At 40.1% G+C, this 72,089-nt stretch overlaps 3 protein-coding genes across 6 annotated transcripts in view; 1 reads left to right on the forward strand and 2 right to left on the reverse strand.

Annotated features, from left to right (window-relative positions):
• Positions 1-8,015: 8,015 nt before the first annotated feature.
• LOC119736037 (prostaglandin reductase-3-like) lies at positions 8,016-25,408 on the reverse strand. Its single transcript, XM_038210030.1, has 13 exons — positions 25,180-25,408; positions 23,349-23,498; positions 22,443-22,530; positions 18,819-18,920; positions 17,990-18,088; positions 16,342-16,381; positions 15,664-15,692; positions 14,835-14,909; positions 14,501-14,572; positions 13,428-13,489; positions 12,295-12,394; positions 9,555-9,740; positions 8,016-9,055 (listed from the first exon to the last, which is right to left on the reverse strand). Exons 1-13 carry the CDS (start codon positions 25,209-25,211, stop codon positions 8,981-8,983), a joined length of 1,110 nt encoding a protein of 369 aa, XP_038065958.1. The 5' UTR covers positions 25,212-25,408; the 3' UTR covers positions 8,016-8,980.
• A 1,989-nt stretch (positions 25,409-27,397) lies between these two features.
• LOC119735907 (fibropellin-1-like) lies at positions 27,398-56,651 on the reverse strand. Of its 3 annotated transcripts, XM_038209853.1 has the most exons (34): positions 56,469-56,651; positions 53,822-53,900; positions 51,795-51,932; positions 49,799-49,888; positions 48,669-48,905; positions 48,060-48,170; positions 46,970-47,083; positions 45,893-46,006; positions 45,013-45,126; positions 43,694-43,807; positions 43,064-43,177; positions 42,043-42,156; positions 41,564-41,689; positions 41,048-41,161; positions 40,720-40,830; positions 39,784-39,897; positions 39,521-39,631; positions 39,063-39,176; positions 38,015-38,128; positions 37,707-37,835; positions 36,389-36,499; positions 35,958-36,071; positions 35,021-35,134; positions 34,718-34,846; positions 33,910-34,023; positions 33,356-33,469; positions 32,669-32,782; positions 31,686-31,799; positions 31,134-31,247; positions 30,411-30,524; positions 29,956-30,075; positions 29,080-29,193; positions 28,653-28,688; positions 27,398-28,379 (listed from the first exon to the last, which is right to left on the reverse strand). In XM_038209853.1, the coding sequence occupies exons 1-33, from the start codon at positions 56,595-56,597 to the stop codon at positions 28,660-28,662; spliced, it is 3,816 nt and encodes a 1,271-aa protein (XP_038065781.1). In that variant the 5' UTR covers positions 56,598-56,651; the 3' UTR covers positions 27,398-28,379; positions 28,653-28,659. The 3 variants fall into 3 exon arrangements, with proteins under 3 accessions (XP_038065781.1, XP_038065782.1, XP_038065783.1); XM_038209854.1 differs by lacking the exon at positions 28,653-28,688 and having other exon boundaries at positions 56,469-56,650; XM_038209855.1 differs by lacking the exons at positions 28,653-28,688; positions 29,956-30,075; positions 30,411-30,524; positions 31,134-31,247; positions 31,686-31,799 and having other exon boundaries at positions 56,469-56,650.
• A 1,998-nt stretch (positions 56,652-58,649) lies between these two features.
• The window catches only part of LOC119735993 (activating signal cointegrator 1 complex subunit 2-like), a 19,414-nt gene continuing 5,974 nt past the window's right edge, over positions 58,650-72,089 (forward strand). Inside the window, exons 1-13 of one of the 2 annotated variants that reach the window (XM_038209976.1) lie at positions 58,650-58,689; positions 60,006-60,110; positions 61,383-61,544; positions 61,702-61,760; positions 62,495-62,606; positions 63,735-63,932; positions 65,188-65,261; positions 65,629-65,769; positions 66,477-66,551; positions 68,037-68,144; positions 68,823-68,966; positions 70,173-70,377; positions 71,398-71,505. In XM_038209976.1, coding sequence (XP_038065904.1) covers positions 60,027-60,110; positions 61,383-61,544; positions 61,702-61,760; positions 62,495-62,606; positions 63,735-63,932; positions 65,188-65,261; positions 65,629-65,769; positions 66,477-66,551; positions 68,037-68,144; positions 68,823-68,966; positions 70,173-70,377; positions 71,398-71,505 — 1,470 coding nt within the window. In that variant the 5' untranslated portion in view covers positions 58,650-58,689; positions 60,006-60,026. The remainder of the gene's footprint in view (positions 58,690-60,005; positions 60,111-61,382; positions 61,545-61,701; positions 61,761-62,494; positions 62,607-63,734; positions 63,933-65,187; positions 65,262-65,628; positions 65,770-66,476; positions 66,552-68,036; positions 68,145-68,822; positions 68,967-70,172; positions 70,378-71,397; positions 71,506-72,089) is intronic. The other variant, XM_038209977.1, reaches the window with a different exon arrangement.

Genomic DNA, 72,089 nt, shown 5'->3' on the forward strand with positions numbered 1-72,089 from the left:
ATTTTTAATGCTGGGATTGCTACACTCTAAAAACAACTTAGTCAAAATATGGAAGCGTTTCCCTAGTTATTGAAAATTGACTAGGAAACATGCCAAGTTTCATACTATGACTAGAAAAAGTAGTTGGGTTCGACTCCAATTCACTTATTTGCATAACTATATTTCCAAAGTCAATAATACTGACTGGAAAATCTAGTCAGATTGACTGATAGTTTCAGTTGCACCTACCCAGCTAACACATTCACGTTGTAACAACGTTGCAAAAAGGTCACGTTTTCGTGGCGGCAACGTTCAGAAAATTACGTTGCGGCAACGTAAAAATGTTGACTCGCGTGCACGTTGCCACAACGCTATTACACAACGTTTAAAAGACGTTATAAAAACGTCAATGAAACATTTATTACAACGTTTTCAGTACACGATCCTGCAACCCTCCAGCAACGTGATTGTCACCTTTATACAACGTCTTGGCACGTAAATGCAACATGATTACGACATGATTACCACCATGACGGAACGTTACTGCAACTTAATGGCCACTTTAAATAAACATTTATACAACCTTGTGGGGACATGATTACACCATTGGCACGTTACTGCAACTTTTATTGGGACGTTCCTGCAACCTTATAGGCACGTCACGACAACTCTTTTGCCACGTTAATGCAACTTGTTGGACATAACTACAACCTGATAGGCACGTTTCTGCAACCTTTATGGGGACGTTCCTACAACCTTATGGGCACGTCAGGACAACTTTTTGGCCACGTTAATGCAGCTTGTAGGACACATTATTGCAACTTCATGGCCACGATGTGGGGACGTTTCTACAACCTTAATTGTTAGCACGTCAATGACTCATTACAGACGTTACTGCAACTAAGTCAACACGTTCCGGTAACTTTGTGGGCACCTCACAACTTTTCAAAAACGTTCATGCAACTTATTAGATACATAACTGCAACTTTGTGGGGACCTTGTAGCAACATTGTTCCTGGCACGGTTAATTAACGAAACTAATCGTGCAACGACGATATACCTGTCTGCATACAATAAAAAAAAAACAAATTAACCATCAGACTTACTGTTTCTACATTTATTACAAAGAATGTATCCGGTGAATGCATGGAAGCAAACCTTCGTCAATCATTATTATTACAAAGCTAGTATAAATCTGATATAACAGTACAATGTCGCTTTCAGTTCGCCTATTTAAAAATAACACATTAAAGTCTCTCGATTCAGTTATAAGTAACTTTAACGTAAAATATTATTCTTCAGGCAACGTGGGACTGAGTTTTCTGACAACATATTTTATGTTTTCTATTATTTTTGAGTTTCATCCCGAAAACCCAATTGGTTTTTAAACATTGCTATCTTAGTAATTCAAAAATTACACAATTTGAACGAACTTTGTCAACAAAAATATCAGGACGATTTTACTATTGCCAAGTAAGTTTATATAATTTAACTGTTTGCGTTCTCATTCGAGTCAATTCCATATCCGTTTAGAATCGATTATACAATGAAAAGGGACATCATGAACCAGTCTACTTGCATAGTGGATCTGCGCGGCCTAAAATGATAAAACCTCCTATTTTTCCCCATTATACAATGCTCCCTCCCAAAAAAAAAAAGAACTAATAATACTTTCTTCATTACCATTAATTAGTCATTGGGGCTTCACCTTATATTTCTTTGGTTCTCATTTTTAATCGACCCTATTTTGGGATATGTTTTTCCGCCGACAATTTCCAAAACCCCATTCACAGACGATTTTTTTCCAAATTAAAAAACAAAGAATATTGAATTCAAGCAACTAGCTCTGTGTTATTCTGAAATGTTATTTTAATTGAATATCATATTTTTTTCTCGACTTGAAAATTACGGCTTACGGAAATCAGAGGAAGAAAGACAGATGAGAGAATTTTGCCTCTCATTATAATATTGCTGCCACTACAACTAAATTGTTAATGACATGCTTCGTCCAGACATTACTGTAAGTCGTCTTTAATTGGCCAAAATGTTGGGGTTTTTTTTAAATTGTATTCAGTGACATCAAATCATGATAAACTTATTGCATCATTTAGTTTACCATCTTTACGAGAGCAACTTTAGTTCAGATTGTTATTGCTTTTTGACTGACCGACTAGGCTTCATATAAGGGCAAATAAATATAATTATGAGAACCACGGAGTTAAATAGGGAAGCCCTTATAGGCCTACAAGAAAACAAATTTTGAAGAGCATGAACGATGCACTTATTTTCACGCAAAAGATGCAGTGTCGTTATTCATCATCTGCAGGGTTTGCAGGGTCGACAGGGTCGGCGGGCTGAACAGCGTTGGCAGGGTTGGCAGGATTCTGCACACACACACAAAATAGAAACAAATAAATGTAAAGATTTTTCCAGATGGTGGACAGCCGATGATGACCAACCGACTTATATTTGGATTATCTGTCACTTCTTTTTTGGATCATTATTGTGCATGAGAAGGTAAACAAAATGTACTGACATTTCATTTTTGTGTTCCGCAAGCGTACTGCGATTAATGCTTCAAAGGCAATTCTGGTAAAGAGTACACTATCTGCAAACAACTTCCAGTGTACAAGTTTGTATATCTTGGATAGATATTACACTGCTGTCTTCAGCCATTAGTGTGAAGTCGACATTAAGATAACTTTGCCTTATATAAAAGAGTTGTTTTCTTACTCTGTAGGCCCAGGCCTACTTGTTAATTTTACAGGCAACTTAAATACTGTTCACAGTAATTTGGTGTAATAAATAATTACCCTGAATCTTGTCCCTCCGGGCTTGTTAGTGGGGCAAACTTCCAGAATGAAGCTATGTCCTCCCCTCACCTTGGCCTCTGCTACTCGACGAGTTGTCATGCAGGCCCCTAATAAATGATAGAAACCATGAATTTAATGCTATATCAAAATGTACACGAGAAACTGACATTTTAAAAGGAAACAGCAATTCGTCTATTTCGACCAAGGTGTATTTTCAACACCTTAAAAGTTAATTTCACCACCTTACAGAGATACATGTATAAAAAGGTCATGTATGTTGAATTACTTACAGCAACAACCTTGAACTTGAAGAGATGTATGGGTTGGTCTTCAAAATAATTAGAAACTTCTTCCCTCGAAGACTGCTGAAGTTAAAAGTTAAAACATGCCACATCCAGCAGCCAGTGCACTCACGTACAGCAAACCTGTGTACTGCCTACCTGGAGAAAGTAACGATGTTTGTTAAGGTTGAGTAATATGTAAAACTAATAAAGTTTGAACACAGTATAAATATGATGTCTCCGTGCTCTTCAACCCACATAATGTCTTATTTTTCACACACAAAAACTAGTCTACAAATGACCCTAGTTTTAGAAAAGGCTTTTATAGTTCGCGTACTTTTCATTGATCTTGTAACAGTGCTGACCTGGCCCTGAACCCTACTCCATACACTTTGGTCAAACTCACGCCAAACCCTGGGAGCTATACAGCCCGAAAGCCCGGATTGAAACTGTATACACTTGTTATGTACAAGCCAACGAAAGCCAGATGACCGTTTTTACGTGTACAGTCCTGGTACGTGAACTTTAGGCCTGACCCTTGGGACTGAAATGCTAATGCGCGTTGCTATTAGTATTACAACCGTACACTGTGTCTTTGAGCGGGAATTTTATAACGGACTGTTTATGCTTAAATTTGCGCTAGTTTTAGTTGAGAGAAAATCAAATCAGATCTATAAATTAAGAGATACCCCAGGTAACAATTTCACGGTTGTTGGCTCGGGTATCATGGGTATCTCAATACAATATTGTTACAGTTTGATTAATTCATCAATTTGAAAAAAAATACAAACATAAGCCTATACTATAGTACACAAATCAAAAGTCTTCTCGATATAATGTATACACTTCCAACATTTTGCCATATGCTAAAACAATATCTGTTTTATCTAAAATTATAACTATCGAACAAATAACTTTCCAACCTAAAATGTTGTTAAAAAGGTCTAACATGTCTCACATGAATTCGAGTAAATCTGATCCACATGTATATTATTTCCTTGGAATATTACCAAGATTTTATTATTAAATTTAAAACCAGATGACTTGAACGTTTCTTTCAGTGTATGATCCTCCAAAACTGTTCGCATTGACGAGCCTCCAATCTCAATTGCGGCACATATTTTCACTCTTAATTAATCTACATTTATTCTGATCGAGTCTGAAGAACATTTTCAACATTTATAAAAAAAAAACCAAGATGATAGGCATAGGAAAATCTTCATTTTTTTACAGCGACTTTGTTCGAAAAGTTGTTTTACTTTAATTTGATCCAATTTCTTCAGATTTTTAGACAATGTGTTCGACACAAGAATGAAGCCAAGATACAGAAAATGTCATTCCTACCTTCTAAGAAATGCTGTAGTGAAAATAACTTGCTTGGTGACCATGGCTAATTCACATCAACTGGACGGCGAGTCGGCGACCGTTATAGTGAGCTGCTGCTGCTAGATCGCTGACTCGACTGAGCAGAGCGATTCAAATAAGCTATCACGCGGTCTGGACGTGGAATTTCTGCTGACGCGCATGCGCCATGGTAATGTTTTCTTTGAGAACAGGAATCATATTTCAAGTTACGTTGGTGTGTGCAATAAATATATACATTGAGTATACAACAATGAAAATGAGCGGGAAACAGTCGCGCTTTGACCACGATCTCATCCATCTTAGACCATTAGAAAAATATATGGAAACATTATATTCCTACTACGACAAAACAAACATGATGATGTTCGAAATTTCATGAGTTACATTATTAATGCAAGGCGGCACCCAAATGTAAATTAGTATCAAATAAAACATCATTAATTAAAACATTATGTTCACTTCACATTCAGTAAATCGTAATCACAATGTTTTTGTCAATACCACAACAGCATGGATCATAACCCACAGCATAATTACAACTTAAATTCAGTGTCAAAACACCTTTTTAAAACGTTACAGCAACGTGAGGTTCACAACATAGCAGCAACGCTGTGAAAATACCAAACTGCAATGTCACGACAACATGATATTTACAACTTAACAACGACATTGTGATGAGACTTTTATGCAACGTCATCATAACGTCATGAACACAGCAACGTGGTGTAAATATTTATCTACAACGTCATGACAACGTGAGATTGACAACATACCAACACGTTGTGAAAGTACCCACATACAATGTTACAACAACGTCATGATTATTACATCACAGCAACGTTTTGAAATACCAAACTACAACGTCGTGTCAATGTGATCTTCACAACTGAAAAAAACGTTATAAAATAACGTAGATGGAACGTTAACTCAACGTCATGATTATAACCTCACAGCAACGTTGTAAACATTCTAAATTACAACGTTCTGACAACGTAACATTGACAACTTAAAAACAACGTCATGAAAACACCTACATTCAACGTAACCACAACGTCATATTTATTACTTTATTACAACGATTGTGAAACGACCACCATACAACGTCAATACAATGTCATATGATGACTTTCGTACAACGTTGTACAAATTACCGATATACAATATTTTTACAACCAACAACTATACAGTCAAACGTTGTGTCAACGTTGCTTGAATGTCATTGTGACACGTTACCAAATGACAACATTTTCACAACTTTGCACAACGTTGTGGCAACGTGATGTGTTAGCTGGGCCTAGCTGACCCTGAATGGCTAGTCAAACTGACTAATGTTTGACTAAAATCTGACTAATTTGTTTTTTTAGAGTGTACTTGGGCATGGCACAGTTTGAGCTATGTACAGTTTATCGTAGCACATTGCAATAATATCCTGAATAGAATTCATCTTTCAACAACCCACACTTGGAAATCGCGGCCCTGACGTTTGCGGAGTATAGGATACCTTAATTATTACTAGAAAGCAACTCCTTTGAAGATCGGATGAGTTTGTTCCAATTTTCAAGTATACAGCTACATGTACACGGAGGAAGAATTCTGACTACAATGATGGTTACTGTACTTGCCGGAGATGTTGCCATAAATCTTGGCCCTTTCAAGCCAAAAATAATCCGCGCATCATGTGTAACAAGGCGGCAATAATACGTAACAAAATAACAAGCAGCAAATGTGAAGGCAAGTTGTGGCGCCTACGCCGAAGGCCTGGGGCCGGAGGGGGGGGGGGACATAATGATTAAAGTAATGCGCGAGCGCCTAGTGAGTAGCACTAACGGTGTGGGGTCCTGGGCGCGATCTCCCCCTTCAAAAAAAAACCCGTTAAACACATGGGGTGTACGCTATGAGGTTTTGGACTTCACTTCCCTAAAAACATGAGGGAAAAAATATATATATATAAAAAAAAAAATGAGTTCGAACATAATGAAATTCAGACTTCAAAAATAAAATCTTCCAAAGCCGCAAATTAGGGGGGGGGGGGGGGGGGGGAGGGGGGGATGGAAAAATGTGGTTTCGAACTCGCACCCGCCGATCTGAAGACCATGGCATTATCCAGCTGAGCCATCGGACACGTTATTCATGCCAATGCACTTGTGCACCACTTATTTTTTTCCCGTGACCAAAAGATTCTAAAATCGTAAAGATGGTGGTGTACGTAGTGGCTGCCTTTTTTCCGACGTCGACGTTGGGGGGGGGGGGGGGGGTGCGCCGTAGACTTAAAGGCAAGGGCAACCAGTCCTTGGGTGTTGCCCGCCGTCAACGCCACGTTCCAGGGTTGCAATGATGCCGAAAACCGGATCTGGCACCATTCATTGTGTTTTTACTGGGATCATCAGAGAATGGACAAATCAAGAAAGAAACTCGTGCAGCAGAATCCGGGTCCAAATAATTTATTGATAAAATTAAACTCACATTTTGAATAATTTAATACAAAGATGACTAAGTAACAGGATGGGCGCCGTCGACGGTTCCCCCAGACCAACTGCACCGAGGGGGTCTACCCGATGTTCCCCAGTACCTATGTTCCCCGAAATCCTTAGGATTAGGGTTAGGGTTGGGTTAGGGCTAGGGTTTGGGTTAGGGTTAGGGTTAGGGTTAGGGTTAGGGTTAGGGTAAGGATTTCGGGGAACATCGCTATTGGGGAACATCGGTATTGGGGAACATAGGTATTGGGGAACATAGGTATGAATCCGCACCGGGCATGGCAACGTGGCCCGTATAATAAAGACAATAATAGAGGTTAATCCACAACAACTATCAGATAGGCTCATGGATGGGCTATAAGTTGGATTCACGAAATTGCAGAAATGCTTCACAACAGTATGGTTTAATTTTACTCGAAAATAGCAAGAAAACTACATTTTCACTCCTTTTAATTTAAATTTGTATATGTTTTGTGTTGACTGTAGCAGAAACATAAATGTTCTTCATACAAAAATTATAATCGATTATAATGTGGCACCTTTCGCCTTTCGTGGACGGTCTGAATCATGCCAGCAACTCCAACAGAAACGTGATTAAAGGGAAAATACAACATTTGCAAATATCAAAAAATAAAACTACCAAATCATTTTGAAATACCTTGCTGGACTGAGTGAATGACAGTGTAAAGCATCCTGTAAAATCATGGCACCTGGTATACTGTCATTTTCAATTGGTATTTTTGTATCAATTTCCAACGCTGGTCGGCTGACCAGCGTTGGAAAAAACTGACTTTTTTCAAATACTGGCCCCAATTGACCATCGCACTTGTTTCTAATCGATTACACACCTATGAACGGGTACAAGCCAGCTAGACTGGTTCCCTGACCTTACAATTCCCCAATGTATGTAAACTGTTCTGTTTCTTCTTATATGGAGTCAGGGAACCAGACTACAGGAAAACGATTGTTTTTCTTGGTTTTCATAGCATTTTTGAACCCAAAACCTCAAAAAAGTCAGTGTAACTATATTTGCTATATATTTTCAACCCCCCAATTCCATCCATTTCTGAAAATTACAGCAAAAGCGAATGATGTATATTCCCTTTAACAGAAAAGTGTTGCTGTTAAGTCAGCTGGAACTAGCTTCTGGCCATAGCTGAGAGATATTGGGTAGAAATAGAAAAAAACTCGAAAGAGCGGGAAACTGAAAAAGATTGTTGACGTTTGGGATGTTGAATCGCTTTTCGATTTTCTTTCGACCAATCATTGGAGTTTTCCTAGTTATGAATAATGTGAATAAATTTAGAAATTTATTCACATTATTACAAATGAATTTACAATTTGGCACACCTTAAAGTTGGTGCATACGTGCTTTTAGATTGTGGCACCTATGATTTTCAAATGGAATGGATAATTTTCGACAAGCATTACATTGGTTATGAGCTTTCAAATGAGACATCGCACGGAATAATCGGCCCACGACAAGTAATCAATTAATTAATTTCAACTATTGAATTAAGAGCGGGACGCTCCTAATTCGTTCTGAATATAGTGTGCGCAACTGGAGCGCGCCATTTAATTAAAAGCCACTTTTTAAAACTGCAAAGGCCTGCAAAAACAAACAAGCACATTTATTTGTTACAGGACATAATATTCCTTTAAATTTCGTTGGAAAACAAAATCGAAATTTTGAAGACAAAAAAGCACGTATTAACAACGACTTGAACTTGATTTAGAAAGTGGGGGCCCAATAAGTGAAATCTTTACACCGTGGCTAGATTCGAGTTAACTAAAAAACTAAAGAAGAGTAACTAAAACTGCTAAAATTACGTAACGTCCTTAGTTTTTTTCTAAACTGAATTGTCATGGAGTGAAACTTTGCTAAATTAACTTTTTTATTATAGCTTAAAAGTACCTTGTTTCTACTCTGCATATATACCACTACCTATCGTATGAATATTCTCAATGTTTTCAAGCCAATTAACTATATCTATTGGCTGACCAATCATTTTCATATGATGTTTTGAGACTGACCAATCACAGCTCTTTAATCTCGATGTGTGGCCAATCACAGTCCTGGAGACGGAAGGGGCCCATTCACCTCCACCACAAGTTTTCCCTGACTTTTGCCACTATACATATACTGTCAGAAACACAAGGATACAAAATAATGCATTAAGACTCGTCACAGAATTCCCGCTGGAAAGTATGAAACAAAGTGACATTTAAAACTATATACAAGGATGTTGCAACTGATAATGTAGTAACCAACGGATAATGTATCACCAACCGATAATGTCAAACAAATTGACCGATACTGTATCACTAACCGATAATGTAACAGAAATTGACTGATAGTGTAGTAAATGTTACTACACTATCGGTCAATATTTGATACATTATCGGTTAAGACCGATAATGTAACAACAATCGACTGATAGTGTAGTACATTTTTTACTACACTATCGGTCAATTTGTGTGACATTATCGGTTAGTGATACAGTATCAGTCAATTTGTGTGACATTATCAGTTGGTGATACATTATCCGTTGGTTACTACATTATCAGTTGTAACAAAGGATAAATGACTTCCCCAAAATGTCCCAGCCGTGGTCACGTAATTCCGACACAGCCATACTTACATCAATTGCATCCACAATGCTCTCCACTCCTTTGAATGCTCCTCTCTCACTATTCTGCCCACGATCAACGCCCACTTTGATTGCTCCCTTGGCAAAGAGAGCAGCTTGTCTGGCACACGACTCCTGCCACTGATCAGCGAAGGTAAAGAGCAAGAAAGCAGTCACGCTGGCAGACTTACCAAGCAACTGCAAGACAAAACCGACGACTTTTTTTAATATATAAACACTTTTACTCTGGATTTTGCAGATTCGCTGATTAATTATGCAAGACAACCGCATCTTGACCTCTAGAATTGGCCCAATTAGCGGGCGCTTTCTATATCGAGTTTTCGGTCATTCACCCGTTGCGCGTCAAAGACATGGATACAAAAAACCTGTGACACGCGCTCTGTATCATGTTACTCGATATGCGCCCGGTTGTTGTTGTATTACAAAACACTGCATTCGAATTGACCAATCAAACTATTAGTCCTGACTTGGGAATGAAATGACGTCACAATTAAAGTAAAATCGACTCCGATTGGCTGGCTTGCGGCTTGCATATTATCTGCATGCTTAGACATATTAGACGTTATTCAGGAGACTTGGCTCAGTGGATAACGGGTGACACTCAGACTAGGATTTTGCCGGAGCCCGACCAGAGGTCTACTGATTTCTGAATGAGTTTCTCTGGCAGGTTGCCTGACTGACTGTCTAACTGATTGAATAACTGATGAGTACGAATATATGGTGGCCCTGAAGGGACATCGCATATCGCAAACGTGTGCGCATACGTATGCGATGTCGCGAAATTTATCGCAAATGTGTGCGCACACGTATGCGATGTCGCAAAATTTATCGCGAATATGTGCGCACACGTATGCGATGTCGCGAAATTTATCGCGAATATATGCGCACACGTATGCGATGTCGTGAAATTAATCGCGAAAATTAATCGCACAAGTTTGAAACTTGCGCGCGCAAATTTCAAAGTTGCGCAAGTAGCAAGTTTGCGCTCGACAGTACTAGTAGTAACGATTGCACGAGGAACAGCGTGCGCGCGAAGGTTTATTAGTCAGACCCTATTTATATCTAACAGTACGTCTAGATTCCAGACTAGCTGCTACAACTCCCCAGTTCATTAGGAATTTTACTGAAAGGTATGCGACAAGGTATGCAATAAAATTCACGACATTGCAAACAAATTCGCATACGTGTGCGCACATATTCGCGAATTGTTTCACGACATCGCATACGTGTGCGCACATATTCGCGATTAATTTCACGACATCGCATACGTGTGCGCATATATTTGCGATAAATTTCGCGACATCGCATACGTGTGCGCACATATTCGCGATAAATTTTGCGACATCGCATACGTGTGCGCACATATTCGCGATTAATTTCACGACATCGCATACGTGTGCGCATATATTTGCGATAAATTTTGCGACATCGCATACGTGTGCGCACACATTCGCGATAAATTTCGCGACATCGCATACGTATGCGCACACGTTTGCGATATGCGATGTCCCTTCAGGGCCACCATACGAATATCATCTGAAACGGAGACGTAGAAAATTCGGAAACTCAGGGGACACTAAAACCCTGGCTGTGATGATGACGTAAATGACACTGAATGGCTACTCACAGCGTACTGCGCGCGCGTTTCGAAGATTGCACGCCGGGCGCCCCCATAATGCGCTCGCGTGCTTTGCACGTAACGTCAAGTACGAGAAAAAAAATATGATTCAAAAGTCGCGATGCCTGTATGATATGGATTATGTCAGCCGCGTTTTTCGCAAAAAAAACCCCCATGTATCTGTGGTTGTAAAGGCACGAAAGGGGTACGTACATTTAATACAAATCTTTGCTAATTAACACAAGGTCCAAACGTTGTGTTTGAAAGGATTGATTCTTCAAAATCACAACTTTTAACATTTTAAGATGGCGTCGGCACGTAAAACGGATAAACTGCAACCCTAATTATAATGTACCGTATTTTGGCACATTTAAATTACACAATTCCAGGGGTTACGATCGCGCAAGGCATGATGGGAAACAACATGGCGCTGCAAGATCGTACCCACGGGGCACGAGGTTGAGTAAGCTCCGCCCAGTGCGCACATGGGCAAATTAACACGTGCTCTTCTCCAATGCCACGCTGCATTTTCCTTCTGCGCGCATCATACGCGCGTGCACGCATGTCGGATTTTTGTGCATGCACGTCGGACATAAATCACGGCTGTGATTGGTCAGAACACCATGGGGCGGTGCTTACTGGATCGGTCCATTACGCAACTAGACTGCGTCTTGACCTCTAGATTCTGACCATTCAGCGGGCGCTTTCTATATCCAGTCTTCGGTAACTCGTTGTCATGCACATATATATATACACCTAGACACGACGTATGTTAAAACTTTGAAGTTATGAATTGTGTTCGCAAAATAGACTGCAGGATGCGGCCTGTAACGATATTTTAATGTTACGCGATGAGCGAACGTCCTGTGGCTTCGTATGATCATCACATCATAAGTATCGCGTGTAATTGACCAATCAACAACTAAGTCCTCTTTTCGGCATGAATTGACGTCACGTCGACTCCGATTAGCTGGCGCATGGGGTCGCATGAAATGCTTAGATATATCACACGTTTGACCGGAGACAGAGAGAAGGGGGCTCCGTTGGACCACGGGTGATGTTCAGACTACCCCAAAACATATACATAACACTCTGATTAACGCTATTCCTTACCCGAAACGTTTCCTCGGGTTGTATCGTCGGTGCTACAATCTGTGATGCCTTGTATCCAGAGATGAAGCCAATGACGATAAGGCGCCCTTTGGCGGCCAGGCTGTACACAAATTCAGCAACAAGTTATAATGACTAAATACCTGTAGTTGTTAACTTTTCCTACTAAATTATATTGCTGACTTCTGAAGCCCCAACAAATAAATACAATACACATGACTTCCTCTAATCAATACTTCTTGTATGTTGATGTAGATTTTGAGACATCCCTGAATATATTAATAAGGGAATTAATATGTGCCTGGCAAGTTTTAAACAAATACATTTAAAACCGGCTAATGGCCTGCATGGACGCCGATAGTGGCCCGAGCCAAAGATGAGGGTTCTTATCGGTGACCAGTCGGTTTTAATATCGCCCACGCACATGGATTATTTTCCCAAGTCAAAAATACCTTTCGGGCAACAACTCAAAACGAGTCATAAATTCAGAAGAAAAAAAAATCCTACGTTTTTGCTCAACAAAGTACTTGTTTTGTGAAACACCCCTCTGGCCATGTCTGTGGTATGTGCCTCGTGCGAGTAGTGCCAAAAAATCTCCTTATATGGAAATTGGCGCGCGCGGCGCGTATTGCGTGATGTGGCGCAGAACACAGGAATTGTATTGAAAACCAGCCGGTGTTCCATCAGCGGTTTACAACCACATGACGGGCTCTTGACCAATAGGAATAGGTAAACTGTCTCAGGTATTTATGAATAGACATTTAATTGGGGTCTGCCCTTCATCGACACCGAGTATTATCAATAAGCATTATAAGCTCATTATCTGACCGAGAGCTTGCCAGAAAAAAAATTCACAAGCTTACTCGAGTGGGACTCGAACGCACGACTTGCTGCTTTCTAGTGCAGACGTCTTAACCCTCGACCACCGAGCTTGCGGAATCGGTTATAGTGGATAAGCTGTGAAACTCCTTACAAGTATCATTCCAGTCCCAGTTGATTTAATTTTCAAAAATATCTAACAATACTTCATATGGTTCGTTTTTTAAACTATAACCAAAATCACATGACTTTATGATCCACAAAATTGATTTCATCTGAACGTATTTGAATTCCACAACTAGCCACAGAATGCTTACTTATGAAGACAGGTGTGAAACATTTCTCCACCAACACACTCAAACACCACATCCACTCCGGCCTGAAATCAAAGAAGGTTTTAGACATGAAAGTCATTAATAAGGGAATAAATATATATATTATGCGCTTGGCTGGTTTAAAGCAAGTCCGTTTTTAAGACTGACGGAGGGAATGGACGCTGATATATAATAGCCCGGCCGGTCTTAAACGGACTTGTACTGTTTAATACCGGCCAAGCACATATTTATTCCCATTCATACCTCCTCGTTTAAAAAGTAAAAACAAGCGAATACCTATACATTTCCAACGATTTATAGTTTAACAGGTTTACTTCGTGTTTTTTGAGCAACCCTTTGGCTATTTTATGGTATGCGCCTCGCGCGAGTAGTCGTAAACAACTCGTTATATGGAGATTGGCGTGTGCGTGGCGCGAACTGTTCTTTGTGACGCAAAACGCAGCGGTGCTGATGTAAAGTGTAAGTTTAATACTGACTTACTCGTAACATTTGCGCAAACTGAAGTGTTTATGAACGTTCAACATTATAAAAGGGTATAAAAGGGACCAGATTTCATAGGAATCCAAAAATCATGTGACACTGGAAAAGTGTTTAAGTCCAGCCAGCTGGTGTTTTATCAACCGTGTAAGACCATACCACGTGACGGGTTCTCACCAATAGAAATTGGTAAACTGTCTTAGGTATTTACCAATATCAGAATATAAACCTGGAGATTCGCCAACTAGCCAATGTAAGACACTTATTTACTGTAAGAAATAATGAATGAAATAATCTAACAACAGATTCATCAGATGAACATAATGAACGACCGAGAGAACTTTAATAATTAACCCATCAACTAGTCCAATCAAAAACGCACCTGATTGACTGAAAGAATTTATGAATAAATTAACTCATCGACTAGCCAATCAGATTAATCATCCGATTGACTCAATGAATTTATGAATTAATTAACCCATCGACTAGCCAATCAGATTAACACCTGACTGCCTACAGAACGTATGAATCGCCAATCCAAAGAAAGGGACTCAAGAAAACGATTGTCTTCAACTTACAGGGTATTCCTTCGTCAGCACTTGGCCTAAGTCTTCCGTCTTGTAATTAATGGGCCTATCACAGCCAAGACCCTTGAAGAAAGCAATAGAAAGATGTATTTAATGCCAAGAACACAACACCATACACAAACAAACTATTTGGGTTGTAGTCTTAAAAACTCATTATCTCCAAGATATTTAGTGGACTTTACTTTTCAGTTCAACGACGACGGAAAGATATGAGAAATTATATTTTCATCCTCATAACATTCCTTCAACTCGTACCAAGGCTGTAAATAAACAAAAAAGCAAAAAACAAATGAACAAACAAACAACTACAAAGCTTGTTTAATACCTTAAGGAATTCCACTTTGGAATCTGAAGAGCAGGTTCCTATAACATGACATCCTGCCAGTTTAGCATACTGGACCTGGATTTTAAAAACGAGAATATTAATCTAGCATCTAAAGTTTTTTTAGGTCAAATTGTTTTCAAAAAGCACAAGCAAAAGTGAGAATATTAATCTCGCACCTAAATATGTTACGGTTAAATGTTTTTTTATAAGCAGAAGCAGCACTGCGCGTGCATGGCGTGCCACACCAAAACAGCATCACTTCGCATGTGAAGTGGGTGTGTATTTAGTGGTGCTAATTTAAATAATTAAAACGCACCTAATAACAACATGATGCAGTTGTGGTGTTTAAGGATTTAGTACTGATGAATTTTTGCCTGTACACCAAATTTACATCATTGTGTGGACACCAAAACAGCACGCACACTCAGGTGTGGTGCGCTTTTTCGGTGCTAATTTAAATAAACTGAACGCAACAAACCCCACGCACAGTTTTCAGGTTTAATACCGTACTAGACCTGAGACCATATGACGTAATGGATTTGTTTGCATATGCGCTTTACTATGGGAGCGCAGTCGGGACGCCAGACGAAGTAGAGACAGTCTACTACATAGGAAAGCGCACATGTAAACAAAGTCTCAGGCCTATTGTTTGCAGGGTGCCCAAAATAACCACAATTCACACAAATGGTGTCAATTTGGTGTACACCAGCTTTTGAGAAACCATCCATACCAAAACTGCACGTGCACATTATGATGACAAGGAGCAAAATAAAAAAAAGGGGGGGGGGGAATTGTTGGGCCACAAACCAAAGTTTTGGTTGATACTCACCGCAAATTGTCCTGTCCCTCCGGCAGCAGCTGAGACAAAGCAAATTTAAAAAGTCTGGTGAGTAAAATATACCTACTGCTCACACTGCGGGGTGAGTAAAAAAAAGAAAAAAAAAACCAAAAACAGAAGGAAACCAAAATGGCGCCCTCTATATTTAAGGAAGTTTTGCATGCGGCACTTCCCTGATCTAGGATGTGAAAGCCCCAATGAATAAGCTTTTTGTGGTAAAAGAATTACATGTATTCATATCGCTCATTTACGTGTCCAGTTTGAAAACTGTGTTTGTTTGGAAATGTACATGAGTGATTTGAATGATTCTTTTACTAAACGAAAGCTAATCATTTGGGCTATAGGGTGATATATGCAGAGCTTCTTTCCCCCAAAATAGGGGGGCGCCATTTGGCTTTCCTTTTTTATTACTCACCCTGTATGCATCCAAGAAAAATGCTTGTTTATGATCACTATTGGTAACCATTTCATCATAAATCAACAGGTCCAATGAATATATTCTAAAGTTTTTTTTTTGTTTTTTTTTGCTTTCAAACAAAATACGAATACAATTTCCCTGTTTTCCCGGGAAACATTTTTTTTTGGGGGGGGGGCAGGAAACAGACAAACAAGGGAATGTACAAACAAAACAAAATAATCCTAAATTGAGGTGAATTTGAATAAACCAACCTGTCACCAGAACAGTTTCTCCTTCTTTAATCCTTCCAGACTGAAACCAAACAAAAAAGAAAAGAAATCATAATCTGTTTTATATAACATGTACATTACTTGGTGAATTTTTAATGTTACTCTGTATAAATGTCACTACTGAAAACATGTATATAAGATGATGTTTGGGGGTGCGCAACGGAACCAGTACCCGAGTACCCGACCGCTGATGTCAGGAACCGGTTCCAGATTATGGGATTGAGTACCTATAACCAACTTTACAAATCACTTAGCAACTGCTCAGACAGTGAAACAGAAAAAGAAAGGATTCGAATGTCATTTGTGGGAGAATGGAAAACCAAAACAGCATTCACGTTTTAACACGCAACAGATGACGCTCGTGTACAGTAAACCTGTAAATCCCCTTCAGACAACTTCAAATATTTGGATTGGTTTCTTTTTATGCGGGTACCCGTGTTTGTTAGCCAGTTTGGTATTACCTCTGCGCATGTGTACATCAAGATTTGACGATTTCTCTTTCGGGATTAACATTTCATCATATGCGTGCTAAAGCATAGCGGGGTACCAGCAAAATTGAAGAGATCGTCGTGTTCGGAAGTAACATTTTGCAAAAAAACGTTTGGACAGCGAGGTATTTTTAGGTGTCTTGTGTGTCCAAACTTTCGGGCGAACGAAAGTATCCATCTATTTTCGATTGCACGGAAAATTACATAGAATGCAGATTCGGTTACCACGTCCCCCATAGGCTTGTGTGCATTTCTCTGCCTCGTTTATCCCGAAAAAAAAAATTAGTCGAATCTTGTTGTGCACCAGACTATTTTGGAACACCGAACTGGCTTAAAGGGTTGCAGACCAGTAAATAAACTGCCATAGACCCTAATGATAAATGCCCCCACTTCAGAAATTCGGGGAAAATACCCACAACTCTCCAAAGGTGTTCGAGACACACATCAAATTAAAGTATATTACATCATGTTCATTTTCTTCTAAATTTTTTGGGGTTATTCTGATAACTTTTAGGAGAAATTTCCATCCGAAGATGATCAGCCCTCCAAGTAGTCCTGAAGCCCATCGCCATTTTGAAAAACGGTGCTTACACTCCATTGGAAAATAGAGCGCTATTAGGGCCCCAATTTCATCCAAATGTCACTGAAACACAAGCTCACAGTCCTGTGCACGGCTTCCACCCATATTTTGTACAAACCCTCAAGTTCATGGCCCACAAGATGCTCAAATATTGAAGAATTTGAGGGCATGCAAATCGTGATTTGGCCGGCCAAGCCAATTTCGGACCGATTTACTGGCCTGCAACCATGGCACACGGCTCCCGTACTATATACCATAATAAGCCTTTTCGGAGTTCCAACTGCGCACATTCGTAACCTGTGACAACGCACATTATTTGTCTCAAATGCCCTTTGACAGTACCCACAATGCACAACCTGTGCGCGATAACCACTTAAGAGGTGTTTGCACAGTAACAACCAGAACCAGAACCAGAACAAACAGCCTTTTTGTAAAGTCAGTGGCGCGATGTTGTCAAAGGCCATTTGAGACAAATAATGCGCGTTGTCACAGGTTACGAATGCGCAGTTGGAACTCCGAAAAGGCTTATATGCACACCACTTAACATGACCTTTGAACTTACCTCTCTTAGGCTTAAATCAGCCGTCATTCCGCTTAGTAACAGACCAAGATGTTCAGGCTTCACCGACGGGACTGGGATGGCCAACTTAGCTGGAATTACCTGCACAAACATCATAATTTCAAACTTTCCGTTTAAGTCTCATTGTTCCATTGGTTTCTTGCACTTTTTTGCCATGGATTAACCTGACGGGAAGGAATGTTGCATGCAAACACGCCTAGGAAGTGTATAAAGTGTATAAAAATAAAGTGTATGCTCCAACCGAACTGTGGTTGCGTTAACAGTTTAATTCATGAGTACTGATTAAATAAACCAGAACCCATACCACTGATAAATTGACCAATACAAACTACAACATGGTGCTTGTGCTCTTGAGCAAGGCACTTTACCATTATTGCTTTGTCCTTCGGATGGGACGTAAAGCCGTATGTCCCATGTGTTGTATAAAGCACGTTAGAGAACCCAGTTACAACTATCGCTAAGAGAAGGGGTTTGCTCCGGTTTTTCCGGCAGTGGCTGCAATATGCGCCGCAGCACCTTGTTAACCCTTATAAAGCTGCTACATAATGGGTCTCACATTTCTCACAAAACTTCATTTACCTGTCTTTAAAAACAAAACTTAATTACCAGCGCCTTGAGTACAATTGTTGGTAGATACGTTATGTAAGACTCCGCTATTAGTATTATTTAATAAATATTGTATAATACTGCCTCTGTTTTTTTGCCCATTCATCAGGTTTTCTGATTGTTTTATGACATCTTAAGTTATTATTTATTGACACTGTTGTGCTGGTCAAATAAGGGACGTGTATACAGGACTAATCAAACTGACCTGATATTCCGAAAATGCCCCCATTTCCAAGTAGCAGCACACGCCTTGTCCAATCTTGACATTTTTGACTTCGCTACCGACGCCAACAACCTCACCCACAGCCTAAAAAAATGGGTTATGAAAACGTTGTTCACAACATCATTATACACACAGAAAATTTGTTAAGAAATTGATAATATAATCACCACACGTAATGCCGTTATGAGTGTGATTGTGAAAATTAGGGCTGTACCGCATATACCGAGTAGTCGAATATTCGATCGTCATTCGAATTTTCGAATAGCTTTTTGCCGATTTGAATATTCAAAGAAAAAAAACACACACATACATAAACACGAATGTGATGTTATGTTACCGTAAACTTGCAGCGCTTTATTGTCAGGTATCACTTGTTTGTTGACTGCAACCTTTTCTTGCCGACGGGGGTTCAGTGTTCACATCTTTTAACAGGTTAAAACACTTTACACTTATAACATACTTTACTTACGACAAAACACTCCAGCGCACCATATCGAGCACCGCACGTAAATTTTAACCGGCGCAGCATGCATATGGCAGTATACAAATAACGAATGTTTGTGAGTGCGATGGTAAGAATAATTTCATGAGGTGACAGATTAAATGTTCTATTCCACGAGGCGAAGCCGAGTGGAATAGAACATTCAATCTGTCACCGAATGAAATTATTCTTTCCATCGCACGAACGTAAAACATTCGTTATTTGTTTTATACAACACCTGAATAAATTCTCGTCATTTGATTGGTAAATTATAAACTACAATTTATTTTAATTTTAAAGATGTTGAACTACCCCTTCACGAAAATGTTTGAACCCAACGCTGTAGCGCTGGCTCTTTGGAACAATACGCGCTACGCTGAACGCGCACACCAGCATGCATTTTGCACGCAAATACCGCGTCATGGAACAAGCGCAAAGTGAAACGGTATAACGCATGGGTATAACGCATGGTCGCACCGTGCATTATACCGAATAATAATATGTCACGTGATCTACAATTCACCAATCAGATGACGGGGATTTATTCACAGGTGTTGTATAATTTCGAATATCCGAATATTCGGTGCAACGCAGTTCCAAGTATAGTAATTGAAGACTAAATTATTCGAAAATGGACAGCCCTAGTGAAAACTGAAAAGTAAATTACGAACAAAGACAAGTTAGCAAAAACTCGAGTGTCCGGTGAAAAAAATGTGTTGACATTTCAGCACGGATATTAACCCCCCCTCCCAAAAAAAAGCTGGATACGCTGATGCACTGACGGAAGATGCCTTTTACTGAGAAAGTGCCCCTTTTTGTAGATGCCCCCCAGTTTGAAAACCGTTCCGCCTCCGCTGGATAGCAAGATGAGCTATGGGTACAAAGATCCCTGGTTCGAATCCACGTCGTCGCTGCTCATTTTCATCGACCATTTTTTCTTCTCTGAATTTATCGTTGAGATAAATTTTATTTTAATGGCAAAAAAAAAAACGAGAACCTAATTATGTGTCTTGCAACGATTCATAGGAAAACTGAATTATGCATGACATTTGAGCAACCCACCTACGGAAAAAAATCGCGTGCATGAGTGGCGAAGCCTAGTCTATGTAATAGACCATGGTTAAAGCCACGACGGCCTTGGCGAAAGGCTAATCATCAGGTAAAATTGAAACCCAAATCAAATACAATGGCCTAGGCAAAAACTGATTGTTGCGCGACAAATTGCATCATGGTAAAGTGATGGTAGCTGTATTAGTCAGACAGATACAGGAAGAGACATAATATTCATACATCTATAGCGCCACTTTTATGATGAAGGTGTTTTTAGTAATTACAACACAGATAGGATCTTTGGGAGACACTTTAGAGTCATAATACCTTTGGGGGACATATGGAAGTAGGAAGACATTTCAATGTCTCCCTAATACCTCAGCTCATATTTAGAGGCAAAATTGTAACGTCGCAAATAGGCTAGATTGATTGCTCGTAGTCCGAAATAGTAAAACCACCAAAACTCGTGGGGCTATGATATGGTAAAATTTGAATTCGGGGTCATTAAAGTTGGAAACAAAATTGTGCACAAGTCTTCGGGAGTATCTCCCTACTATACAGGGTGTTTCAATAAAAACAAACCCAATTTTGAAGAACCGGTATGGACAGACTGAATGTTTACTGGCTATAAAACTGGTATCATCTGAAATCGCAATCTCTATGCTTTTCAATGATACCTTTTTTACATTTCCAGGGTCATCACTGAGCGCCACTGTCATGAGATTTTGATGCAAAATTGCAGTTGGTTCACTTTCATGTCAAACACAATAGGCATGGTGTGCATGAGAATAAGTATTCAAGAAGAAGACACGAGTGCATAAAAAGAAAAAAAACAAAAAACAAGTCAGGTTTGTTTCAAAACTGGATTTTATTGTTCGTCATGAATTTCTCGTTTTGACCCAAGCCACGTTCAAAAAAATGTGCCATTTTCCCAAGGATTAACATCCAAGTTATTTCACAGACATTTCCGTAACAATAGGCACACCGTGCTTAGTGGTGTTTTTTTTTTTTTTTTTTTTTTTTTTTAAGAAAGTGAACCAACTACATTTTTGCATCCAGTTTTCAAGACAATGATGATCACTGATGCATGACTCAGAAAACCTAAACATGGTATCATTGAAAAGCATAGAGATGACGCTTTCAGATGATACCAGTTTTATAGCCATTAAACATATCGTCTGTCCATACTCATTCTTTAAAGTTGGGTTTCCTTCTGTTTTTTGAAACACCCTGTAGTGGGCCCCAAAACAACATTTGTAAAAGACAGATATCAATACAAACCATAAGAAATAAAACTAGCACATAATATTAGATAAAACCGTGTGACTACATGGGCAAGGGACCAGCAAAAACAAACACAAAGCACGCTAACCTGCAAACAAAAATAGGAAAAGTATACAAATACATAAAACACATACTTAAATTTTACGAAGCGTTATTGAACAACCACAGAGCAGTGTACAGAATTTAGATGGCTATTTCCGTTTAACTTTGATCTGCATGCTGGTATACCATTAAAAAGTGTGCAATGGGGAAGTAATGGACTTTTTGCTTGGAACATTCTAAAGTGTAGTTCACTGTCAGTAAGCGTACTGTGTTCTTATGGGTGCATACCTATGATCCCCAATACCGATGTTTCCCGAAATCCTTACCCTATAACCCTAACCCTAACCCCAAGGGCGGATCCGGGGGGGGGCCAAAGGGGGCCATGCCCCCCCCCCCAAAAAAAACCGAAACCAATTGTGTTTTTTTTTTATGTGACGTCGCAATAAAGGCAGGCAATGAGTACACCACCATCTTTTCCTCAAAAAACATTGGCTAAAGTGGTCAGAAATTGCCTCAGATCGCACCACGGAGCATCGAGAATCCAAAAAAATGCCGTAATTTTTTTACCCACTTTTTGGGAGACACAATTTTTTTTGGGCCCCCCCCCCAGAAATCTAGAAAAAAAATCCATTCTGTCAAATTTTCTGTCAAACTCGTTTCTTTGACAAAAATTTTGTCAAAGTTAGCCGAAAATCGGCTAAAACGGTCAGCCAGATAAATTTATGGGGGGGAGGGCTGTTGTCACCCACCTCAGATCCGATGTTAAAAGGAGGTTTATCGGCCCGGTTATATCGGCCGGCAGTCTTGTTGACATCGCCTGCGTTTATCCCGGCGAATCTGTTTTAATGGAAATAAGCCAAGGAAATTGTGCTTGAAACTCCATTTACAAGTGTTATAATATATAATTAAATCAGATTCCTAGGGAGTAAGGTGGTATTCCAACTCATGACGTCTGACTTTGTAGCTCAAAGACCTTTAAAGGGTACATACAATATTTGTTTCCATGGAACATATCTTGTGCAACTTTTTACTCCTCTTAATTATATGGAAACTTTACTGATTTTTCCTTTTTGCTTAATTGTATTGAAAAGTGCAATTCTTTAAACATTTAACATTTTCTATGTTTTTCCTGTCACCCAAGGGCGCTGTTGCTGTGATGTCACACTGTTCAATTTAGGAGTGTTCTGTTTAACGAGTGGACCAAAACAATCTCCTGTTAAACACATTAATCGCAAGAAAAGTGTGTTCATTACCTAACGATACTAGCTGCCGTGTAATAAGCTGGCACAACAAGGAATCACACAGCAAAATATCCACAATTCTGGCAACTTTTGGTACTGAAATAGCTGTAACATTGAGGTTCTGCCTAAAATGACATCACTCTTTTGCTCATGAATATGGAAATTCGAATTGCATAAAAGCAAAAAAAGGCACCAAAATACGGTACAAAATGGCAAAAAAAATTCGAAAATTGGGTTGAATGGGACACAATTTAATTCAAGTTGCTAGACATTAATTCAACATTCTTCCTCATATACAAAATTAATGTCATAATTACATGTGATTATTGGAAATAAATTAAAGTCAAACCAACATTTATCATAAATCACAAAATCGTGATTTTTTTTAACAGCCCTGGTTCAGGGGACACGTACCTGTTACGAACGAGTATTTCTTGTGGTCCCGGTTTTAGCATAGGAACGGTTTCGATTGACACTGCATCTCTAAAGTGTGGAGTCAACTTGGTGCAGACCAGCTTCCTAAATGTGGCAGGCAGTGCCACATCACCACTTGCGGTCCTCTCACTGCAATGCGGATCAAACAGTTCAAATATTATTAGGAATAGATCATTTGCATTTACCCCCAAAGTAATTACCTACAGACTTGGAATCAAGATCGCACTGGTACTAAACACCTCGTGAAAATATTCCGTCTGGCTTGCTGTCATTTAGAAGAAACCAAGATGATTTCCAACAATCACTGAATTGACTGAGTTTTCGGAAATACAATATACCGAGTGCCACGGATAAAACCGTGTTCTGTGATCAAAAGAACGTGCAGTGAGTTTTCACTGCTTTCTCGAATAGTTTAATAATCCACTGAGCTGAAGCCTCAACAGGATAGGTTTTTATCTTTCTTCTTTGGGACTTTAACTGGCGCTGTTATTGGACACAAAGAAAATGCTTGAAAAGTAGACCCAGTATAAGCCGGGGTTCTAGAACTCTTTTTCTTTTTGTTTTGCGAATTTTGACTTTGGTCTTGGTTTGGTCTTAAGACCGACCAAAGTCAAAATTCTAAAAAAAAAAATTAAAAAAAAGGTCTAGTACCCCATCAGTTACTGGGTCTACATGAAAAGCAAATGGAGCCTGTGTGTTGTGATTTGATCATCACAAACACTAGGCAACTATAATCAATCAACCTTAAATGCACAAGGACGCCATTTTCGATCGTGTTCCCTGAATCTATTTTATAAATTGTAAACTGCTGAATGAGATGGTGCCAAACTATTTTATGATTGGAGTGTGTTACAAGCCTCAATACCATTTTTTTTTAAATGTGGCTTAAAACATTGGGGGTGTGTTTAATCCCAAGTTTTAAATTATTCATCGGAGCAGACTACTGGTGTTAATTTGTAATGAATTGATGTTTCATTGCCGCTTTCATTTTTACTCGCAAGTTCCAAAAAAGAAGACTTTTCCTCGTTGTCAATTTAATGTTGCCGACTCGTGAATCAAGTATATTACTCAAAATACACTATAAACACTTAAAATCACATGCAGATTGGTAGTATTGCCTTAATTAATAAAAGATTCAAATTTCATAATAAATAATCTCGTCACATAAAGATGTTGTGGAACTATTGGTAAATTTTGGGCAAAACGCGGATCCGGCCACGACCAAGTCCGTTTCCCAGGAAAACCTCAGCACCTAGCTTGACCAGCCAACCTGTCCCATTATGCAAGAGTTTGTTTGAAAGGATTGAAGCTCTTTTAAAAGAAATGTACATTTTTTTGTTCAAATTTGCTGTTTTTCTGTCAAATTACCATTTTTGCAGAATTCTGCCAGAAATCTGCCAAAAAATCCATTCTGTCAAATTTTCTGTCAAACTCGTTTTTTAACAAAAATTCTGTCAAAGTTAGCCGAAAATCTGCTAAAACGGTCACCCTGTGTATGACCAAATTAAAGATGGGCACCAGAAATGTATGATGGCTGCTATGATGGCTGCTATGATGGCGTTCCGTATCAGAAATGGCGTCAATGACGCGTCTAATAGGCTTGATTAATATAGGGCGCACACGAATTTCGCCTGCTTCGGAGTTGTAGGCAGAAGGGCTATTTTTACGATAAGCCATCTATAATTTTCAGAAAAAAAGGAAATCAGTCGTGCTATTTTTAATTACGAAAATAAATTCTAGAATAATTATGAAGAAATATTGTCACAAAAGCTCAACTGATACTTCAAATCTACTATAAAAAAAACCTCACTTGTTCTCCCCGTCCGTTGCGCACGTCGCCATCTTTGATCTTGCAAATCCACCTCGTGAGCAGGATCCGTTTATCTGTGCAAAACAAACAGGCCCGATGTAAGCTCAGATACAGAGTGACTGCACGCAGCCAAGTTACGCCCAAAAAGCTTCACATCTGAATGGGCACGACGTGCAGAGTAAACACATACAAGTCAGTGTATCTATTGGGCGCTTTGCACAACATAGCTGCATGAAATTATGGAAGCGCCGCTATCTGTATGCGGGCGCCAGTACAAGTACGGTAAGGTCATGAATAATATTCGTCAGCAACACCACGAAGTAACACCCATTACCAGTAAAAACTAGCAATCGGAGAAAACGGCATCTAAAGTTGCACGCCTTCTAAAACAACACTTTGCGTCAAAACGGCAGAGTATTTTCAGTTGGGTTTCTCGTTGTGGACACTTGATGAATTGAATTGCTGTTATTCACCCGTTTGGGTATTAAATAAACAAGAAATAAGAGAAAAAAGTGAGTGTTAGTTCGTGAAACCGAAAAACTGTAAATTTTCGTTTTCACGAAGTAGTACGCTTCAATGTATTATCGAACTGTATGATAAATATCGCACTGTATGATATATGAAACAAGTGATTTTTTAAAAATTTGATCGGAAATTCGAAGCTTTAAAAGCATTTAGTAATTAAACCAAACCTGACATAGGATTCGTTAGAGATAATAGTCAGAATCTGTTGGTCGCGGAACCAGACCAGCGATATTGGACAGATTACCAGCGATGCTGCAATGTGTGGCAGGAAAAGTACCAGAAGAAAGGTAGATATATCTGTATTAATATCGCATGAGGGCGGTGTTCATAACGAACGATGTGCGCAATAAATTATCAGACTTTCTACAGTCTTTCAGCAAAAACAATGCTTCGCGGGATCATTTTGATATTGTCATTTGTTGATCACAATGATCTGGGAAACTGGGCGCTAGAGGGCTTTTTTTCGGAAGTGTCCTTACAATCTCCTGGATTTCCAATTGGGCTTATTTGCTAGGTGGATGGAGGGGGCGAACCTGCATTTTGTGCAAATTATGCGAGGCCCATCAGGCCTATATTGAAACGGTTGAGAAGAAGTCAATTAATATTGAGTTTCGGCTTTATACATTACGCCAAGGCCACGGCCTCCCCCTATCAAGTGTTGTTATGATGGAGATAGGGAAAAGGGGGAAGATCGATCGAGCACCCTAGCGTCAAATGATGTGTCCCCCCTCCACCTTCGAAGTTTCAATTCCCCCACCCGAAACAACAATGAATCTCGATCAGCCCGTGCATTAAGCCCAGCGCACTGCTCGGTGGGGATGGGCCTGAAGAGAGCGGATGAACTGGTCTCATAACATTTATGGTTTAACAAATCGACAAAAAAAAAGAAACAAAAAATATCACAAAGATCATAAAATGACAAAATTTAAATCCTCGGCTACTTTTTGCAGGCAATGACGTTATACTTTGTTTTATTTGGATTCACCATTATTTAACCTAAGTTTAACCCGTATAAAAAGAAGTGGTTATCCACCATGTCACTGATGTTTATGAAGAAGAAAAAAAATAGAATGGAACATAAAATAAACCCACAATCAACTGACAAAATGGAGGCAACGACTTCACTGGTTCACCGCGATGCATTATGGGAAGCACCGATCATGCCAATGGGTCAGTAAGCCCATTATATTACTATGATAACCGTTACTTTTTTGACTGCCTTGTATAGACATATACGTACCGTATACTCTACGTAAATAATTGAGTTTGTTCGTCGATGTTTTTAATTTATAACTCATGCGACAAAATCGGTTTCATTTGGTTAGGCCACAAAAAAAGTCTCCGGTTTCTGGTATGGAGCTTGCCTAAAAAGTGGTGCGGCGACGCGGCTTTTTTTTTTTTTTTACCTGATTTTTTTTGCTTTGCTTCAAATGTCGGCTGATGACTGCAAATGGTGCCCGACTAAACTTAGTGCAAATATATGGGAGTCCAGAGAGGCCACATAAAGCTTATTCTCGACCATAACCCAATCTAAAAACACGTTAAAATTGTGCAGCAGCAGGATTCCAGTCAAACCAGCGAGTTTGGCGGTTTTGAGACATCATCTTTCATTGAAAAAAAACTTTTTCATTTTGCCGAAGCGCATGGCTACGGCGACGCGCGCGCATACCAGAAACCGGAGACTTTTTTGGGGGGGCCTTAGATATTGGTTTCTAAGACCCTCATAAATAATACATTTAGGTAAAAATTGGTGTTAATTTTATTAAATGAACCAAGCACTAAGGTATTAGACCGAAGTATATTTTGTTTTTGACTGTGATCGCATTTGCTCTCAAAATACAACGCGGTAAACACTTAAAATGGTCTAAAAGCATGTCTCGTCACTTTATCAAGGAGTAGTACGTATACTAACAACAATACAGACATATGAACACAAAACTGCTGAAACCCTTTCACCCCCGTTGAATTAAATTACCAAAAATAATACTTAAATGTTCACGATTTCCCGCAAATTCAGTAACTAAAGGATAGTTGGTCACTATTTTCAGGACAGTTAGGAGGTCATTATGTAGACACCGTTGTTGCTATCATGTTAGTTTCTAAAGACGGACAGATTCAATTTTGACTGAGTGTAAAGATGTAAGATTTCTGTAATTTCAACCAATATTTCAGTGTGCGCTTTTGTACCACAACACTGCAAAAGCTGCGGTGTTAATTATACACCATTGGTATCTATATATGACCATCTGGTGTTAAATTTTACTGGTGTTGTCCTATATAGATACCAAATGGTGTTTAATTAACACCACAGTTTTTGCAGTGAAGTTGTTCACAAGTTGTTTACCAGGATTGATTTTAAATCTCCTCAGTGCATGCAATTGGGGAACTAGCTTTCTTGGTTATAATAACAGATTTTGAAACTCGCAGGTGATTTCTTCCGAGTGTTTCAAGGTTGAATGGTCTAATAACTAGAATTATTGTTTCCACTTATAATTTGACGTTTAGCACGGTCTAAGGATAGCTTGATCAGTGGTCATTTCGCATAGTTACTGCTAGGTGACTCTCGATGAAGGGACGACAAAGTTGACTGTCAAGGAAGCGTCTCACAGAAAGATGACTAATGTGATGGCCTGATGGTAGTTGGTGGTCCATGAGGATCGCGCCCTACAATGAGACTAGAAAGAGAAAAACATCAGATTTAAATTATATTAAAGGTAAGTCAACTCTAACACAATCAGTAGTCTTTTTTTTTTAGAATGGAGTAAATGAAATGCATTCCACAAGCCCTACTTCACATAACAGTATTTAAAAATCGTTAATTTGACATGGTATGACGCAACATTATTGCCTTATTATCATGGCAAATTAAGGATTTTTTTTCTGGTTATTGAACTTCGCCAGCTTATCCAAAACTGGCGATTTACTAAACCACGTTCATGTCTACTTACTTATTATTTACTTCGACACACCGACAGGACAAATATCTGTAGTCAACAGAAACAAACGTCCAAACTAATCAGCAAATCAATGCTTAAATGTAGACAGGTCTTATCCTCCGGACATTTGGCCTCCGTATAATCAATAGGGGAGGGGGCGCTCGTACCATATACTTTCAATGGGGGCGCTGTTCAAATCCCACAATCATTAACACTGTATCACAGAATAGTGTAAATACCCCCGTAACCCAGCTGGCTCTGTACTCATTTTGTTCACAGGGGTACATTATTACCAGTATAATTTGTGTTGGGTTTCAGAACAGGGCAGGGGGAGGGGTGTCACATTTGTAAAGAATTTCTATGAAAAAAAAATGAGGTCGACCCCCCCCCCCTCCCCTAGGATCCGCGCCTGCACCATGCTGGTCTTTGGGTTACTCACTAGTTTCGCAAAGATCTCCACCGAACCCATCGGGGCAAACGCACGAAACCTCGACAACACCGTCCACACAGGTTGCACCATTCTGGCACGGATTGCTGCTACACTCATCGATATCTGAGACACGAGAAATGACCGTTGATGGATGTTTCGGTTTCATATGTGGGGTCAAATTTTGGTGTGGTATTGAACAGTGCTTATAAATTAAGTTGTTAAAGTATCGTCAAAAGAGGTATACTAGGTGACCTTTTAATAAACTATACTTTTCGTGTAAGACGAACTGCAGCGTTCATTCTCTTGTTTTCAACTGACAATAGAACCAAGGAAATGCTTTTTTTTTTAACATTTGCTACTATCATAAACTGTTCAGGGCTATACAAAAATAATGCCCCCCCCCCAAAAAAAGGGGGGTGCTGTCGGGATTGGAATCATTTACCTGGCTATATCAGTCATCATAGCAAGACCTCAGTTTAATGCCCAAGGGCAAATGATTCCAATCCCAAACCACATCAGCTTTTTTTTTCACATAATGCAGGATTTTACACAGCTTATATAACACAACAATGAATCTGATTGTGGCAAGGAAATTGGTCACAGTGTCCAACAATGTTATTGTAATCAATTGCCCATTGTGCAGTGATGAGTGGCTGAAATTAAATGCAACTCACAAGAATTTAGGCCAATGATAAGGAGCATCTGCACAATCAAACATTATAAAAATTGACTTCATTGTTTTGTAGTTATTTCAAAAATAGTTAGACGGACACCTTTTCGGGACATACTGTAGAAGTTTCAAGTTTTATCAAATGGATTTTTTTACCACGATGACACTACTGGTAAGAGTATACGGTAAGTAATCTATTCGACTTTCAAACTTACTGATCTCGCACATGGCACCCTCGTAGCCAAGGGAACAAACACATTTGGATCCCTCTTCGTCGTCTTTCATGCAGATTCCATTCTCACAGGGGTTAAGAAAACATCCTTCAATGGCCAGTTCTGAACACATGCGGAACAAACCCCAAAATGCAACGAACATCATACATACGTAGGGTCTATATTTATATAAAGTATTCTACTGTCAACCGAATATTACTGAAGGCAACCAGATAAAATGGCCTGGCGCTAGATCATGTGACATTTGTTTACACAATTGGATATTGTGGTCACGTGATGCCAACTGTAAGCAAACTGTATTCCTCTGCACTGCATGTCTCTCGAAATCTGAGTAGTTTAAAAGTGTTAACATCAACTGCTTAATGTTTGCCAAATAACATGCTGTTAGAAATATCTTATTCAAAATCAAAACCTGTTAAGAATATTCTACGCCTCACTTGTTTCGCAAAGATCTCCACCGAACCCCTCCGGACAGACGCATGACACCTCGACGACACCGTCCACACAAGCTGCACCATTCTGGCACGGATTGCTAGCGCACTCATCGATGTCTGACACGAAAAGGAAACATTGATGTAAAATGTTCATTCAGACCAACCTTTACATTTGGAAAGCCATTCTAAATGTGTGATGAATCTCGAAAGATAATAATATTATTATAACATGAACATGTTGTTTATTCAAATTTTAAAAAAGGTTTGTTCACTAAGTCTTAAGCCATCCAATCTCTTTATCTGTAAATTTGCAACCTTTATTGGTATTGCTACAAAAGCTATCTTCGTCTTGACACATTATGCCTCAAAAACTCTAATTACGAATTAATTCATCCACTTGACTGAATTGTTCATCTGATGGTTTCAAAACTGCTTCTTTTTTCTTCCCAGGTAATGGTTGTTAATTAGATGGAGACCGCTTGTAAAGTATTGTTATAGCGCCCCTTGAACAAAGCAATTGGCTAAATGTGGAACAGCCAAGATAGTAATGGATAGATCAGTTCATATAGAGCACTGGAACGGCAATCCGCAGGTTGCAGTTCAAACCCCGCCCCTTTAAATGTCTTTGTTAAACTATAAAATTATTGTTCAACTGAATTTTTGTTTTAGATTCAGAGAATGATTACTTATGAATGCAGCATTGCCGTTTCCTACACCCAAACTTACTGATCTCACACACGATGCCCTCAAAGCCAAGAGGACAGACACATCTGGATCCCTCTGCACCGTCTTTCATGCAGATTCCGTTCTGGCAAGGGTTAAGGAAACAACCTTCCAATTCTAAAAAAAAAAAATATATTGAAAAACAACAGAATACAACGAAAATTACCTCTATGTGTTGCTCAAGAAACGCTCAATTGCCAGAACATAAGTTAGGCGTAAACCGAAATACTGTGTTAAGAGGTTGAAGAGAAAACATTGCGCCAGGCATGCGAGAACGCACCTATTAAATATTGTAAAACAGAAAAAAAGAGAACCGTCAAATATTCTCTGGTGAATATGGCCTCGTTGCATTGCTTAAAAAAAATACTATTATGGACAACCCTTCCCGTTGAAAGAAAAAAAACAAAAGTCTAATGCAATGAAACCATCACTGGACTGGACATTGAAAAAGTAAGTTTACTTTAAAAAAAAATATTTTCATGTAGGCTTAAACATAACCCTGTGGCCAAACTTTAGATGTGGAGACTATTGTAATTATTTTATGCCTGCACTCACTTGTTTCGCAAAGAGCTCCACTAAATCCATCAGAACAGACGCACGACACCTCGACGACACCGTCCACGCAGGTTGCACCATTCTGGCACGGATCGCTGCTGCACTCGTCGATATCTGATACGGGAGAAATTGAATCCCGGTGAATAGCATGCCCTCACAATGTACGATTAGGAGTGCTGGAACCAATAAACGATCGACGTACCTTTTCTTTGATGAAAGGTATTTTGTTGAACTGATGGCAGATTCGACCCGGATTCGCGTCAGATTTTTTCGGGTCAAAACAAGACTTCTCCGGGCACTCTCTAAATTCCAAAGAGTGAAATTAGGGACTAGACGTTTCAGAGTGAAAAACACTCTCATTTTCGATTGACATAGTCTGAAAAATGAACCACTTTGATAAAGTCGAAGCTCGAGTGAAACCTCGATCTTTACGATTGAACGAATTTCACTTTAAAACGTCTAGTCCTTAGTTTCCGACTGTGGGAGTGAATCTTCACTATTTAGAATCTAGAGAGCACTTCGACCAAAAGTGTCATTTTCACACGACAAATTGGATTCAATTCAGGTTTGAATCTGACCCGGGCCTTTAGAGTGTGCTGAGGCCATTCGATTTGCTTTCAATCAGAGAACATACTGACAAGAAGGACTGTATAATTACAATGTAGTGATGGCGCGATATTGGTAACAATGTTATGTGCAGCTACTGGTTTCGCAACTGGTACAATGAGTCACCTATTATTGACTGCATTGAATTCTTCTCATGGGTATAAAGTAGTTTGTGAAAGTTTCTTCCGTTTTCCCCCTAAAACATTCAAGAGGATTAGTTTGATCCATTTGATTTACAGTTCTAATGATAATTATCTTATTTCATACCGTTACAGTCAATAATGAAATAATGAAGGAAGTGTTATTTGTATTTGCCTACGTTACCACAGTTATAACAAGGACCAAAAAACTATTCATTGTTTCAGGCTCAAACTTACTGATCTCGCACATGGAACCCTCGAAGCCAAGGGAACAAACGCATTTGGTTCCCCCGATGTCGTCTTTCATGCAGATTCCATTCTCGCAAGGTTTAAGGAAACATCCTTCAAGTTCTGAAACACGCGACAGAATAAAAAGAAAGAATAAACACAAAACACTGTTTGGGGTTTTAACCGAGTCATACACAAAGGCGTAATGTTGGGAGGCTACACCACTGAAGGTACGCAATAAAAAAGTGCGAATAACTTTGTGATAATACAAGTACAGTCTTAAAAGTCCCTGGGCAAATTTGGTTAGGATTCCGGACCACATTCCACCTGATAATATTCAGAGTCAAAATAACACTTTTTAGCACCAAAGTGATTCTTTTGTTTATGTTTCCGGATCAAAACAACCCGAAGAAATGATCCAGAGAAGTGTCATTTCGACCCGGAAAATGTCAATTTGACCCGGAAAAGTATCGGGTCAAATAATAACCTGAAGTCCAGTTCAAACATGATCCGAATTGCGGGTCAATTGTGATCCCGATTCTCAAATCTGACTAGGGATTCTTAAGAGCGTATATGCAGGATGTAGACCGTGAAATTTAGCAGTGGTATCTTCGAGACATACGCTTGGTGGCACTGTGGTAGATCTTTGGTATGTTTCACAAAATCAAACTACTGAGAAAAATTTGCGCCACTCACTCCTTTCGCAAAGATCGCCGCCAAACCCAACGGGACAGACGCACGACACCTCGACGACACCGTCCACACAAGTTGCACCATTCTGGCATGGATTGCTGCTGCACTCATCGATGTCTGAAACAGAAGGAAATGAAAATTGATGGATAAATAATTTCCTCAGTCTCTAATGTATTTGGGGTGGCATTCACGATACTTGGCACTTTTTGTCAAGGCAGCCAATTAGCTTGATGTGCGTAGAGCGTATTCACGCATCTACCGGATTTAGTACAATATCCATTCAGGTATGAGGCAGTAGACCTATAGCCAAGAAACACTACCCTATGCGCTGCGTGGGGGGCTTTTCCGGCTGCTAATTATGAAGTGTTTAGTATTTCCTTTTTTTACTTCGGTTATAAGGTCCATGCATGACGTCATCAGAGGATATGACGTCATCAGAGGATATAGAGAGATGCACAATTTGACCTCACTGAGGTCAAATCTCGCATATAAGTTTAATGTGGGAAAACGGCCGTGCATACTATTGTTGGGAAATAAGGAATTGTCTTCAAACTTACCAATCTCGCACATGGAGCCTTGGTAACCAAGGGAACAAACGCATTTTGATCCCCCAACATTGTCTTTAATGCAGAGTCCATTCTCGCAAGAGTTAAGAGAGCATCCTTGTAGCACTGAAAAATAGAGAGAAACTACAGTGAATTGTATGCTGCATAGTATTGCTATAAACTCACAAGTTTACTGCCAAACACATTATGGGCCTTATTCACGAGTCGGCCATATTGGATGAGAGAGAGGTAAAATCTTCATATTTTGTGCAACTTGTGTAGAGAAATGCAAGCAATGACGTTACATATTATGCAGTCTGCTCTGATGAGTAATCTAAAACTGTGATTAAACATACTAATGTTTTAAGCCACATTTAAAAAAAAGTGAGGCTATAGTGAATAAATAGTCTGGCACCGTCCCATTCAACAGTTCACAATTTATGAAATTAATTCAGGGAACACGACAAAAATGGCCAACTTGTGCATAAGGTCTATTGCGGGCTATATAGAACGAAATGTATGAGCTTACTTCTACGAATCCTATTCTACGGGTAGTGGCTTCAGTCGTTGCTATTATGTGCGTGTGTGTAAGAGACTGACATATTAAGCTCCGCCCCATGGTGTTTTAACCAATAACAGCCGTGATTAACGTCCCATCTGCGCGCACGATCATTATGACGCGCGCGTTTGGAACATTCAAAGTGGCATTGTAGAGATGCATGTCTTGTTGCCTGGTGCTCAGTGGGCGGGGATAAATGGATCGTCTTTTTACAAGACGCATCCAAGTATTTCGGACACGGCTTGGAACTTATAGGCCTACCTATTTCACACAAGGTCCCCTCGAAGCCCGGTAAACAGTCACAGGTAAACCCTTCCTCTCCCTCCTCGATACAGACGCCATTATTCTCACAGGGACTGACGTCACACTCACTGAACGGCTCTTCCACTGCTAGAAAACGTCAATCAAACAAAATCATATCGAGATACATATCGAGATAAAAAAGAAGAAAAACTCGACAGATATGCAGAGCGAACATTTCGTGCTTTCATTTCTCTCCCCAAAAAGTCAACAAGTTTTAACACCACACTTTCGTGATCAAACTACCTAATAGTTTAAACTCACCGGTTTCGCAAACGTTTCCGGTGAAGTCCATGGTGCATATACATGAGTAGCTGTTGACGCCATCAACGCAGGTAGCTCCGTTTTGGCACGGGGCGCTGCTACACTCATCCGTATCTAGGTTCAGTCACAACAAATACACATACATTATGGACACCAATTATGCCTGACTCAAACAAGTAGGTTTTGGGTATCCCAATCAACATTCTTGACGATTTCAAATGCAACTGCACTGAAAACTGGTGTTCTAGTGTTTAAAGACTTTTTGTGCCCACTTTTTTTCTTCACATTGTAGTGCAAGACATGTTTAGGTTCTTTCTGCACAGTTTGATAGTCTATTATAGTGCCGTCAATAACAACTTGTCAAAAACAATGAGGTGTATCTTCTGAAGTTTTCTGAAACAGGTGATAACAGTGAATAATCAAGGTGTCTGTATTCGATTTGAACCCGAAAAGTTATTTGTATTTCTTTGTGTTCTATTTATACTTGATAATATACCTCCAGGCTTTCGTCTTGTACCTAAACATTTCACAGTTTTTACTCTGGGTCCCTGCATTATATTTTTACAGTTAGAAAATACGCATCTCTCATTTTGATAATCACTCAGAATTATGTCCTAAAATGTGTGGACATTATGTGAGTGAAATAGTTGTTGACCACTGTTGTTGATTTCCGTTGAGTGAGATTTGTCTAAAAAGCTTATTACATTTACTCAAAGTAGCCCAGGTGTCTTCAGACTCATTTGGTTTGGTTTCAGTAACAGAATGATGCGCATTATAATAAATTTAGGCCTTCCTCTGGCAATATTAGTTTTGCAGAGATGGCCAGCAAATGCAATGGCAAAATGTGCAACCACAGGTACATTTGCTGAAACGCAAGCTACTGAAGTTAAGTATCAAGCTTATTTCATAAAGAGTTCTTTATGTTTAAGTGACTTACTAATTGAGCAGAGTAACCCTGTGAACCCTGTAGAACACGTGCAAGAAATCTCGTTGACACCATCTACGCAGGTGGCGCCATTCTGGCATGGATCGCTGGCACACTCGTCAATATCTGGGGAAAGAAACGTGAGAGTGTTTACATGCCGACCCAATCAAACATCCTTGGCAATAAAAACGCACAAAGTCCTCCACAATTCAATGTCAAAAGTCAATCACATTGTATATACGAGGTGAGTCAATAACAATGAAAAAGGGCTTGATTTTCTTAATATTTCAATTTCGGGTACTGAATGAATTGACTTACGAGTTGCTTCCTAAAAATAAAAACGCTCTCGCATGTCTTATGTGGAAAAATGTATTGAAGGCAGCTTTTCGTCTACAACACTCTATCCCTTGATGATAAACTTAGGGCTACAACGATCAACTCACTCGTCTCGCACAGTGCACCCTCGTAGCCTGGGGAGCATTCGCAGCTGAAACCGTTCACTTCGTCAACACAGACGCCATTCTGGCAAGGGCTGCTCTCACACTCGTCGATATCTAACAAAAGCAATCAAATAAAAGTACAGTTTACTTAATATTCTATGGAAAACATGGTCTTCTACATGATCAAACTGCACTCTATGTTTTTATGCTTTTTGAAAGGGAAATTGATTTTTTTGGGGCCGAAAGAGACAAAGGAATCACTCATTATTTTCACAAACAGATCCAGTAAATCCTGCAGCACACGTGCATGACACCTCGTTGACACCATCCACGCAGGTTGCACCATTCTGACATGGATCGCTGCCACATTCGTCAGTGTCTGTATTACAATTATTGTATTCAGTTGGAAACGGAAATGTATGGGCCAATCACCCTGATCATTAGGCCTAATGTCTCCTAACTGAACACAGAAGAACCAAATGAATAAGTATTTAAAGTCAAGTGTTCTCACTGGTTGAACCAGCTAGTTCTCAATCATTTCTTTTTCAGGACAAGCGTTGACACCGCAGATTTAGGTGAAAAGTAATATGGGTTTGGTTTCCCGTTAAATCCACGCAGCGAGAAGCCATTCTAAGGCGGCGTGATTTGCTCTTGCGCGAAATTGCATGAAGCTTGTAATTAGCTTTCAATCCTTGAAAGCGTCAATTAAAATTCATTTAATTGCATCCAAAAGTGTTTTCCAAATAAACCACTTGTATATCCAATCGATGAATACACACAACCGGCATTCGTATTTGTCGGGAATATCCTCGGCGCACTGTCATTTATTCACATTTTGTTCATCTGTTCATATTTCACACTTGACTAAACAAATCGAAAACTGAATTCCTGTTCCACTTACAATTTTCACATCAGCCGATTATTCATTCAGTGCTATTTGGAATGTTATAAAAATAAACTGACATTCCCTATATCTCATGCCTTATAATAATTACAACAGAAGATGCGATAAACGTGAACAAAAAAATAAGAGACAAAACATAATGACAACATCACTAGCAATAAAAGAGAAAGAAAGGCAAATATAACACACACAATAAAGAAAAATCAGTTACCAATGGATGTGTGCGATTTGAATACATATCTATCCAAAATGATTGAAGGGTATCGCGGACAACAACATTCATTGTAGAGTAGTTGTATTGTGATATTGTGTGGCATTGTAGAGGTGTATGTCTTGTTGCCTACGTGCGCAGTGGGCGGGGTATAATTAATCATCTATTGCCAGGCCAAGTATTTCGGACGAGGCAAGAAATTTTACCTATTTCACACAAGGTCCCCTCGAAGCCCGGTAAACAGTCACAGGTAAACCCTTCTTCTTCATCCTCGATACAGACGCCGTTGTTATCACAGGGACTGACGTCACATTCACTGAATGGCTCTTCCACAGCTAGAAAACGTCAATCAAACAAAATCATTGCATTGATGGATACATATCGAGATAAAAAAGAAGAAAAACTCGACAGATATGCAGAGTGAACATTTCTTGCTGTCATTTCTCTCTCCAAAAAGTCAACAACTTTTACTACCAGACTTTCGTGATCGACCTACCTAATTGTTTAAACTCACCTGTTTCGCAAACATTTCCGGTGAAGTCCATGGCGCATATACATGAGTAGCTGTTGACGCCATCAACGCAGGAAGCTCCGTTTTGGCACGGGGCACTACTACACTCATCGGTATCTAGGTATAATCACAGCAAATACACATACATATGGACACCAATATCACGTTGTGCCTGACATAAACAAGTACGTTTCGGGGTATCCCAATCACCCTTCTTGATGATTTCAAACGTGACTGCATTGTAAAACTGTTTTTTAGAGTTTGAAGACTTGTTGTACCCACTTTTTTTTTCTAAGACATGTTTTAGATATTTTAACAGTATGAAATCATGTTAGTGCCGTCAATAACAACTTGTAAAAAAAAAAAGTTAAAGCGTATCTTTGGAAGTTTTTCAGAGACCAATAAAAGATAATAAAGATTGAGAAAGTGTGTATTTAATTTAATAAGCCTAACTTAAACTCGAAAAGACATTTCTATTTCCTTTTACGTTTATACTTGATAGTACCAACAGCCTTTCGTCGTGTGCCTGAACATGACACAGGCATCCATTAACCATTGAGGTCGTAGACATAAACATGTGAAAACATCGGTATAATAAGTGCTTAGAAATGTGTATTAATTATAAAGCACAATTTTTACTGTGTGGATTCCTTAAAATGATTCTTAAAGACATTTCGTTTACTCTTTATATTTGTAAATTTACCAAATTTTGATACGTCACTATAAGGTTGACGTCCTAAACTATGCAGACTCGCGGTAAAATTGCTGACCGCTGTTGTCCATTTTCATTGAGAGAGAGTTGTAAAGAGACCTATCACATTAACCTATCGTAGCACAGCAGACGTAAGACTAAATTGGTTTGGTTTAGGTCACAGAATGATGGAAATTATAGACCTACATGTGGCAATTAATGTTAGCCGTGCAGATATGGCCAGGAAATGCAGTGGCACATGTGCAGGTTCATTTGCTGAAACGCAAGCCACTGAAGTCAAGCAGCAAGCTCGTTTCATAAACAGTTCTGGTTTTTTGTTTAATACCAAAGGTGACCTACTAATTAAGCAGAGTATCCCTGTGAACCCTGCAGCACACGTGCACGAAACTTCGTTGACACCATCTACGCAGGTGGCGCCATTCTGGCATGGATCGCTGGCACACTCGTCAATGTCTGGGGAAAGAAATGTGAAAGTGTTCACATGCCGACCCAATCGAACATCCTTGGCAATGAAAACACATAAAGTCCACCACAATTCAATGACATGTCAATCATAAGTATTACACAGGGTGACATTAGGTGAACATTGACAAAAGAATGTTTTTTTTCGCGGAATATTTCAATTTCAAGTGACTTGACTGAATGACTAATGATTGGCTTATAAGTCATATACATATACATATACTGCTTATACAAAATACTCTTGCATATCTTAGATGCAATGTATTTTAGGGAGCTTTTCGTCGACGACACTCTATCCCTTGATGATAAACTTTGGGTTATAACGATCAACTAACTCGTCTCGCACAGTGCACCCTCGTAACCTGGGGAGCATTTGCAGCTGAAACCGTTCACTTCGTCAACACAGACGCCATTCTGGCAAGGGCTACTCTCACACTCGTCGATATCTAACAAAAGTAATCAAATAAAAACACAGTTTACTTAATGTAAGAACATGGTCTTCTGCGTGATCAAATTACACTCTATGTTTGTGATGCTGTTTGAAAGGGGAATTGATTTTTTTTTCGGGGGTGGCGAAATAGAAAAAAGAATCACTCACTAGTTTCACAAACAGGTCCAGTAAATCCTGCAGCACACGTGCATGACACCTCGTTGACACCATCCACGCAGGTTGCACCATTCTGGCATGGGTCGCTGCCACATTCGTCAGTATCTGTATTAAAATTATTGAATTCAGTTGGAAACGGGAATGTATAAGCCCATCACCCTTATCATTTATGTCTCTTAACTGAACACAGAAGAACCAAATGAATAAATATTGTTTTAAAGTCAAGTGTTCTTACTGGTAGAACCAGCTAGTTCTCAATCATTTCTTTTTCAGGACAAGCGTTGACACCGCAGATTTAGGTGAAAAGTAAAACAGGTTTGGTATCCCGTGAAATCCATGAAGCTAGAAGCCATTTTAAGGCAGCGTGACTTGGTCTCGTGCGAAATTGAATGGAGCTTGTAATCAGCTTTCAATCCTTAAAAACGTCAATTTCAATGCATTTAATTGCATGCAAAAGTGATTATTTTGTCTCAGTATTTTCCAAATAAACCACTTGCATATCCAATCGATAAATGCACACAACCGCATTCGTATTTGGCGGGAATCTGCGAGCTTTATTTGACACTTGAGTATGACAATTGAAAACTTACATTGAGTTCTTGTTTCAAAGCAGTATATTATTAATTCCTTGTTATTTGGAACAATATAAAAAATAAATGACATTCCTTATAGCGTATTCCTTAGAGTAATTACAACAAAGGATGCGAAAAACTTTTTAAAAAAAGAGACAAAACATAACAACAACATCACCAGCAATAAACTAAGACGAAAGGCAAATATTACACAAACTATTAGGAAAACGAAGTTACCAACGGATGTGTACGATTTGAATAAACATCCATCCAAAATGATTGAAGGATATCGCGGACAACAATATTCTATGATGATATTAAAATGAAGGACATTTAAATTGCGATATCAACTCACTAATCTCGCACAGTGTGCCCTCATAGCCTGGGGAGCATTCACAGCTGAAACTGTCCACTTCGTCAACGCAGACGCCATTCTGGCAAGGACTGCTCTCACACTCGTCGATGTCTATCAAAATAAAACCATTAAATTAAAAACCAATTAAAAATGTATCACGCCAAGTTTTCTTCACTGCATATTCTGAAAAGAAATGTTTTGCCCTGATAAAATTGGTGGGTTTTATTGCTCCTCATCAAATACCAGTTGCAGACAATTTTATGTTGGTTGAAACTAAAACTCGAAAGACGTTAATGTTCGGCTGTAATAAGAAAACAAAACAACTTACTATTTTCACAAACGGGTCCAGTAAATCCGGCAGCACACGTGCATGACACCTCGTTGACACCATCCATGCAGGTTGCACCATTCTGGCATGGAACGCTGCCACATTCGTCAATATCTAAAGCATAATGTGAGTTGTGAATTTATTCAAGCAACACAAAAAACTTGCATCCGCAAATTTTTCAACCGATCTGATTATGTAAAAGCTGTGTGCTACGTTCTCAGTCACAATTTGTCATTGTATTTTGATAACTTTTTTATTATCAGGAGGTAAGGGACCAAAACAGAACCAGATTTCGTTGAAAAGTACAAAATTATCCACCATTTGTGGCTTTATACATTTTTTTATATTTTGGTATCGATTGGGATCAACGAACGTCTGACACTGGTTTGAAAAAGATGTCTCATGAAAGTCGCACCTTATTTTTGTTTTAAATGTAGCCTAGATTAAAGTCGCACCTTCTTGTTGTTTTAAATGTCTAGATTCAACAACAGACAGAGACACTTAAAACAAGCTTACTGATTTCGCACAAGGTTCCTTTGTAGCCTGGGGAGCATTCGCAAGTGAAGGCATCCTCCTCGTCAATACAGACACCATTCTGGCATGGGCTGCTGTCACACTCATTCTGCTCTTCTGGAATCAAACCTTGACACGAAGAAAACTCTTGCGATTACATTTACTGTAAACAATAAACACATCAACGGAATTCTTCTACAGTCAACCGCACTGTAATTCTATTGACTTGCACAACAAAATAGATGAGAATGCATAAAAACACAAGAATTTAATTAACTTAACTTGCTAAAGCTGTTTAGAGTTCTATAATATTGATCGGTTTGAGACAGACAAATCCAACAAGTGTAAGTACGTGCGATCGTAGACTGTGCGAGTTCAGGTAAAGAAAGTTTTCATCGTTATACATTTTGGAGTGATGTCAAGCAGAGAGCAAACAATAAAAGTTTATGATAATATATCAAGAAGCTATGGTCAGCACTCACTTGTTTCACAGACCGGTCCACTAAACCCTTCGGCACAGTTGCAGGTCACCTCGTTGACACCATCCACGCACTCGGCGCCGTTCTGGCATGGCTCGCTGGCACACTCGTCGATATCTGTAGCAAGAAGCCGTAGCCATACAATTCGGATTCAACTTTAGTTATAGGCCGTGTCCAGACTGCTTGGCTACAGATGAAAATTACAAACGTGCATTTGGAAGCGGCTGCAGCCACTTCCAGCCGTAACCCTGTCACAGGCGGCCCTAATTTCGATTCCATAATATGGTATGCATAGGTGAGACATTCAATTGAGACTAAGGAAACTTATCAGATGACCTCATCGAGTTGGGGCCAACATTTTTAAGATGTTTAGAAAGCAAAGCATTATTAGACATTTAATAATTTGTTCATTCTGTAATTATTATTACAAGAAGTCAAGAACTGTACCTTGATTTGCATAGGGTTATGCAAAACATGTTTTAAACTTTCATGACCCCTAACCCCCATTACTTTATCCTATTCCCACGAAATTGTGCTACATATGTTTTGGACCACGAGCAATCGATTAAGCCTATTTGTGACATATGTTGCCTCTAAATATGAGTTGTGACATTGGGGAGACTTTGAAATGTCTCCTTAATCTACCTTGTCTCACTAAGGTATAACTTATGACGAAAAAAAAAGACTCCTTAAGGATACATTAACATGATTTTTTTTTCTTTTCACACACATTATATTATAAAAAAAGGAAATGTAGACACATTTTAAATATTCTTTTATCTAGTTCACCGATTTCACCATCTGATTTTAATATAGTCTTAACAGAAAACACATGCCAATTCTTTTATTTTATTCAACTAGATTTATATTCAGAGTAGATTATCAATTCACTCGTCTTGATTAGCAGTACAGCTTGTACTAATTTTTAATTGCACCCTGCCATCATAAATGCCTCAAGTTTGGCAGTTTTCATAACACTCGTTTTCATTAACAGTTTTTGTTAACGTTGGAGCGATGGACTCACTTGTCTCACAGGTGTGTCCTCCGAAGCCTGCAGGACATTCACATTTGAATGCATTCACCTGGTCAATACAGATGCCTTCATTCAGACAAGGGTAGCTGTCACACTCCTGGAGATCTGGGGATTCATTAAAACATGATACAAATATAAAACGATTCATTTGAGAATGAGAATAAAATAGAATGGCCTCAGATTATGATAAACATCTCTTTAGAAAAAAAATATGATTTTTACACACATTTACAATAGGGTACGTGATATTTATTTATTTATTTATTTATTTATTTCCTATTTCAACTGGGTGGCCATTCAGTGGAGTCCACTGGTCTCCCATGGGTCTCAGCATACATAATAGACAATAAACATAACAAACAATTAACATTAAAAATACACATTCACAAAAAATCTCATTACATACAGATCACAAACTTCTCTTTAGAAAAGAAATACGAGTTTTACACAAATTTACTTTTTAAGTATTATTGAAGAAAAGTATTCTCAAGACTGAATACTATATTTGATGTAAAATTGAATAACCATGATGGCTGAATGCTTCAATTCAAAATCTTCCACTGACATCAGATAATAATTTGTTTAAATCTGTTTAAGGATTCTATTTGCTGGTCCACTCACCAATTTCGCAGACAGGTCCTGTAAACCCCTCAGCACATGTGCAGGTAACCTCGTTGACACCATCCACGCACTCGGCACCATTCTGGCACGGCTCGCTGGCACACTCGTCGATATCTGTAGCAAACCAAGTCCAAACCAAAATATTGTTACTGCAGTTGTTATGCAATTAGGTTTATTAAGTGCGTTTTATTTCAAGAACACATCTCTTGTTACCTATTTTATGGTGTACAAAGTGCAACTTTCACTTTGCTACGTACATCGTACAGAATAAACCCCACAACATTAGGCCAAAAAAAAAAAGTCTCCGGTTTCTGGTATGGAGCTTGTCCAAAAAGTGGTGCGGCGACGCGGCTTTTTTTTTTTTTTTACCTGACTTTTTTGCTTCAAATGTCGGCTGGTGGCTGCAAATGGTGCCCGACTAAACTTAGTGCAAATATATGGGAGTCCAGAGAGGCCACATAAAGCTTATTCTCGATCACAACCCCATCTAAAAACACGTTGAAATTGCGCAGCAGCAGAATTCCAGTCAAACCAGTGAGTTTGGCGGTTTTGAGGCATCATCTTTCATTGAAAAAAAAACCTTTTTCATTTTGCCGACGCGCATTGCTACGGCGACGCGCGCGCATACCAGAAACCGGAGACTTTTTTTTTTTGGCCTTATGTACATATACTTCATTAGCACACACATGTTCTGTTGCATCGTGTGTTGAACGTCACGATTGGTACATCGTCTGTTGTACCTTGATGTTTGATGTATGTTGTAAATTCTATGTCGTAGGTTGTATATTGCAAAATTGTGTGCACTGATGTACTCAGTACACTGTAAATTGTGGTATGTTTTTGTACGTTGGTGCACATTTTGTACATCGATTTTATTAGTACAATTTTGTTTTTTAATTGTACATGGTTTTACAGAGGTTGTATTTTGTGTGTTGTGTAGGCCTACGTTGTAGGTTGAACCCTGAAGTACATTCATTTTTTGGTATATCTTTTATTTTTTTACGAAGTTTTATATGGTGTTTGGATAATGCATGCATGTTCTGTATGTCGATGTAACTTTCTAGTTGAACATTTATGTTGTTAGTCGGATGCCCTGTATTTCTTCTGGTTGATCGGACGTTTGGCTTTTGTACGTTTCTTTGGTTATTTGGATGTTTGGCTGACTTGGTTTTGGTTGTTAAGCAATTTAGTTGTTAGGTTATTTGGGTTTTGGGGGTTTAGTTGTTGGTAGTTTATTTCTGGTTGATGCAGGTGTTTTGTTTATTTTTTTATTTATTAATTCGTCTAGTGTAGGCAGAGACAATGGCCAATGAACATACCTATCTCACAGGTGTCTCCTTCGAAGCCTGCAGGACATTCACATTGGAATGCATTGACCTGGTCGACACAGACGCCTTCATTCAGACAAGGGTCGCTCTCACACTCCTGGATATCTGTGGATGACAGCGAATTCAACTTGAATTTATTTATTGCCACGTGCAGTGCACATACCAATACGTTAAGGAAGAACCAGATTATCGTTTCAGCTCGCAATAATAAATGAAAGTATATTGCAACTTAAAATGGATCGTTGTTCATTCTCGTAAACATCTCAAAAGAAATTTAGACCTTACCTTGATTAATTTCAAACACGCCATCAATGGACTGATCCAGGGGTGCGTTTTGGCGGTCATAACCAAAAACTGGTTCTGTTGTTTCTATTTGGTTAATTGTTTTGGGGATTTGAGTATTGCATTGTCGTGAGTAATTCTCATCCATTTAAAATTCCCGAAGAAATTCGCCGACAAGAAACAACCGAACCAATTCTTGGTTATGACCACCAAAACGCACCCCAGTAAGCACCGCCCCATGGTATTCTGACCAATCACAGCCGTAATGTACGTCCGACATGCGTGAATAAAAGTCCGACATGCGTGCACGCGCGTATGACGCGCGCGGCAGGAAAATGCAGGTGGCATTGGAGAGGAGCACGTGTTAATTTGCCGAGTGCACAGTGGGAGGGGCTATACCGGATCGGTCCATTGTTGAAGAATCTTCGAGATACAGAGGTACCGGCTGTCAAGACAAATATTTGACGCAAAAGGCAAAACCTCGCAGCCAGGTCGTTCGTCACTTTCCCCTAAAATGTTTCATGGGAGGAGTAAAAGACGGGTATTTTGTGTTTGGGAAGTTTATGAAGTTCTTTATTGGCAAACGTACCGATTTCACAGACAGGTCCTGTAAACCCCTCAACACATGTGCAGGTCACCTCGTTGACACCATCCATGCACTCGGCGCCATTCTGGCATGGCTCGCTGGCACACTCGTCGATATCTACAAAAAAATAATCATATAGGTTTATTTATGCAGTGCAGTTCACAAGCCTACAATGTTGCTTGTGTGTAATGACGGTTACTGCAAAATAAGTCAGTATTATAGATGTGAGCTGTTTTGAAATCAAAACCTCCAATTCGTTACATTAATACAGGATTGGGTGAAATTGTCGAATATAACTGGGAAACTTTCCATAGTTGGAGTAAAACCAGCTGGGCCCAATTTCACGGCCCTGCTTAGCCCAAAAATTTGCTTAGCACAAGAAAAGTCTGGCTTATAAAAGCAGGTTATCAGCCAAAACTCGATGTGATTTTCATGCTAAGCAAACAACAGCTGAATACCAATCACAAGCAATATACATCACGTGGAGTTTTGGCTGGTAACCTGCTTTTATAAGCCAGACTTTTTTTGTGCTAAGCAATTTTTTGTGCTTAGCAGCGCCGTGAAATTGGCCCCAGGTGCGGTTCAAAACCTAAAATGAGAAAAGTAAAAGATTCTGGGATCTATGCATTTCTAATAGACCCTTGCCCAGAGCCTTTGTAATTCAAAATCAAGTACAAAGAAAGAACTTAGTTTCTACTCGTGCGTATCACAGAGGAACGGATATAAATCCCCAGGAGGGCGCTTCATGCAAGAGGTCCATTACCCATGCCCAAACCTGCTTCAGGCGCAGTCTTCTTTATCTCACTTTCCAATTGCTGTGTAAATAAAGTCCTAAAATGTCACCAGAAGTCAATCACAATAGTCAGGTCACGGGTGGACGATCTGAATCATTGTGTGTCACTTACATTCGATTTGTGACTAACTTTGTGATACACCGTACGGTTATTTGATAAATGACTTGCGATTGACTTGCGATTGACTTGTGATGAAATGGTGATGATTCTGCCATTCAAATCCCCTTAGCTATCCGATCATGAAAATTAGACCCAACCAAGTGGAGGAATTTCCCGGAATACTTACTAGTCTCACACAAGGTGCCCTCGAAACCCGGTGAGCAGTCGCAGGTAAATCCGTCTACTCCATCAACGCACACGCCGTCGTTCTCACAAGGGTTGCTGCCACATTCATCGGTATCTGAAAATGAATAAATAAAGCTGAACTTTTGCGTGGAGAATATTCCTACAATTCTCTGCAAGTATATCCGTGACTGAAAAGCATTAAGGAAACAGAAAAACAGAGTGTTCCCTCCAAAAATATGAGGTTCCCCAATGAAGTTCCACAATTATTGAACCACAGTTACCCTATCTGAAACGGTGAAACAAAGGAACAAAGGGCACGAATGGTGGAGTCATTATGTCTACTGACAGGCAAACAACCACCTTATACAGAACATAGGAAATTTCTTAAAACGCGAAGGGAATAACATTTATCAATATTAAATAGTGTATAGTCACGTTCTTTGTTATGTCATCTTTCAAATCAAATTAGGTTTTGCCCATCACCGACGTTTAAACACTGTTTACTCAGTGTGTTACCTCCCGAGTGAGAGTTGGAAAAAACACTCGGGTGGGACTCGAACCCACGACCTCCTGCTATCTAGTGCAGACGTCTAACCACTCGACCACCGAGCTCAACGGGATCGGAGGGCTGGTATAATAGTTTATGCGGTACCCACTGCTATGGACATCAGATTCCAACCAGCCAACCGATCCCGTTAGCTCGGTGGTCGAGTGGTAAGACGTCTGCACTAAAGCAGGTCGTGGGTTCGAGTCCCACCGAGAGGTTTTTTTCCAACTTTCACTCGGGAGGTAACACACTGAGTATACAGTGTTTAAACGTCGGTGATGGGCAAAACCTAATTTGATTTATATCATCCCGACGCAAAATTCTATCTTATTACAGGGCCTATGTCATCTTTATCACAAGTTCCTGGCGAAGACTTCCCAAAGCGGGGCCCATACGCAAAGATGATGAGAATAACGTCAGGACTAAAGTAATTCACAAAGTGAGTCAGCAAAGTGGACAAACATTAGCTTAGAATCTCGTTACAGCTTCCAAAGCGAAGCACTGACACCCAGGAAACCGACCACTCCAACTTCTCTCAACTTACTTATTTCGCACAGCACGCCTTCGTAGCCCGGGGAACATTCGCAGGTGAAACCGTTCACGTCGTCATGACAGACACCATTCTGGCAAGGGCTACTCTCACACTCATCCATGTCTAATGTTAAGACGAGGGAAAGGGAGAACTGTTTTATAAACGGAAATTCCGTGATTTTGGAAATTTTAGTTGGAAAAGACTGCTCCCATACTGATAACGATCACTGAGGTGATCAACTCAATCTCCTTTTGTGTCCCAATCTATCATAGTAATATTTGTGCAAATCATGCCTTTGGAATGCTGTAAATATTGTGCCCATTTTGCCACCGTGTATTATCTGCATAACATCTATTTCCTCGGAATTTCCCTAAAAGGTTAAAAATTGATACTATACAGAAAGATGGACTTATCTTGAACAAATTTATGGGGCAAAATGGTTCAATTTGAACAACTTGCACATTACCTACGACTATAATTTACTTCTTTCACTATGAAATTTGCAGAAAAAAAATCTAGTGGAGTAACTACAGAAGCACGGGGAATGGGGCACGATGAGCCTTTCTATTTTTAAAACCCACTGAAGCTTCTCTAAAAGAGAAACATTTTGAAGACCTGTACCAAGACAACGTTCAAGAGGCACCTCCTCCACCTCGACTTCACACAGCGTCAGCATGCGTTTCTTTCCGGGGATATCGACGGAGACGTAACGCGCCAGTATCGGCTGCTCACACCGCCTCTTCACGACTCCACCGGCCACTTTGACCTCAGCTCTACGGACTCGCCTACCGCATTCCTTGTTCTCCTTAATGGATTCGTTCCTCCCGGCTCGGACTTGGGCATTTTGGAGACGGTAGTCTGGTGAGATTAAAAATCGGAGACGAAAGAAAAGTATGGGGGGGGGGTCAAGTAGCGAAGTCGCTTTGTATGAAGCTTTGCCTAAACTGATCTAAAAAAGTATCTATGCTTTTGTATTACAATTACTACCCCAATTCCAGTCTCACTTATTTGTTTCACCTCATTACACAACAATTTCAATAAATTCATCGAGATAACTGAAGGAACGTTTTTAACTTATGAAGGTACGTTTTTAACAACTGAAACTGTCAGTATCACCTTAATACCACTTGTGATCCAAAGATACCGCAACTCTACACTTTCCACCTCCCGTTATTACTTAATCTGGTACAGTACAAGTTTGAGGACTAAGAGCCTTTTTTATTCGCGTACATTAAAATCCATTGAAAAATAAAAACTATTGTGCCCCATATGCCCAACAAATACATTTCATGCAAAAGAAGGAGCGATAAGATCGGGGAGTCAGGTTGGGGTAGCGGTACTTTCCTCGTCTTCCACCGCTGTGACCCGGGTTCGATTCCCGCCTAGCTGGGCCAACATTGTGGATTGGGTTTCCCCCAGAGTATTCTTCTGGGGGTTTTCCTCCCACCTCTAAAACTTAATTTCTTCTCTCTACATGTTTCCTCAGACTAGGGAGCTACAGTGCATAAGGCGCTTTTGAGGAATCCTTGGTTTCATTACCAGAAATAAATAATAGTAATTATAATAAGATTATACACTTTTCTTACATTTCATCACACGGACACCTTTGCATCTAGTTAGTTTGACCCTTTCCCTGTATACCTCAATAAAACCATTTAATAGGCGTATCTGATCTAAAAGTGGGGTGCCGATTGTAGAAAATTGTGTAAAAAAAATTATTTATCACAAAATGCAAGTATATAATAACTTACTACAGCAGTCCTTTCTGTTATAAAGGGTGACTTTACTAATGCAGTGTTCTTCTCCAAGGTCTACCCTCCAACTGGGATTTGTTTGCACACCTGAAATTGACAACAACAATAACAACAAATCCGGGTAAGAAATCGATTCTTTCTTTCCAGCTGGACAAGGGAGTTTTGCCAATGGCGAAGTCAGTTTCACAGTCTAAAAATTTTGCAAAATGAAACCTACAAGTCCTATTTATAACATCTTGCTATATCATGTGACAGAACAGCAGCATAGAAACAACGCACATGGACAGATGCAGTCACTCCAGTAAAAAAACAAACAAACAAACAACACAAAAAACAGTTAAAGTGTTAACAAAATTCAAGGAAAGAAAATTCCTAATTCATACATCCAATATATTTCATTAATGGCTGCCTTAAATGTCTATGTTATGGAATTAATAACTTTTATTGGTTTATTATTGGTTTATTTCAATGACCTTATTTTAGAGAGTTCAATAAAAAAAAAAGACAGCTACACAAAAATGTATAATAAAAAAACCCAAAAAAACTGGACATTACATTTACATTGGATAATAACAGTTTTTAAATTCAGTTATATAAAAATACAGTACAACAGACAAATCGATTAACGAATGACGATGGTGGGGCAGTAATTGCACTATTTCTTGTTCAGCAACTCAGTCATGTAAGGCAGGGGGCTAGTCCTAAATCTGTTGGTGCTGCACTTATAATATGGTTTAAATTTAGTTTGGGTTCCGAGAGACATTGAGGATCTGGGGCACGTTTTGGCGTTGTGACCGTAAACATGTTTCTGGTTCGCGGCCGTTTTGGCACTTCGGTTACACTGAAATGACGTCATTGTTTCGACTAAAGTTGAACCGATGTTTCCGGTCGGTTTACTTATGTTTCAAGATGGCGGAAAGGTAAACAAGCCGCTCAGACGACGTTACTTTTTAACATAAATTGGGTTTAAATAGTGGGTTTTTACCTTCAATTGGTACGAAAGTTGATACAGAATATCAGGCCTACTCTTTTTAAAACTTTAGGGAAACGTTATAAAAACCTCCCACTTTTGCTTTGAATGTTATTGTTAATCATGTTCGGTAGCCGTGTGGTTGTTTGGGGTTTTTTTTTTTTGGGGGGGGGGGGTTGTGTGCAGTCACGTAGGCAGTAACATGACGTCCTGAACAATTTTCCGGTCAGTCGTTTTTGCCGTTCACAGGAAACATGTTTCAGGTCACGGCTGTGACGTCAGAAACATGTTCCAGTTCAAGGGCCGCCAAAACGTGCTCCTGTACTCAGAGGGAGGAAACCACTCAGAGAACTGCCGAGGTGTACATGCTTTTGTGGCAAACTCTCTGCAGATTTGTTTTTGTTTTTTTGTATAATTACTGAGAGCTACATATCGGTGCCCTTTCTGTGTTTCCTTCGAAAGCCGTTCTCGGAATGACATGGTCAAAACTGGAGATCAGACAAACATTGGTTTGAGCTCATAATCTGAAGCACTTTAGAAGTAAAAAGAAGAAACAATGAATATCCAATGAAGCATAAAGCAAGGAAAATAAAGTAAGCCACCTTAGGCCAAAAAAAAAAGTCTCCGGTTTCTGGTATGCGCGCGCGTCGCCGTAGCCATGCGCGTCGGCAAAATGAAAAAGTTTTTTTTTCAATAAAAGATGATGTCTCAAAACCGCCAAACTCACTGGTTTGACTGGAATTCTGCTGCTGCACAATTTTAACGTGTTTTGAGATGGGGTTATGATCGAGAATAAGCTTTATGTGGCCTCTCTGGACTCCCATATATTTGCACTAAGTTTAGTCGGGCACCATTTGCAGTCATCAGCCGACATTTGAAGCCAAAAAAAAAAAAAAAAAACAGGTAAAAAAAAAAAAAAAGCCGCGTCGCCGCACCACTTTTGGGGCAAGCTCCATACCAGAAACCGGAGACTTTTTTTTTGGCCTTAATGCAGTCGTGTTAAAACAAAACCAGTTTTCTTACGTGTAAGTGTGCATGAGTTATGAGCATAAACTCCGTCGGTATTTCCGTCCACCGCTCGGGAAGGTTTGCCTTTTTTAAACTGGGTGGTTTGAATCGTAGGCTTGCCGATAATATCCAGCTTTGTAGACTCCTGTGTATCTGCAAGATATAATATTGCAATGTGGTTTAATGGTTACGGTGTTCTTCGGATTACAACCGCATGAAGGTTTTAAAAGCAAAGGCGGGCCACACAATTTCTTTCGAAACTAGTTCTCGAAGTAAAAGACATTGTCTTTTCGGGACGGTGAAAATGGGTACAGGGACGAATATGTACTTTGCAACGCAACATTTCCTAATGATAGTTTTTTTCACGAGCTCGGGTACCCTTTTTTTCGACATGTGCCGTTGTTGGCGCGCCTCGTGTGTGTAATTGGGCCGCCTTGAAGACCGCCAATTATAGTCCGAAAGTTTGCTGTTTGAATAGCGCCACCATAGGAAGATGGTGTCCAGCCCATCATAAAGGTTACTCATGAATATGGAAATTCGCATAAGCATAACAACCAGAAAGGGAACCAAATACCCTTTAAAAATGGCAAAACGAAAATTGATTGGGACACAGAGGATTGCATAAAAAAATACATTACATGAGCCCTTTCAAGCCATTTTGTTGCGGTACAGACGTGCCAACGATTGCAAGCGCAATGTTGGGCTGTATCTTCAAGCAAACCCCCCTCCCCCATAGGGTTGCATGCTTTCAAAACTCGAGGCCACTGTTTTGTCCTTTAAAGAATTTAATGGATATCATTTTGCCAAGTTGCCTGAATGGGGCTGCACCACTCACACGCAATGTAAAGTACATGTAGCCATTCAATAGCATATGGTTACGCGTCTATTATGCTGTGCACTGCGTATATTTGTCCTAAATCCCCCGCCGAGGCCGTCTTCTCATGGTAAAAAAAAAATCAACAATGACGAATTTCAGTAGGTTAATTTCACAGCCTGTTTCTGCAAATTTAGTAAATAATTATACTTGTTATCATTATTATTTGTTGGGTTTTTTTTTGTTGGAGGGAGCTTGGCGAGAGAAAGTGTAAGTTTGGTATCATTTTAAAAGTTGAAAACTCTTTCAACAAGATGGCCACACTTCTCTCCAATAAGGTTTAGCGTCACTTCAGTGTGTGATTCTTTCTCGCGGGAAATTATGCTTGTGTTAAATTCATGTCATTAACAGCGGACTCTTTGAGTTTTTGCTTCGAAAAGGTTTGCCCGATCAGTTCAGTAAGACATCCCATTTAAGTTCGACCCAAATACAAGCTCGCTCATCCCAGAGTCGGAGTACATGCAAAATATAAGACAAAGCATGGGGGACTCAAGGTGTATTCATGGTCACCCAGTGGTCAGCATCTCGATTCAAATGACAAGACTTCAAATAAGCTGCGAACATGGGCATCGCAAGGGGGGCAAGGGGGCGCCCCCCGCCCTCCCTCTGGAAAAAAAACACAAAAAAGGAGAAAAAAAGGGAGCGCGAAGTCATATTGCTGTTAACTTAATGGGTTGGGGCGGCCAAATGTCCTTGCCCGTCTTCGAAAAATGATAAATCGAGAATATGCTGAAAAAGTACAGGAATTTCGGGGGGAAATGTGCTTTGCCCCCACCCCCTCTAGAAACTGATCCTGACTACGCCCATGGCTGCGAAGAAATTATTTCAATGTTCAACTTGTGGCCATCCTTCGTTACTGGTGACGGGACTAGCGATTGAATTGGTTTTCTTTCGATTACAACTCTATTGAAGACGTTGCGTTCTTCGTCTTGGTCCCGCGATTCAAAGTACCGGAGCTCACATAATTTTTGCATTGCATATGCAAATTCTATCGTCATTGTCATATGTTTAACTGAAAAGGACATTTTGGAACCATAGGGCGCTAGCGCTAGTATTTGTTTAACAAGTAGGAAGCTTATCTTGTAAAGATTTACTGCATGGGCTCTTCGACAAATTGGAATTGACATACGGGTGATGTTTATTGTCGATGCTTGTAGGGAATGCCTACCTCTGGATTGAAGCTTATCCAGCCCGCTGTCGTCCTCTAAAACACGCTCCAACAATTCCAAGTCTCGGTAGAATTCATTCTGAAACGACAACAGGTGGACGAATCACAGAGGTCATTGCAGGTCAACATTATCCAAGTGTTAACAATGTGCTCTATGTGGAATAGCATCAAAGTTAATAGACATCAGGCATATCAAGTACAGTAATATTTACTACTGTTTGTATATTATAGGTCAGACACAGACACACCTTCGGCAAGTTGCTTAATTGAGTTATGTGAGTGTTACTCTATTTGAAAATGTTGTTTCTGGATTAAGCGATTTCAATTCACAACTGGAGGATTTGGGAAGGTCCGTTGGCTGTTGATTCCATAAAACTGTGAGTGCGATAGATATACAATGATATCAATATAAAGCACTTACTGTTTCACACACAAAAAAAACATAAATCTGGAATGCAGTCTCCTGATGCTTCTAGAGTGTCTGACAGTTTTTCGTTGGCGTTTTTTTTTAATCTAGAAAGCTTTAACTAGCATTTCCCTATCCAAACCATTCACTGCACCGTAGTGGCAGGAGGTTGACATGTCTTACTTGCTTTAACAGAGAGTCAGCCTAGCCCATGAACTTGAGTTAGAATGAGTTTCTTCGTTAATGCAAAGGGCCTACGCAATGCATTTAACTGGATTCAAAACACTACGTTTTGGGCAACTTTGAATGCTGAACATGTGAAGGAGAAAAATAATATTTGGTAAATTGATGACATTGAATTTTTGATGCACCTCTTGCAACTTGCTTCAAAGAATTTTAATGACATTTTAATACCGTCACGAGACGCTGTATTTCAGGGAACACTGTCTTTCAAAAGGAAGTTGAATAATTGGCCATGAAAACCTATATTGGCCATGAAAACCTATATTAGTTGGCTACCCAATTAAAACAGCGGGTTTTTTTGTGAAAGTAGGAAACCAAATATTTTAGATAAGTCATTCTTGGAATAAGGAATAACGTGTGGGTGATGCCAACTTAATTTGGAATTTAAAGCTCAAACTTCAAGTTCAAGTGTGGCCGGATCCCACGAAACGAATCTTGTTAAGGCCACATTTTCACTTTAATTCTTGCATGCAGTTCGGAGTGCGTGTTTTGACCTTCAATAAAGTATATTAACCCAGTGTTACGCCTACGTGCAGATATAATATGAATGAAAAGGTTGATTGCTCCTATTGATTTGCATTGTATAAGATTCCATGAAAAGGCCTGTTAGTTGTGCCTAATTTTGTTGGGACGGGTCACTTATGGAGTCACGTACAAACGGGCATATTTTAGGATTTTGCATTATTTAGTCCGAACTTGATAAATATCTCCATTCAAACAATTTTTGTTACAATTACCGTGTAACCTGTAGTAAGATAATGTTCATCTTTATACATCTTCATATATCTGATAAACCATATACAAAAGTCGCAACTTTTCTTCTAAACGGTACATGGTAATGAATTTATTGCTTTGAACAAACATTAGGCCTAGCCTTGATCGTGTGGTGTGCACATTACGATTTTAGAAAAGTGACCATCTTCGTTCATTTATGACTCATAAACTAAATGAACAATCATATTCACACATTATTATCGGATAGACTATACGTTTTTGAACCAAGTCGCCTGACCTTTCCTTCCGGGTTAACCGGAAGGTCAAAGTTAGGTGAATTCAGAATGCAAATACGAGCCAGGAATCAAAAGAAAACCACTGGCTTGTGAACGGGACAAGGGAAGAGGATGAGACCTGTTATGAGCTTGAACCATGTTCCGAAGATGTTCAAATATTTGTGACGTCACCATGACGTCATCATATATCAAATTATAAGTAATTTAAGGTCAAAATTTGACAAAATTGGGTGACCAAAAATAGTAACTATATCTTTTGAATTGAAGAGTACTGTGTTCATGTGCTGTGTTTTAATGAGGTGGTAGATGGTGCCTTGGACACAAAACTTTGCAATCTGGGGCACAATCCGCTTGACCTGTACTTCTGGCAATACGGGAACTTAGCATTAGAATTTAATATAACTTGCGAACGGAAGTGGCTGTCAAACCTTTCATGGAAATATTAAGTTGAAAAATGGCTAACACAAAATGGCATGATAAACCCATCAATAAGTGCTAGCTGCCTGATCACTCTGCGTTTGTAATTCAACAAACGCGAAGTTCTTTTTCTTTTCTTTTTCAAAATTAGTAATGTCTTCTCCTTATAAATGTTTTTACGTCAACTTCTACCGCGGGTTCTAATTGTTGACCAAATTTTAGAGTGAACTGGACATGATGAAAACGAAACTCCCAATTCACATTTGGGCATTTCATTCAGTACACGCCTTGTTATGATTAGAAAACGTTCAAAGAAGTAAATAATTTCCTATCTGTTGAACTCTTTCTTTGGCAACAAGCGGGGACATATAATACGAAAATATTTCAGGAAATTGTTCTGGTAAAAAAAGTCACCCACACACGTTAACTTAATTGTATCGTTCAATTTCGATGAAGTAGAACTGTCCCTCGTTATGGTGTATTATAGTATAAGCCTATGGACTAACATTGCACTTTTTGCCCACGAAAGCTATAGCAGTTGGTTATACACTACACATTCTCGGCAAGTTACCTTTTCGTACACACCACTCTTTGGTAAGGCGGTAGAGCCGCCCAGGCACACGGCCAGGACGAGAAGAAAAAGACGAATCATTCCCGCTACATGTCGAGTACTAGTACTAGAGTAAATTAAAGACTGCATCAATACGCCATGTCTAAAGTCTGTACAGTCAGTTCCGCGTAAAACACCGGAGAGGTTTTCAAAAACTCGACTTGAATTTCAGTTTCGGTTAAGGGAGATATAATAGGGCCCTGACTTAGAGACCCCTGTTTATTACAGGCTGAACAAATGCTCCTGGAATAGTTCATCCTACAATATGAATTTGGAGTTATTGTTCCATTTTGCCGATAAATAAATGCCTTACTTTTGAATATTTTTTTTCAGCCACAAATGAAGCCGAACTGCAAACGTCGCCAAGCTTTGAGAATGGATGGCCTCTGATAACAATGATCTTTTCACAAACTCAAGGACTCTCTTTCACAGGTTGATGCGCGCAGGTAGCATGCAGTGTTTAAAAGTATTGTGTTCGGTAAAGAAAAAAGGATAACCTGTGGACCACGTAGAACCTATAGTGATGCGATCAAGCTAAATGAGTCGTTTGTCGACCCCAGTCAAATTCTTTTCATTACAGATTTGAAAAGAGCACAATCTCAGTTACTGCTGTGAAAACCGCATGCTGATACCATATCTTTAGTTCAAAAATTACAGAGTCGGAACACCTAGAGATGTGATAAAGTGATGTGATGAAGTGGCCCTATTTTGGCCTGTATCTCCAAATGAAAATTCCCGGCAAACGACTCATGTAGCTTGATCCCATTCAATTTTACCTTGGAGCAATAAAACGCTTACTTTAAAAAGTCCCAGAATTGGTCCCTTTGGTGCCCAGCTGACACTTATTTGTAGCAAAATAAAATTACACAACTTTTACTCATTTCCCAGGTTAATTTTACTCGGAAAAGTGCCATTTTGACTCAGGAAAGGGTCATTTGACAGAGGACACAGATTCTGACCCAGGACTTTTTAGAGTGCATGATTTAACAGTCGATTGCTTCACATTTGAAATTATAACATACTTTCCCTTTTCGTAAAGGTAACATTGCAACGATGATAACAGATATACATGCATATAGTAGAGGTGTAACACAGATGTATTCATAGTTGGTATTTGACAATACCAATTCTAGAGTCTTGGTTGCTATCAACACTAGAGATGTACAAAATGATGTCTCCACGTAGCGCAGGTATGTAGACAGAGCGGATAGAAGAGGTTGAACAGAAGAACTTTGAACACTTGAAGAAATAAAACTCCTGACAAGGATCATCGGGTCTATGTGTTTCTATGTGTTTTTATTTGAAGCGCAGACTAAAATCACTTGACAGAGACTTGGTTTTGGTGGAAGTTCAGAACGAGAGTGAAGACAAGATAGAGACGAGACGAGAGTGAAGACTTAGGGGGAGAGGGGGCTGATTTAATACAGAAATGAAACATAATGGATTGTGTGTAAGTTCATTAAACCAAGGACAGCAAATATGTACTAAGAATCTAGGATGTGGTTCTACGACCAAGCCCAGTGTGACCACACAAATGGAGACAGAGAGTCTCTGAAAACTGTTTGTGTGGACCACTAAGTAATTTAAAATAATCTTAAAGATGTCAACGGGTAAGTGGGGAGAATGTAATTAAAGTTATTTGAATTGATCTTCTAGATCTGGGCTTACATTATGTGTGCCCGATTGTAGGATTTTATCAGCGCTCCCCATTGAAAATATGGCACAAGCCCCCCCCCCCCCCCCCCCCAAAAAATATTGGGAGGGTGACGCTTTGGCCCATCCTATGGCCAGAGGGGAACCCTCCTCCCCCATTTACAAACCTCATTGAAGTTACGCGTACGTGAGATTTAGGCAGCGCGTCTGTTATTTTTTTAGTTTTGACGCAACTGAAGAAAAACATGAATTTAGGTTTTATAAAATACGGACTCATTGGTGGTATTGCGCATGCTCAAGCATAGATAATTAGGAGAGGGACTGCTCACGTGAGAGGATTTAGCCAATAAAAGGGAAAAAGAGTCCGATTTTCAGGTGAAACCGGCCTCGCTAGAAAACTTTGACAGCAAGCCTCAAGCGCCCTCATGCGTTACAACCATCAATCGTTTTTCGGATCTTCCTAGCGCATGAGTATTTCGATAGCTAGCTGTGCACGCAAATGTAAAAAAAAATCGACCTATTTTCGAGGGTAAGTTGGGAATAATCCTCCACTGCCACGAATATTAAAGACAAGATTAGAAAAGAATGCAGTATTATGCAGACGCTACTTCAGCGGTTGTGTAGACAGGTAGATGTGTAGACTATCTATCTGGGACTGTGGAGAAACATAGCAAGTTTGTTGGCGATCGTGTAGGGCCCCTGTTTTGTTTTGATTAGGCTAAATCAGAGTCAAAAATGTATTGATTGCTCAAAAACTACCTTTACAATCAAAAGCAGACTTTTTTCAATTCCAATGACACCTTTTGTAGTACGCGCTAGCCCCACTAGTGTGGCCCCGGTATTGCTGCACTACACTACGCCACACTACTCGTGCGACTGAAAATAACTTAATAATATTAATAATAACCCTTAGGTAGTGTATATTTTGCCGGAGGTAACGCCGGCAAACTAACGTTTACTAAAGGTTTGCCGGCGGCAATCCATATCAACAGAGGGCGCTGTACTCTTTAAGATAGGGCTGAATTATAATACATATGAAATTCCCACCAAAGTTGTGTATCACAATCGGTGCAGTGGATAAGCAATTGCTCTAGTGAGTGGGATGTCCCGAGTTCGAATCCTGATCCTCGCCGCATTTTTAAGGTTTTTTTTCCACCCCCAATAAATAAGAATATTCTTCTTTTATTATTTTAACATGTCTCAAACATTTTATTGCAGAGTATAACATTTTCTTTTTCAGATTTGTGGCTCTGGAGGATTTTTTTTAAAAGGGAAATAAAGTCCGAAATTATAAAATGGTCTGAATCCCATCTTGTGAATACGAGGTTACAACGATAATATTGGCATGGAGCCAGACTAAAATTTGTCACCGGAAAATGTTTAAGTACAAAAAAACAGTAACTGCGCATGTTCAGTGCATATCCAGCAAAGTAACGTTTACTGAAGGTTTGCCGTCTCCGGCAAAATATCCACTGCCTAAGCCTTATCGTAAATGGTAAATTACACTGCTGCACAAAGCATTATGGGCAGGATAAGGTTGCAAAGAACTACACACGAACGCCGTGCTCGAACATCGAACACACACCCTGTCGTCACTGTTCTTGTTATTCGGCGCGGCATACTCATTGACAGCATACATCATGCCGGTGATGCTCTCGGAATTTTGCTACAGTATTTGCGATAAGGCTATGGACCGTATTTAGCAGAATTAAGTAGCGCATGCCCAGTGCCACTGGTTTCCCCCCATTTTTTATGAGAATACTTTATAAGTTTCCCAAGACGACGTTAATCATTTGTTTAGGCCCTACTTGGGCCTATATTTTAACTTCTTTTGAATTTATCCAGTAATTCTAATCAGAATTGAAGATGCCCGTTGCGCAGGGTCTAGACGAACGCTACATCACCGTAGCAACGGGAGGTCATGGTAGCAAGGTCACGAAACCAGCACTGGTAATTTGACAAGAGTTTAAATTTACAAAAAAGTAAATCTCATTCTCTGGTGTGTATATTTCTGTGACTTCATGATGACGTCCATCAGGTTTCAAATTACGAGCGATTGTAGAAAAGAATTTATGCAAAACTTATTCATTTCATAATAACAATAATACCGAGTATTTGTAGCATTTTACAAAGAACAGAGTGCTTAACACACATCCACACAAAAAATAACAGAAAGAGAAACAGACACAATACGATGACAATTGGACTTGGAACAAGAATGTCTTAAGGAAACGTTTGAATACAGGCAGCGAGACCGCCTCTCTCAGACAAGAAGGAAGCTCATTCCACATGCAAGGGGCGGCCACAACGAAAGAGCTATCTCCGGCTTTCTTCCTACTTCTATAGAAACAGAAAGCCGGGTCTGATCAGATGTTGAGCGGAGTCAGTGTCTGTAAGCATCAGGAATATTTGAGTGATGTGAATGTAATAGGTCAACCAGATAGGATGGAGCTTGAGTGTTGAGAATTTTGTAGACGAGAGTCAAGATTTTGAAGGCTACCCTCCGTTTAACAGGGAGCCAATGTAGCTCTGCCAGCAGGCCCTCATTAGGCTGGTCTCGGCTGCATTAGAAGACCAGCCGAGCATGAACCCTCTATTAATCATCATCATCATGTCGGGGTCGCCTGGGTTGTGACGACATCACGAGCCAGTCCCTGAGTCCTCTTCCTCCAGCTGTCTCGATCTACCATGCAGGTGCGCAGCTCCTCTGCAGATGTGAGATCAGTGTCCCTCTTGAGCTGGTCCACAAAGGTCAGACTTCTTCTCCCTCTTAAGGCAGTGCCCTGGGTGGGCTCCCACAGTATGGTTGGGTGGGCAGCAAGCTCTGGGTGGCGGACGCAGTGGCCAGCAAGATTAAGACGACGCTGTCTGATCTTGTGAGTCACTCTCTGCATGCCGTTGTAGAGGTCATCATTCCTCATACAATCCTGCCACGATACGTTGAGGGCTATACGTAGCATGCAAGTGTAGCATCCATCCAGTGACTTCTCCTCCTTGGTTGTAAGGGTCCACGTCTCTGCACCATAGAGTAGGACGGACTCAATCGTGGAGATGAAGAGCGATCTTTTGAGCTTTGTACCCTCTACTAAGCAACTTCAATCTGGCAAAAAGTAACTCTGAATTCCAAATGCAAACAAAAAGATGAATCCTAACATTCATTCCCCACAAACTGGGCGAGGCAGCAAAGATGTTGTGTTTTTCATTATAATTCCTTTTTTTCAGGATGGCTATTGGGTGGAGCAGGTTGAATTCCTGAGCTATCAGCCACCACCTGCCGATGTCTCAGACGAGGCATCGTGCGAGGAATGGACAGAGAGGATGGATTACATCGAAGAGGATCTCCGTTGGCTTCTCAAACTTCCGCATCACAAATTCTGGAGTCAGGTACACATTTTTAATTCCAAGCATTTGGGCAGTTTTGTAGCAACTTAAAGTCCTAATCCAAATTGTTTGTTGACAGAAATTGTATACCATTTTAAGAAGCTGTGAACCCAAGTTCACTTCATTTTGCTAAAAGTGTTTTTCTTTTTTTACCTTGTAGGTTGTTTATGACCCGAGTCTTCAGCAGTGTTTAGATTCATACCTCCGTGGAGCTCCCAGGTGAGTCAGCTTCTTCAATATAGGAAGACAGGTCGATGCTGTGGTAGTTTCCTCGCCTTCCACCTCTGTGACCCAAGTTGGAATCCAACCCAAGATGGGTCATTCAGTCCCTGTCGCATCAAGGCAGGTTAGGGCTGTGGGGGAGTCGGGTTGGCGCAGTGCTTCGCCTTCCATCTATGGCCCGGGTTCGATTCCTGCCTAGTTCCACATATGGAATGGGTTTTCAGTCTCTACCATGATTCCGTGGGGAGTATGGCCTAGTGGTTAGGGTTCGTGACTCGTGATCAGACGGGGTTCGTTGTGTCCTTGGGCAAGCCAATTCACCCCCACTTGCCTCTCTCCACCCAGGAGTACATGTATAAATGGGTACCGGCATTAGCTGGGGAGTAACCTGCGATGGACTAGCATCCCATCCAGGGGGAGTAAAAACATTGTCAGTCGTTTCATGCCACTGAAACCGAAGATAAACGCCGGCCTGATGGGCCACATTGGTTCATTTCAGACTTTACGTACTTTACCTGATTCTGTGGGCTTCCCCAATATATTCTTCCTGGGTTTTCTTCCCACCCCTTAAACTGTGATTCCGTCACTGTCCCCTCTCTGTACACATTTCTTCAGGTGCGTGATGTTCCTTGGAACTTTTTGAAGTGCCGAAAATGTGCCATTGGGTTTTTGGAAGTGATTCTTTTCTTTGCATTCTTGGATTTGATTTCCTGCCTGTATTTTGCCTGCAGGACATTTGACCCTGTGACCCCGTTGCCTGACGACCTCGCCCTCAAACAGCGCACCATCCACAAACTTGTCTTCATGACGTTCCTGCGGATGGCCACACACAAGGAGTCCAAGGTTAGTTCCAATCAGAGCATCACAACATCAACACTGATCAGTTGCGCAAAAACCTAACCAGGGATATAGTATGAGTCCATCACAAGTCCCTGCAAGTCCATCACAATTCCACCAGTCCCAATTCAGCGCATTTATGGGGTAGTACGGGAACCTCGTACTTTATTGAAGTAAAACACTGGTACCCGAGTACCCGTAAAAAGAGACCCCAACCACAAAATTCAAACCCTGGAAGTTGTCTGAAGGGCTTTATAGGTTCACGGTGTAAACTGCAACTTCCGTGGGCGTCATCTGAAAATTCCAATGAAAGACATTCAGAACTTTTCTTTTTCATTGTCTGGCAAGTAACTAAGTAAATTGTAAAGTTGGGTACAGGTACCCGATCCCATAATCTGGAACCGGTTCCTGACATCATTGGTTGGGTACTCGGGTACCCGGTTCTGATGCACATCCCTAAAAACTCTTAAAATGAGCTTTGACAGAGGCATTCCTTTGTTATTGTTCATCCCCTGTTACTTGTGACTGGACTTGTGATGGACTCGACTACATCCTTAAAGGGAAAATACAACATTTGCAAACATCAAAAAATAAAACTACCAAATCATTTTGAAATACCTTGCTGGACTGTTAGTGAATGACAGTGTAAAGCATCCTGTAAAATCATGGCACCTGGTATACTGTCATTTTCAAGAAAAGTGGTATTTTTGTATCAATTTCCAACGCTGGTCGGCCGACCAGCGTTGGAAAAAAACTGTTTTTTTTCAAATACTGGCCCCAATTGACCATCGCACTTGTTTGCAATCGATTACACACCTATGAACGGGTACAAGCCAGCTAGACTGGTTCCCTGACCTTACAATTCTGCAATGTATGTAAACTGCTCTGTTTCTTCTTATATGGAGTCAGGGAACCAGACTACAGGAAAATGATTGTTTTTCTTGGTTTTTATAGCATTTTTGAACCCAAAACCTCAAAAAGTCAGTGTAACTATATTTGCTATATATTTCCAACCCCCCAATTCCATCCATTTCTGAAAATTACAGCAAAAGCAAATGATGTATATTCCCTTTAAACCAAAGTGTATTTAGAGTGACTCACAGAAAGGAAAAATGATATTGGTTTCTCTTGTAGGACAGCTACATAACCCCTTCTGTCTTCGGCGCAATCATCTACGACAATTACCTGTTTGACGTTGCCAAGTTGATGGAGCTGTGCGTGTTGTACGGTGGCGGTAACGCTGATCTCCTCACTAAGATGATAGACAACATCTTCAGGAATCAACCCAAGTACATGGATGACCTTATGGCTGTCATTCCAACCATTCTACAGGTACATAGGAGTAGTACAGGGTTCTCAGCCACTATGAATTCAGGCAAACGTTGAAATTGAGTTTCCCAGTTTGGGCAGACTCGGAGAATTTGGTAAAAACACCAATCAGGGAAAACAAGGGGAATTTGATAATGACCTTGAGGAAAGGTTTTTGCCAGTTGTGCATCTTGTGCCATGTGTCCATTGACTGACTGACACATTCGCAACAACAGGCGTCTCTCCGATTCCATATCAATGCTTCAATCGGTATACAAATGTAGCATGGTTTGTGGGTTGATAGTCGATATTAGCTCCCCTCGGTATTGGAAGTTGACAGACTAGTTCCGGTGGCGAAGCTAACATCCACTATCCACTGGCCAGCACTAAAAATTTTTGCCAGTACCTCATACATATTCACACAATTTCATGAAGTAAAGCATACGTTTTCTCAGCAAAATGTTGTGCGCATGCCTCACGTTTTCATGTAGTTGCTGCATGCATGCTGCGGGATGCCGTAGGGCGATGTTAGTGCCTACGCACTACCCCCGCGTGCTAGTTCTACGATTGCTTCGTAAAGCACATGCGTAGTAGACTAGCTAGCGCACTGGTAAGATTACGCATGCATTACGCATGCATATTTAACCTGTGCGTGAAACCTCGCGTGTGCACTTGGTAAACAGCAAAACTAGTGGCTGAATCGTAATTGTGAATGGACCAGTGAGAACTCGGCTCTCGATCATGAATATGTATGAGGTATAGTAATATGTACTATTAAGACAATCATAGCATATTATGGGGCCTCGTAGCCGAGCGGTTAGAGCGTGGAGCTAAGGAGTGGAAGGTTGGCGGTTCAAATTCCATTCGGACCAAAAACTGGAAAACTCTCTCTGACGACCCAACAGTAAAATGGGTACCTGATTCGTTCAGGGAAGGTAAGACGGCGAGAGGAGAGGACTGGGCACCGCCACTCATATGCCGCGCCCAAGACACAGTGGACCTCTCACATCCCACTGCCCCTACGGCCAATAATGGCTATGGGTACCTTTACCTTTACCTAGCATATTATGGATTGTAGTAACTGTACATTGAGTTGTGCGGGCACTCGTGAGCTATTTATTGTTTGGTTGCGGTACCCAATGCTATATCAGATTTCAACCAGCCAGCCGCAAAAACTTTAAATATTCTGTTGGGAAATGCCTTGTTTTTGGCATGGGATGCCCCATATTCCCTGAACTAATCACAATTACTTTTTCCATTTTTGTCATGATTGTGCTAGTGTTTCGACAACATCCTTGAGAAATGTGGATTAAAGACGGGATCGGACCTCTCTCCAGTGGCACTGCCAACCAGGTATCAGTCAAATTCTATCTCTCTTAATAATCATTTCTGGTAATGAAACCAAGGATTCCTCAAAAGTGCCCTGTGCACTGTATCACGCAAGCCTGGAGAAAGCTGTAGAGAGAAAACAATGAGAAGAAATTACAGTTTTAGAGGTGGGGGAAAACCCCAAAATGATGTCCTAGGGTAACCCACGGAATCAGGCAGGGACTGAAAACCCAATCCACATACTGGCCCAGGCGAGATTCGAACCCGGGTCTCAGCAGTGGAAGGCGAGGAAAGTACCGGTACGCCAACCGGACTCCTAACTGAATGTTCATGGTTCTTGAGGTAAAGTTAAGAATTGTTATTCATCTACTTTTTGCTGTCTTTTAACCAGTAGGGTACTGCACACCATGCCAGATAATGAGCTGGGGGACATTATCCACTACCTCACCGACTCTGCTATCAGCATACTCAGCTTCCTGGAGATTTACCCAGATGGTGCTTGGGCCTTCAAGAACAACAACTTTGTGTCAAAGTAGGTAACTCAAGGAATAATTAGAAAAGGGACATTATTCACTCGCTCACCATCTTAGATGTAAGCACACTCAGCTTATGTGATAACATGCCAGCAGACCCATGAGTGGAGCAGATGCGGATCCAGAGGGGGGTTTTGGGGGTCAAAAAAAGCCCTCCCCCCCAGCTCTGTCAAAAAAAAAAAATACCATACACATTCCTAAGAAATAAGTCGAACCCCCCCCCCCCCCCCCCCCCCCCCCCCCCCCCCCGTGACACCCCCAAAAATATTATACTGGTATAATGTCCGCCTGTTCAAAATACGGTACACCATTCTGTAATCTAAGTGTTAATAATCGTCGAATTTGAACAGCGTCCCCTATTGAAATATGGTACCAGCTCCTCCCCCCCCCCCCCCCCCCGGAGGCCAAGTGTCCGGAGAAAAAAGCCTGTGTACATTTTCAGATTTTTTTGCTGATGAAATCCCCCCCCCCCCCTGCGAAAATTCCTGGATCTGCCCCTGTGGAGGATTTTGAAGGATCCAGGCAGGGGCATCCAGCACAAAAAAGCGGTTGATTTTGAAGGATTCAGGTGCTTAGAGTCTTAAGTCTTTCCCATTTGGAAGATTTGAAAGGATTTAGGCTGATTCTGGACAATGGAGCTGTAAGGATGTTAGGGTTAACAAAGTAGTAAGCCGAATTAATGAATGAATTGTCTGTCTGTACACAGGGTAGCCACATTGTTTGAGAAGTTGCTGCCGACAATGGAGCGAGCAATGAAAGAGAGGCAGTGGACCGAACCAGGGTGAGTTGGTCTAGTTTGTCAAGTGAAAATGTCAGTATCCAATTGGCTGTGATTTTTCCTTCACAAATGCCTGAAACAGTTTTACAAATACGCTGATAAAACACTGTTTGGTTTTAAACACTTTTTTCCTACACCGCTGCGTTCTGTGCCACATCACGCAGCACGTGTCGCGCACACGCTAGTCTCCATACAAACATTTTTTAGCCCCACGTTTGCAAGGCACATACCATATACATGGCCACTGAGGGGTGTTTTCACAAAACATGGGGTGCAATTGTCGAAAAAATTGTTGTAAATTGTGAATTTCTGACTTGTTTTTACTTTTTGACCAAAATTGTATTTATGAATGGGAACAAAATATGTGCTCGGCCAGTTATGAACAAGTACATTTCAAATCGTTTAGTGGCTCGATAATGGCCCGAGCTGAACGCGTCCAGACCCCCCCCCCCCCCAGCCGGTTTTAAACGTACTTGGTTTTTAAAACCGATCCATTGCATTGTGCATAAACAGAAGGTGAAGTAAGACCCAAAAAAGTACTCTGACAAATGAAGTAGGGACAGTAACTTCTAAACTGTTGCATACAGTGTGGCAAAATCTCTTAAGGGCCTGTGACCATTCAGCCCCGGTATGAAAAGGGCCCCCTGGTAAGCTCGTCCCCTCCCAAGAAGTCCTTTCGTACCGTCCCAGCTACCGGCCTAGGAGCTGGTCCGGTTGCTAATCAGGAACTCCTCTATCCTGGGGTCTATTGTTTGCAAGTATTGACATATGTAATATATCCCAGAAGAAACCTGCTTGTGGTTTTCATCTCTCAGCGCGAAACAATAGAACACTTTCGTCAGCACAGATCAAAACCCCTGCCATGCGGTTTTGTGCACAATGGGGCCGTAAATTACCAAGGCATTATGAAAGGATTTTATCTTTAATCCGGTAAGTCTGCTATTGTTCTGCACTGGCCGTTCTCCAAAGGGCAATAAATTGATGCGCCTGGCTGACTTCAAAACTTCTGGTCAGACAGGACCATGTACCGGACGAGACTGGGCTGAAGACCGGACTGGCTCTGGACCGGACGGGGTACCGGGGGGCCCTGTTCATACCAGGGCTGAATGGTCACGGTCCCAAAGTTATCTTAAACTTACAGACTCGTATTTGACTGAAGAAATCTGTCTTTGTTTAACAAGGAAAGAGATGGTGAGGGATTAGAATATGTCCGATATCTGCACGTGTTCCACTTGCTTTGAAATTGCAGATTTCAATTTTGAATTTATTCATAGCCATATTTCACAATCAACATCTAAGCATCATTGCCTGAATGTTTTATTAAAGGTAAAACTGCAAAATTTCAAGAATCCTGGAATTTTTGTGTGATTTCCTTTCCATCCCCTCTTCCGAAACAAAGTGGGCTTGGATTTATTAAAGCTATTAAAAATATAAACATTCTTCATACAAAGATATTTCCTGTAATGATTTGGGTTTTTCTATTTGCAGCAAAAAGAAGTCATTTCAGAAACATCTGAATCTGGGGAAGGTCAGTTTGGCCAGAGCGTGTCAGTGCATCGTGGTAAGATGTCACATTCAGCCAATTGTTGAAGGAGGGTACGTACAAGATCCACTATAATAGCCCAACTTATGAACTATTGTCATGCTTAGCAAATGCACCTAACAGATTTATCATGTTGTTGTACAACTGCTTAATAAGACAATATTAAAAGTACAAAGCATTAACCCTAACCGCCCTGAATCCTTCAAAATCCTCTTTGCCAAAGAGGAGGAGTTTGGAGGATTGAGGGTACATGGCAAAAGTGCGTTACAGATATCGTAGGATGCACTTTGTCAATGTCTTGGGCCAGACCTTGTGTTGCTTTTGCTCAGCCATGCATAAATATAGGCCTGCATGGATTATGCTTGAAATCCTCCATACTGCTCCAGGATGTCACTGGCCAAGCCTCAACATATTGACAGTCACTGCGGTACGATTTTGCAGGATTCACTCTGCATTTGTCACTCAACTAACACGAATCTCTAGTTCTTATATTTATTGATTTGACTGCAAATTTTACAGAAAAAAAGAGAACCCCATTTTTAGAGAATAATTTTTTTTTAGATTCATCAGAAAATATCTGAATGAATACTGATCATACATGCTTTTAAATGTTTTAACATTAAATTGTCACGTCCTTTACAAAAAGTGCGTGCCTAACAGTTTCAAAATGAAAAAGAAATATTCCAAGGTTTAGACTTGCATTCATTGTCCTGTGTTTTGGCTCTCTTCAGATCTAGAGAAGATGTGGCTAAGCTTGTGGAAGACTACCTAGAATTGATGTCATCCCTGCTGTCGGACAGACACTTCCTCAAGGTCTTTGCCGGCCAGTATCACATCGGAGAAGACCTGGATGTCGTACTACAAAAATCTCATGTGTATCCTATGCAAACTTGCTGCGCTCTCGTCATGATCAAGGGAATAAATATGTGCTTGGCCGGTTTCAAACAACTATGATTAAAACCACCAGGCCCCTTACTGGTTTTAATCGTACTTGTTTGATACCAACCGAGCACATATTTATTTCATTCATCAATACCTTTCAATCAACAAGGCAAAACAAGGCGAAAATTCACAAATTTCCCACGATTTTGTTCAACTATTTTACTTCAGGTTTTGTGAAACGCCCCTCTGGCCTTGGTTATGACATGTGCCTCGTGCACGTTGTGCTAAAAATCTCCTTTTATGGAAATTGGCACGTACAGCGCGACTTGGCGCAGAACGTAGTGATTTTTTACCAGCGGTTTAAAACCACCCATGTGACAGGGTCTAGACCGATAGGAATGAGTATTAAAACTTTCTCAGGTATTTATAAATACATGTCGAGAATCCGTGACTGTCCAGAGTGAATCTTAATTCTACTTGGATACAAATTGTCACCAACACCACGAAGTAACACCCATCTACATACCAGTAAAAACTAGCAATCGGAGAAAACTGCAACTAAAGTTGAACGCCTTTTAAAACAACACTTTGCGTCAAAACAACAGAGTATATTCAGTAGAGTTTCTCGTTGTGGACACTTGATGAATTGAATTGATTAAATCTGCTGTTTTTCACCCGTGTGTGTATTAAATAAACAAGAAATAAGAGAAAAAAAGATGAGTGTTAGTTCGTGAAACCGAAAAAGCTGCGAAACTGTAGATTTTCGTTTTCACGAAGTAACACTCTTCAGTGTATACAACACGAGGAAAGTGCAACTTCAGGTCAGCACGTCAGCACGCGCACACTCATACAACTTATTACAAGAAGAGTGTTACTTCGTGAAAACGTTTTTGCTCACTTCTGAGCTGAGTACGCGCCATGCATTGCAATGGAAAATGGAACTTGAGTGTTACTTCGTGAAAACGAAAATTGTCACTTTTGCGCAAAAGTTGCCATGGATGCTTAGCGTAATTATCAAAGTAAAGCTCTTGAAGCTATGAAACTTCTTGCAATGGTAGGTCTTGATGAATAATGTTTAAAAATCAAAAAAACTGAAAATCGAAAAAAATGTGGTTTAACACGGTAGAGTGTTTCTTCGTGGTGTCGGTGACGAAATGAAAAATGAGAGGTTAAGTTCCTTGACATTGAAGAAAACGAAGCGACGAGACCCGAGCTCAGTTTATTCTCGACGGCTTCAGAAGTGCCGCTGCCACTCCTGGGCACCAAAAGGGCAAAGCAAAGCATGATGGGATTGCGTCTGGAAGCTTGGCAGAGGTGCAGGCGCAGGGGCATGCTGGGACAGCTGCATATCAGTATGATTTGGAGCCGGAGGATTTCCAAACCGATGACTACATTGAACAACTGGTAAAGGGATTTTGTACAAATGGACATTATCAATCAAACAGAATGGACTCCATGCAAGAACATTCTTTAACCCTAACGTACCTGAACCCATCAAAATCCACACCCCTGTTTTCGGGGGATTTCGGCGGACTCAGGATACTTCCATATTGAAAAAGTTGGGAGATTTTGATGGATTCAGGACATGAAGCCTAGCGGCACTGCAGGATTTTGATGGATTCAGGATACCTCCATATTGAGCAGTTGGGGGACTTTGATGGATTAAGGATCTCAACAGATTTACTCCCATCTAATTGGTGGATTCTTAGTGATTCTTAGATTCTAACTGGCCACCAATTTTTTTTTGCATTTTTGCATGGCAAAATTGATGGATTTTGGCAGATTCAGGATACTTTCTCGTAAATATACCCAAGGGGTCATTCTTAAAAGTTAGGAAAGTTTCACGATATTTCCTGTCCCTATTACCTCTGATCTTTTTAATTTACTGCTGAAGTATTTTGAAGAATGACTTCAAACTATCATCATTTGTTGGGTCGGTTGTTCGCTTTACAATGTATAAACCATTGCTATAACGTTACACTATTTTTAAAAGTGTGGATTCGGAACTACGAATCTGTTACACTGGTCACAAAGTGTGGATAGGGAACGACAAATCTTTAGTAAAGTGTGGATTCGGAATTACAAATCCACACTTTGAACACGTCGGACAATTGTTTTCCACAATGAGCATAGGACCGTCTGCATGAAAACATTCCTTCCGAAAATTACCAATGCATCTTCACTGTCAGATTCTCCGCCGTCACTGCAAAAACTACTTTGAGTCAGAAAATAAGCTTTCGAAGTTTTTCTCACAAGCCCCAGACAACACTGAGTATTCAGTGTTTGTGAAAATACGTCAGTAAAGGACACAAACCAGTATTGAAGTTACATCTCCCCAACGCAAATTCCATCTTATACATTATTTTACCCAGTATCAAATTTCTCAATAATTGTAATCTTTCAACTTTATGGGTTTTTTTCCAGGCATCATCGTCAGGTGCGTGTGGTGGAGGAGTGTCTGAGGTGGAGATGGTTTCTCTCATCTCATCGGTCAAGGATCTGTTTGAGGACTTTGGAGAGGGCTTCATTGAGGTCAGGCCATGAGGGAATCAGGGAGCAAAATCAAAACTTGGGACTTTGTCAAATTTTAAGACAATGTGCCTGTTTGAAAGAGGAAGTTTCAAGGTCTTTGCACCAGGGTTGTAGTCAGCACCTTTTCTGAGACCGATAACTGTAATATATGACAAGAAACACAATAAAGGGGGCCACTTTGCATCCGTCACATTAGCAGTTTTTCCAATGGTTGTAATTTTCTTTACAGTACCTGAAACCAACCAAATAATTTTTGAAATGTGAATGGACATGTGGGCTTATAATACATGTAATATGTGTTGAATCATTTCTTTCTTTCTGTTTTAATTTTTTTAATCACCCTCAAATTTCAATGAAAAATGGACGGAAAAAGTTACCTAAATTTTTCATCCACTTTCTGATGGAAATTTGAGGATGATGTCAAAAAGCAATATAAATAATCAACTCAAATTATCTTCAGCAAAAGGCTGCATGTCCATTCGTGTGTTGAGATTCTTCTTTGGTGGTTTCAGGTATTTTAACAAAAATTCACAACCATTGGAAAAACTACTAACGTGACGGTAGCAAAGTGGCCCCATTTATTG

The sequence above is a fragment of the Patiria miniata genome, unplaced genomic scaffold, assembly GCF_015706575.1.
Source record: "Patiria miniata isolate m_02_andy unplaced genomic scaffold, ASM1570657v1 HiC_scaffold_29, whole genome shotgun sequence".
In the NCBI taxonomy this organism is placed as follows: domain Eukaryota; kingdom Metazoa; phylum Echinodermata; class Asteroidea; order Valvatida; family Asterinidae; genus Patiria; species Patiria miniata.

Coding starts and splice junctions, on each gene's coding strand:
- LOC119736037 (XM_038210030.1), bottom strand. CDS start 25,211: ATGGCGACGTGCGCAACGGACGGGGAGAACAA. Junction 22,531..23,348: donor GAAATACTCGTTCGTAACAG/GTACGTGTCCCC, acceptor CCATTAAAACAG/ATTCGCCGGGATAAACGCAG. Junction 14,910..15,663: donor GAGGGACAGGACAATTTGCG/GTGAGTATCAAC, acceptor TTTAAAATCCAG/GTCCAGTATGCTAAACTGGC.
- LOC119735907 (XM_038209853.1), bottom strand. CDS start 56,597: ATGCAGTCTTTAATTTACTCTAGTACTAGTACTCGACATGTAGCGGGA. Junction 48,906..49,798: donor TAACAGAAAGGACTGCTGTA/GTAAGTTATTAT, acceptor TAATCTCACCAG/ACTACCGTCTCCAAAATGCC. Junction 30,076..30,410: donor TGGAGATCTTTGCGAAACAA/GTGAGGCGTAGA, acceptor GCATGTGTTCAG/AACTGGCCATTGAAGGATGT.